General features: G+C 39.4%; 3 protein-coding genes across 3 annotated transcripts; 2 read left to right on the plus strand and 1 right to left on the minus strand.

Annotated features, from left to right (window-relative positions):
* Nucleotides 1-4,400: 4,400 nt before the first annotated feature.
* LOC121943519 (rab GTPase-activating protein 1-like) lies at nt 4,401-12,568 on the plus strand. The gene is made up of 4 exons (XM_042487048.1): nt 4,401-4,521; nt 9,107-9,200; nt 11,483-11,633; nt 12,539-12,568. Exons 1-4 carry the CDS (start codon nt 4,413-4,415, stop codon nt 12,566-12,568), a joined length of 384 nt encoding a protein of 127 aa, XP_042342982.1. The 5' UTR covers nt 4,401-4,412.
* A 14,848-nt stretch (nt 12,569-27,416) lies between these two features.
* LOC121945697 (G-protein coupled receptor 52-like) lies at nt 27,417-28,678 on the plus strand. The gene has a single exon (XM_042489996.1). The coding sequence runs from the start codon at nt 27,417-27,419 to the stop codon at nt 28,533-28,535; it is 1,119 nt and encodes a 372-aa protein (XP_042345930.1). The 3' UTR covers nt 28,536-28,678.
* Nucleotides 28,679-70,714: 42,036 nt separating this feature from the next.
* LOC121945707 (G-protein coupled receptor 52-like) lies at nt 70,715-71,976 on the minus strand. The gene has a single exon (XM_042490005.1). It carries the CDS (start codon nt 71,974-71,976, stop codon nt 70,858-70,860), a length of 1,119 nt encoding a protein of 372 aa, XP_042345939.1. The 3' UTR covers nt 70,715-70,857.
* Between the last annotated feature and the right edge of the window lie 113 nt (nt 71,977-72,089).

The following is a 72,089-nucleotide window of genomic DNA, read 5'->3' on the forward strand; positions in this document are numbered from 1 at the left end:
AAATAATCAGTTTTCTGTCATAGAGGATTGGAGAAACCAGAAAATGTTCAAATTTAAGAAGCTAGAATTAGAGTTTTTTTTTTCTCTTTTTCTTAAAAAGTGTTCTGATTGATTGAACTGATTAATACATTTCCAAATGAGCTGGCTGTTTATTTAATAGTTGACTAATAATAGATTAAATATTGCAGCCTACTAAAGGCAAATAATAGAACAGCTAGAAGAATCTCATGATTTCATTACTTTACTGTTATGTAGCTTTTTGACCAGGAAAGGCAATACTTTGAATATTACAATGTCCAAAACCACAATAATATCTAGTCTTATATCACAATATTGATACAATATTGATATGTTGCCCAGCCCTAATGCCAACCCTGCTATCACATTTATCGTGTGATCTGATGTCTGGCAGCAAAATAAAAGTCATCACAATCCCCTGATGTGATGGGCTTAGTTGATAGCAACAAATTAAGTGGATCCTTCTTGTATCTTACAGTTGATGTGTGATGTTAAACATCACACACCCTGAAATGTTTGCCCCTTCTGAGTTTTTACACTACTTGCCTGATTAAAAAGTGCTGAGAGAGAGTGAAGAAGGCCCATTCATTCATTTACCTCCCACCGACACAAGGACACCCAGCCTGAGCAATTGCTGCAGGTGCTTAAAAAATACAGTTAAGCTGTAAGCTTCCTCTTCCCTCTTAAAAAGCAGATCTCCTTTAGTAGGCCGTGGGGAGTTGGCAAAGCAGTGGACTGTGAGGAAGCTTTGGATTGTAGGGAGCTAATAAGAGGCTCTGTCTCATTATTGGCATGTGGGTAATTAACAGTGGCGGTCTGACTCGTCTGCCTGATTGCCTCTCTAGTTATCTCCTCAGTAAATGGAAGTGGTGCTGTGGTTAAGAGCTAATTAAAAGATAATATTGTGTGGAGGTTTTTGTGGAAGATGGTAATCAGAGGTGATACACGCACGCATAAAATATGTACGTAGTCCTATTGTCTTATTTTGCCAAAAGCAGTCATTAGCCAGGTGAAGTACCAGGGAGTCATTATGTGTGCCCACTTCTCAGAATGTTTTCTGTGTGTGCTTCACTGGAAAATGTATTCAGTGTCTCCTTTACTGGGAAACAAACCTACCAGGGCTGTAGGGTAGATCATGTGTGTAAAGCCCAAGTTGATTTCAAGATTGAGCTCTGTCAAGTCTGAACCAGATTTAGACACTGTTGGGGCGAAATCAAGACAAGGACTGAAGAAAATGTTGTGTACAAGAAACAATAAAGGTTTTGACTTTCCTAAAGATCATCAGATACTTAGATATATCTGCAGGAGCTGAAATTGGCAGTTCTTTACATACATGTTTGTGCAAATCCTTTTTTTCTGGTGCTCAAAAATAAAATTAGAAAATCAATAAAATATAAAAAATATTCAAGAAGAGCAACTAGCAGCTTGTGCCAGCATTCAGAGGTTGATGGAACTAACTGCAGAGAGTGAAATCAGTGGTATCCGAGAGCTCATATTTGAAATAACAATAATTGAAAATTGCTTTGTAAAAGAAATTGCTAAGTCTTACATCAACTGTTGTCCTGTTTTGTAAAGACAAATGGCATTTATCTTACAGAATAACATTTAGCAGTGAGAGAGATACTCTTTCTTTATGCATCAACAAACCTTACTTTTTTCTCCTTCTTTTTTTATTAGAAATCCACAATAGTTAGTGTTGTGTTTGTACAGGGGGCCTTCTTTGGCCATGATTTTATCAGTGCCGTTAATAATTTATCCCATAGGGTTAACAATTTACCATAAGCTATAGAAAAGTCAACATGTTACCTAAGCCTTCTCAGATTTCCTCTAAAAATAGGCAAGGCTTGATATTCTTTCCCAATTTGTGCTCTCATCACTGACTTGAGTTAGTCATTAGACGCCACGCAAGTAGGCAGATCAATGCAGTTCATTGATCCATTCTACCAGGTGGAGGAGAAAGAGGCAACAACAGTAATTGAATAGGCCAGAAATAAACATCAGTAGTTTATGACACCCAAGGTTAAGTCTGCTGGCGTCTTTGCTCTCGTTTGCATTTCTTCAGTCTAGTGTTTGTGGATTTGGGGAGTAAAACTTGTATTAAACAATGTAACGTGCTAGACTTCAAAACAAACTTGTTGTAGTGATCATTGATATAGTTCAGCAATTTTCAGTTTCATATGTATTAACTAACACTTTAACAACAGTACCTGCCTAGCAGAAACAGAGTTATAATCCTACTGTAGATCTCTCTACCTGTCAATTGTAAGTCAAGTCTGTATTCACTAGGGTCCTATTTAAACCATACATAGCACATGGTGTAAAGCGCATGGTGCAAGTGCATTTAGGGCATGTCTAACTCGACTTTTGCTAGTTAATGAGCACATTCAGGGTGCTAAGTACAGTGCAAGGGGCTCAGTGGTTGTATTTAATCCCTTAATTAATCATATTTGCTTTTGGTCGTGACATGAAATCAACCAATCAGGGCTTCATCTTCTATTCTCTTCAAAAGCCAGGTGCATCAGCATCTGGCGCACTGCTGTTTACATGGATAATTCAGCATACTGAAGAAGCAAGTGGTTTTCTGCTGAAAGTAATAAAGTACTTACACTACTTACACGATGTGGGTGCAGGCCGCGAAGATGACAACTCCCTTGGTCTGAAACAAGCAATGACAGTTGCACTGCGCTGTGCGCTACTCCATGCTGGGTTTAAGATCTGGCCCCGAAGGCAGTGATACACAACTTAGTCTGGCACCTACTGATACTCACTTTAGCCCCCCGACCATTTCTAAATTCACTATAAAAATAAAGTGATTCACGCTGGGAATTGTTTTTGTACTTTTATACGGTACCAGGGTGCATAAAAGAGCATCACAATATAGCTTCTTTATTTAAAAAAAAGGGCCAGCGGAGGATCCCCAGCACCCCCGACAGAGGCCCTAGCTAATCTCCTAATGTCCAAAAATCCCCGAAATGTCCTAAAATCCCAGAACTGTCCAAAACTTGTCCTAGAAATGTCCTCAAATTGTGGAAACATGTATGGGGCTACTGTGTCTGCCCTTGGCCTCCTGTCATTTCACAAAAGTTGCCCCCAAGCAAAACAGTTGAGGAACCTTGCCCTTGGGTTTTATCCCTACCAGCTCCTGAGTGAAAATTGATATTCATTGTTTATTGCATTCATTTGAGGGTATAATTCCAAAATAACATTGCAGATATAATAGAGCATGCATTTCATTACTGTAAAGGAGCCAGGATAAGAAAAATCTTAAGTCAAAGAATCATAAACAAAAATGGCGAATGTCTTTCAGCAACCTTTCGCCACAAAAAAATGAGCTCATAGTGAAAACACACCCGCTTTCAATCAATGATGGTTGTCTGAATCATTTTATATCAAATTGATAAGTGAATTCTGTACAGTTTTTCTTTTCTTTTTTGACATTTTCTTGCCTGTCGTCATTTTGCACTGGGCAGGTGGTGCACGGTCAGCTTGTGGGAGCTTGTTAGCTGCCGGTGTCTGTCTGTGGTTTTATGTGGCTCTCTTTGTTCACCCCTGTGACTTCTACTAGGTTGGCTTAATTGAGGGGCTGGCCTGCAGACTCCTGGCATCCCATCACAGTTGAAGCACAGCGGGCTCTCTGCTGCTGATGGTAGTGCTACAGCCGCTAGTTCCTCACACACGGCTCTTATCCTTTTATTGATGTCACCTGATGGGACAGTGAGCTCTGGACTGTCCACCTGCTGGATTGATTCCGAAAGCTGGTCCATGTTAGGTCTAAGACTGGTCATACTGATAACCTTGTCGAGATTAACCCTCACTGTCAATCTCATACTCACCCAACAATACCTGCAGGTATTCTCCCTGAGAAATGAGAATGGATCGTATGCTGGTTGGAGGAACTCTGTGCTCATCCATGACTCTGGTGCTTCTTTGGCTGCCATGATAGAGTGGATGTCCTTAACTCTGCAAATGAACACTTAAACACCGGATGATCCTCCTCCTCATAGCTTTCCTGTGTTTGAAGGGATCAGTCATCTGTATATGTAAAAGTGTTTAAAGCTCATCATTGAGCATCAATTGAGCCTCTTGAGCCCCTGTAGCATGTGATTGTCTCCTGGAGCTGATGTACTGTAGCTGTTTGAGTCCATTTGTCTTTGAATTACTGCTCACATGTTGTATCTAATGAAAGAGAATGATTTTGCATTAAAAAGCATCTCTGGGTTAACTCATAATGTCTTACATGATATATATCTAAGTTTGCATCATTGACGTATTATTCTTTCAGATTAATGACCAAACCATTTTAGATTTATAAATTATTTCAACTTTTGGATAATATAATAATATAATGTCTAAATGTAAGTGTTTGTGTGTGTGTGCAGCAGGCACCAGAGAGGATGGGTCAGAGCGATGCTGTGTATGAGGTGGTGAGTCTTCAGAGGGAGGCGGAGAGAAGCAATGAAGGACGACTGGCCTCGCCCACTGAGGAAGAGGAGGCTGATGAAGGTATGCATGTTTCTCATCTCTCTCTCTCTCACACTCTCTCTTTTCCTCTTTCTCTCTCTCTCTCTCTCTTTCGCTCTCTCTCTCTCTCTCTCTCTCTCTCCTCAGTTGCTTGTTTTCTACCCCTTTTACTTTTAGTTGAGTTAATCAAATACAATATATACTAAGTCACATCACATAATCACCAATGATGCAAATTCTTCAAATCTTTCAAAAGCCAATTCGGCTTCTCTGTCTCTGTACATCGTTGATAAGATGCCAGAATTCCTCAGCAGAATGCCTTTCCCCAAATATACACTCACATATCACACACGCATGCGTGCTTGCATAATTTGTCTTCCAAATCTGGCGTGATTGAAAAATGTGACCTTACATTGTGTAGTGCTGCACCCCTGTATCTCTCACTGCCTGTAATATCAGAGAGAAACGAGATGCTTCTAGGAACATTCACAGGCACAAAAAAGAAAATAATTGCTTTACCACAAATAGCTTGTCAGAGGGAGCATTTACTTTACATTCCACATATCCAGCAGTTTTTTTTTGCGGAGTGGCATGAACCCCTCATCTAAATGAGATCATGCGTCCAGATATTCAGTCTGAAATCGAGGCTACCAACACACACCTACTCTGTTTTGTTTTTTTTTGGTAGCAATGAATTGTCAAAAGCGCAAATGTGCTGTTCATTGGCTGACATGAATCAACAGTGAAGTTTCATTTTGTTTAGGCACATAAACATCAGGGGCAGGGATGTATGTACGTTTGTGTTTGAACATGTGTTTATGTTGGTCATGTGTAAGTGAGTATGGCAAGGCATGTGATAAAAGTAATGTGTATAGATCATGGGTAAGGACATTGAGTGTGGGCGCATATGTGTGAAAAGAAAGGCACATTTTCTGTGTGTTTTACAACTGATTCTGTGGGTGTGTGTATTACATGGGACAGCTATTTGTGTGATAATGCATGGCTGTGTGTACTCCTGTGCATCAAGTGTGAGCGGTTTTGTGTGAAGCCTGGCTCAGTCCTGTTAGGACTTGTTGGCTCATAGCACTACAACACTGCAGCGTCAAACTACAATTTAACATCCCCTTCACAACCTTTTTGGGTGAAAAGATCAGCCTTTGTCAGTCGAGCGGACCAATGAACATCCTAGCCAGTCAGATTTGAAATGTGACAACAATATTACAGAAAAATACGAAAAAAAACCCCAAACAGACACTGAATTTAATATGACCATGACCAGTTGAGGTAAGAAACCAGAGCAGAGTGGATATTTTCCTGTCAATAATGGAAGCCACAGAGCACCTTTGGCCCCATGTGCAGAGGTTGTATCCGTGCCGCAGCAGCCAGGGATTCGATTCTGGCCTTGGCCCTTTGCTAGATGGCATCCCCTCGCTCTCCTCCCTTTCACGCCTAAACTATCCAATAAAATAAAAAGCCCCAAAAATAATTTTGTAAAAAAAATAATAATGGCAGCCACGTCAGAGGGATAAAGGCCAAATGGCATTAACATTAAAATCACCAACACTGGCTGTTAGACTCCAGTAGCTAACAAACATGACCCAGTTTCAGTCCACTAATATAAACAGGGCTGGCATTTCCACCTGACCACTGGCTCAGTTGTGCAGGTGTCGCAGATTACACCTGGCCGCAGTTCAGGCTGCATGCTTTATGATGTTGTTTTGGATAAAGGTGTACACTTTTATGTTAATTTTGTGTGTGTATTTACATGCATACTTACATGCATCCCTGTGTCACCTCATAAGAGACCTGGATACAGCGTTGGAGATCGGACTTGTTCTTTCCTATGACAGCTGCTCAGTTGCGCATGAGGCCAAAAATGCTCAACTACCCCTTATAAAACTACCCAGATGATTGGTGCTGCCTCAGCATCAATGAGCCCATACAGCAGGCACACTAGAGACTTACAATTCCAGTTTAGTGCCTCAATAACTTGAATTGGGATTAAAATGATTTGATCTTCATATAGACTTAGCTAATGTAATTAGACCAAATGGATTTAGATGATAGTGAAAAGAGTCATTTTGCGGGGATTGTAGCACCCAAAAAAAGTATCCACTGACTTACAGATGTCAATGTCACAATGTGCTCCTAAGGAAAAAGTATTTTTGAGCCCAATGGCATCACATGATGGACTCAGGAGTTGTAATTTCATTGTTTGTCCATTAAGAAAACTGGCTTCAAACCCCAGCTCACTTCCTGGGGGCCTTGGTTTTTCCTCCAAATTTCACAGTGTGTGGATTATTGTTTCGTAGCAGCTAAATTAATTTAATGTAGATTATCATATAAACTAAAATATTTAAAAGGCAGTATCCTTTATTTTAAATAAATGTTTATACAAAGAAAAAGCTCTATACTACGCAGGTTATTGAATCACACCTACCTTGGAAACATGACATTTTAAACAGGTAACAAAAGCCTAAAAATTGTTCCAATACTAAGGTCAAAGCACAGTCCATTTGGACGTGAATGAACAAAACATAGACTTTAAAGGCACCCCTTATTCAAAATGAATTCAAAACTTTTTGTAAAAATGTCATCTTAAATTGTGATACTGCAACATGGGAACATCTAACATTGGAAGATACTCTTCACCCTAATGTGTTGCTACTCTGTCTTCTCTGCCACTGTCAACAGTCCTCTACTTTTTTCATCTTGAAGCACTAAAATGTGTTAACAGAGTGGGAGGCAAAAATTGTCACCCAAAGTCACGAGTCAGCCACCAAGGCTGGAGCTGACGGCTTTCAACTGGCACTGAAGGAGCTATTCAGAGAGCTTTTTCTATAACGCCCCTTTCCTCCCCAGAGCTGAAAATTGGAGGCGCTCAGGGCCGTGGAGCTGGGGGTCAGCCTCATTGTGTACAGAAATGAATACACTCCCAGTGTAGATACCACCGCTGTGACACACACACATACACACACACATTCAATTCATGTGGATGTTTTTTTTCTTCTTCTTGAAAGCTGTAATGTGAAAAATAGGCCTGAAGCTGACATATTTTTTTTTCTGTTTTCCTTTCCATTCACTCCAAGGCTTTGTGGTTGTTACATATTGTGTTTTTGTTACCCTTTTTTGTATACATGTAGGGGCACAATTCGTGTGTGCACTCTATGTTCTGGTTTCATATACACTCACACCGACTGTGATCAAACACATGCACATATACTGTACATGCAGCCACTCTTTGTGATTTATGACTGGAATCGTCTTATATCTGCATAATGCAACACAATAAGACAAGAAGAGCTTGACTGATTCAGTACACTGCTGTCACATAAGAAGTGATGTTTGAAAAATAATTGCCAGACTCAGTAAAGGACATTAAATTTACAATTAAATGCTATAACTTAAAGAACACTGAAATAAGGTACTGTGAAATATGAGATGTTGAACATCTTCATGCCGCAAGCAGGGAACTTCTGCTCACTTTAGTGTAGACAAAACCAATCTACTAGTGGCTTTAACATCAGAGAGATCCAGTTTGAAAGTAATCCTATAGTAAATGCACAGCCCCTCTCCAGATTAAAAGGCAACAGTAATGGCCCTCATCCTCACCGTTTCTTTCATCACCTGGTAAGTTGGCAATGGCTTTGGACTCACGCTTCCTCGCCACGTGGCCTCAACCAATCTGAGGACAGAGGCAGCAGCTTTGTGCTGGGGGCCAAACCATTTGAAAGGGCTCATCAAGCATTTATAAAGACCTGAAAAGCTCCTGCTGAGGCTGTAAGGATGTATAGAAACAGCAGTGCATTGAGCATAGTGGCTGCATGTTCCAGAAGAAAATGTCTTCACTCATTATTTAATGCCAAAGTCTTAGTAAAGGCTTCAGGGAGACTAAATGATGTCTTCAAAGACTTTTGAGGGCTGTTGCTGCTCAGTTTTGTTCAGTGAAACTTATTATAATGCTCTGAGTAGTTCACGCCACCATTGTGTTTTTTTTTCATATGTATTTCACTTTTATTTTCATTCTCATTGTGTACTATGTGCTGGATGTAACATGTAAAGCTCTGTGTGGACCGTGTGTGTGCTTCTTCCAGTGGGTGGTTTCTGTGTAGTGATCAGTTCATCTCTCCAGCAGCAGAGTGGGACAGACAGTCAATTAGTGCCTCTGCATCTAAACACAAGTGGTTCACTGTGCTGATTGCCTCTTGTCTGCCTCACGAACCACCAGACAGAAGAACAGCAATAATGGAAAGTGTAGGCACTGTACAGGCACTTTTCCTCCATTTGACTGAGTGGCATCAATATTAACAGATTTTAGAGTGTGCTGTGCAGATTATGGCTCTCTGACATACATACATAAAAAAAGACATTGAGATGTATATATCTTATTCCAACAGACTGATGGCCCTCGTATAGCTGCCAATCTAATCTTAAAGATCTGCATAAGCCCTGTTTGACCAACTGCTTAGACACAAAGACAACTATTTGCTCTTTGACAAAGTTAAAGGCCTCCTCAACAAGGTGGTGGTCTGAACACTGTATGCTGATGTTCACAAGGGTTGCAGATATCAAGGATGATCTGTTTATGCTAAATATCTGTTAATGTCTGTGTTTGTGTTTGCCATAGATAGCGACAGTGAAATCTCCAGTGGAACAGGAGACGTTTCCAAAGACTGTCCTGAGAAAATCCTGGAGTCCTGGGGAGGAATCCTCACCAGATGGTAAGCCTTCAAAAGAGAAAGAAAGACTTAGAAATTTGGAAATTGATTATGATTAAAATTTAGATTAAATTAAATGTTCTCTCTATCCAGCAATACAGGATAGAGTGAAAAATAGAGTTATGGATTTGTATGTAGTTGGACAATATAAAAATAATGGGATAGAAAGAGAAGCTGCCTATTTAAAATAGGGAGTTTAGAGGTGAATAGTGAAGAAATGGAGGCGGGTGGATATAGATGTGGAGAATGTGGTAATGTACTGAGTCAATTTTCCCCTTGAATAAAATTCTATTGTTCAAAAGCCACATTTTAGATTTACTTTTTTAATTTCAGTGGAGATTTAAATGTTTTCAGCTTTACCGAAAATACTTAATACTCATAAAAATCAAGCATTAGGAACATTCAATACATATCTGAACAAGCAAATACCATACCATGTTTATCTAAATTTAGAGAAACGTGGTCAATTTTAAGGTGAAAAACAGTGACTTTTAAGAGTAACTTAATCCCTAAACCACTTTTTTTCCAGCTGGAAACGAATGCATATGGGTATTTCTTGGTGTATGGGATGGATTCAAGTTGAAATCTTGACCTTTTAGTGCGAAATATTTGATTTCTGCATATCGTATGATAAATCTGTTTGGCGACTGCCCTCTACTGGTTGAAACCAAAGCTGTTACAAGTAAATTTTGCTATTGGCTCTTCTGGTGGCAGGTTATATATATGGTGGCCACAGATACCTCTTCTCAAGGGCAAGAAATTCTAGCCATAGGTCCAATAAACCATGGTATTGTGGGGAAACAAAGACACTGACGTAAAATAATGTTCCTAGCTAGCTAACTTAGTTTTTTTTGAGTCAGTGTCAGTTTGCATCATATTTTGTTTTACAGGAAGAAAACATGATTATATTATGATATGACAATACAAATGAATAATTTTTCTGTATTTTTTGGTAAATATTGTTAAATAGGTGCAAGTTAAGGCTGGGGATATGAACTACAAGGGTTAATCTGGACTTTAAGAGGCACTATACTCAAACAGTGCCCAAGAAGATCTGTGATTTATGCAAGTAACTTGTGAATAAATCACTGCAGCAGTAACTTAGAACTGGATAGAGCATAAGAAACTGAGTGTAAATGTAAAATGGAGGATGAACTAGTGTCAATATACCATGGGGGTTATAAATGCAATTACACCAAACATGGATTTTAGCTCTTTGTCTTGTGCAAAAATACTGTGACACGAGACACAGATGCTGAAAGGTGAATTGGGCCCACCGTGCCACATACACACTGATTTACAGTTCAGAGCCGGGGTCCTTTGACTGTTTTACCATCTCTCTTAGTATGGAAAATCGTTCCCTTCAGATACAGCCATTAATTTAACCTACTATAACACATACTGTCATTTTTCTAACACTGTGCTTTTACAACAACCAGCGTTGTTACATGCAGCTTTAGGTGGGGCATGATTAACTGAATGAGAGATGAAAGATGTTTCTGGCTTTTTGTATCATTTCACAGCCTGTTTTCCTGCTGTTGCATCAGCACAATGAAGTGAAGTAGTTTATTGGGGGAATTGCTTTTATATGGCTTCAATAAATGCATTATGATGAGATTTCAAGCATCATTAAAAAGAGCTGAGGCAGTGTGTTTTCAAAAACGCAAGACATTTTCTCATGTGGGAGAACTCTCATAGCACGGCAGCACTGCAGTTAATATTCTAATTCACTACAGTATTATAGTTGGTACTGTAGTTAGTATAGTAGTTACATTATTACTGCACTCAATAATATGACATTTAATAGAGTAGGTAGTACTGTGCTCAATACTGAAGTTAATACTGTAATTTCATTGTGTTTGAACGAGGCAGTGAATCTAGAGTTGCTTGAAGTAGAACCATAGCAGCAGTCTGGTTGTACTGGGCAGCTCCCGTTGTAAATGTGTGTACCAGTATAAATAGGTAACTGGGTGTTCAATCAGCCCAATTAGCTCGACCAGAATAGTAAGGAAAAAATATAAAAGAATTTTGGTAATTATACTATAATTAATGACAACTTTGTTATTAAGAAAAAGTAGTATTCATGTTTAGTGCAGCATGAATACCTCAGTGTGACAGGTGTGTCACTCTGCACTTGATTGACTCAGTTTGTCTTTATGCTGTCACTGCTCATAAAAACAATGATCAAATCTGTCCAGCTGCACTTTTCATTAATATTTAAAGTGGCTGAATTGGATTAAGTGATATAATAAAGTAATGGATTACCCCTACATGTTGTGCATCAGGCATGGGAACCTGTCCACTCGTCCGAAGGGTTTGCCCTCGTTGGTGCGCAGTGGCATTCCTGAGCCACTCAGAGCTGAAGTCTGGCAGCTGCTGGCTGGTTGCCACGACAACCACGACCTGCTTGAGCATTACCGCATCCTCATCACTAAGGTAAACCCTGGCACACACACTTACACAGACCACTGAGGGACACCTTTGTACCAACTTCCCATTTCACTTTTTTTGTGGAGGTTTCTGAGGTTGTATATAGCATGTTCAGGTGTTTTCCAAACATTTTCTTTTAATCATGTCCTGGTACTTAGGGCTGGCATGCCAACAGGCTTTTTTTGGTTTCCATCGGATTTTATGTGTCACTGGCTAAAAAGAGAAGGACTTCTAACTAAAGTCAAAAGGTATTTTACTCATATGTGTGTACAGTTGTGTATTCTCCTGCTCTGTAATTATGACTCCGGGTAAACTTAAGATTTGGGAATCAGTGTTCTCACAGGTTCTTGGTTGTGCTATCATCATTTATTTTCACTTTTTTTACCAAAGGTAGATATTATTTTTTACCATACAAACTGATGAAAGTATTTTATATTTCCCTTGTGTGTGGATGTTTCGTATATGATACAGGAGTTGACTCTCCACTGGTTCTGACAGGTATAGTGCAGTTTTGGGTTGTGTTTTGATGGAAACCAGATGAGTGGTGTGATGAATCTTTATGATATCATGTCACTATGATGGGAATGAAGTTTTTTTTCTCATTGTGTGTACTGTTGTATGTCTGTGAATACTCACATCATCGATAGCATTGCTCCTCCTCTGATCTGTGCGTCTTTTAATTAGCTGTGACATTTAAATTCATGTGACACTGTCATAAGCCTATAACAGCTCCTAATGGCCCTTTAGCCTCCTACAGAGCTTCAGAAATTCAAGGTAAATTTTTTGACCTTCAGTATTTAATTTCTGGGTGTTCTTCATGCTAACTTCACATATACCTTGCTTGGTGAGGTGAGTTTGACTGTGTGGTTTTTTAATCTTAAGGTGTAGTGGTTACCCCTGTTGCCTTACAGCAAGAGAGTCCCTGCGACACCCAAGAGTAACCCAAGTGGTTATGGCTAATGAATGAAAAGTCTGAGGTGGTGAAAATGCTGTTGTACATGTGCATGTCATACTCTGGTGTACCAGCATGGCCTGAAAATTGGACTTGGATTGACTGCTGACTATCTTCACTTTAACACCACCAGTTTGTTTCATATGATCAGAACTAGGGGATCAAATAGATTTAGTGTTGCCTCTTAGTTCTGGTTCACTTAATTTGTACTCTGATCAAATTAAGAGCTGCAAGCTTCAAGTCATATTAGCTGTCAGGACACTCATTGATGGGACAGTTTTGAACTGTCAATCTGCATGATCACTACTGCTTGAATTTACAATTTCTTTCATTTTTGTTCTTCTTCAGAAAGACTTATAACTTGTGCAGGGCTAGAGCAGAACAGTACACATCACATCTAAAAATGTGTAGCACAAACACCAACATTGTCCTTGCCAATAAATTATTGGTAACCAATAGTAACGAGGTCATAGTTAAAAGTTACAGGTTAGAGGTCAGAGTTTCAATAGCCAGAGAGCAGAGATGGAAAGAAGTTTTCCATTGACATAAATATTGACGTGGAAAAGCGTAGCAAGCTATTAAACAGTTCTGGACTTTTATTGTTACACATTTTCAAATGAATTAGTTATGACAATGTTACATGTAAGGTTTTTTGTTTGTGATAAAGATAACAATCCATCTTTGTGTAATCCAATAAACATCTATCACTTTGCTTGATATTTTAATGATTTCATAAATATATTATTGCCGCGTTAGTGTTTTGTTAACTCTGTTAATCTTTATAGATCTTAAATTTTTGTCAGTTTTCCACAGGTGTCAATCATAGTAAAGCTAAACTATCCAAATGTGATGGAGTAGTTGTGCACACCAGGTGTGTGACCCATCTTTGGATTTTAGCAAGATTTGTAAACCAGTAGGTAGAGTGACAAAACCCCAGTGGACCTGGCAGCAGCAGCAGGAGGTGACAGACAAAGCAGACAGAGACCCTTGCTTTTATGGATAATGCAATAGTCTTTTCTCTTTGCCGCACAGGATCGGTTGAAACTACCTGCCTCGATCAATAAGCAGAGAGAGAGAGAGAGAGAGAGAGAGAGAGAGAGAGAGAGAGAGAGAGAGAGAAAGATTGATGGAAAGAAGAAAAATGGAGAGAAGGAGGAATGTGGACCCATAAATATGAGGTTGTAGTCACTGAGGGAGAATTTGAGAAAAGGAATGTGTGTAAATGTCAAAAGAGCTGGCAGATTTCTCTCCTTCCTGAGTCACATGTTTTTTAGTTGTCTTTCATCAACTGTTTAAATTTCTCCCTTTGTCTTTCTCAATCTCTGTTTCCGTCACCGTCTTTATCTGTTAAATAATTAGCACAGTTGTTCTTTTGCTCTTTATGTACCATTTCTCTACCTTGCTCGCTCTGTCCTTCTCTCTCTCTCTCTTTCTCTCCTTATGTAAGACCAGGCTTCTGTAGTTCAGGGCTCATTTATTCTCATTCCACTGGGTGGGCCATGCCCACATCCTCTGTCTTGCTAGAGTAGTGATGGTATTGATAGGCGGGTGGCCGAGCTATTAATAGCTGCACCAAATGAATGGAACTGAGGAAAGATGGAGGAGGGAGGGAAAGAGGGAAGAGAGGCAAATGACAGCAGCGGCACGGGGGATGTGGAGCTTATTAATGTCTGTTGTCTGGGCTCAGTGACGATATTAATGCTGATTGAATTTAAAGTAATTGGACTGTCGTCCTTATGGAAAGGATATCTGTATCGTAAATCAGCACTTTTTGGGTGTTATGTTTGTGACCCACAGCCGATGGGTGTTAAACCACGTGCAGTTTCTAGTCCTAAGCCTACATCACTAGAACACACTTCATTTTTTATTCTCATTCTTTTGTTCCTTTTTCTTTTCTTATAATCATTATACTTGGTGATTGAACTGATTTTGTGATTTTGAAGTTTTGTATTTATAGAAAGAAAACACAATATACAATTTTATTATATTAGTGCAATGCCCACTTAAAAGGTGCCTGTTCCGAATGGGCTGATTGCTTGGCCTCAGGTATTGCTGCTTGCAGCTTTCTCGAGAACCGCTCAACCAAAAAACTTCCCACTCAACACTGTGCTTCCTTGGGGCCTGTGCAATACAAACGGCATGACATAGTTGCATCCCCTATAAGAGAGTATACGCACCTTTGCTAACCCCTAGCTGTTTGGGACCAGGCTATTCCCAAAGTTTCATCGCTGATATTCAAAATTCATCCGTTCATCTGTTGTTGAATGCACTGTAGCATGTGATGGATAGTGAGTTGCACCCAGCATTACGTTCGACAGTGTAACAGTTAGAATAATGATCATAATTCTACATTTTATTTATAAAGTGCTTCTAAAAGGAACTCAAAGATGCTGTACAGAAGTAAAGTAAGTTGATAGGAGTCTCCTCTCAGTACACTACACATTGAACGCACTACTGATAAATATGTCTCGTAGATCTTAAGAGTGTGCATTCAACAGTGCACTTCCTTGGCTCCTCAACAATACACCCACTCAGTGTGAAGTCTGTCGAATGAACGGTTGTTAAGAAAATTGAAGGACAGACAGACAGACAAAGACTCCATCCATTTTATTAATTCTTTTTTTATCGACAGACTAGTAATTTAAGTTGTTTTTTTATCTTTTCAGTCCATTCATTTTAGTTAAATAGTGTATTGTCTCTCTTATTAAAATGAGCTGTAGCACACAGGTTTTATACCCTAAAAGGTGGTTAAAGTCAAGATCAGCATATTTGTGTTTTTTGGTTTTCATTATTGCATGAAACGAGCAACCTGTTTTTATAGCTCCTTCTGCCTTATTGTAAAGGTCTTAAATATATATTTTTTTTACATTTTCAGTACACTCCCTTTATGAATGTGATTAAGATCACATTTTATTTACTGTCACCTCGCATGACATGATTGTGAAGTTCAACAAACTGGGAGGACAGACAGCAGAATGTGATCTGGTCGTTTGTAAATTATAGTGTGCACAAAATATGTATCATGTCAGTGTGTGCCTACAAGTTTTCATTTAGACTTGCAGACCTACACATACATCTATCAGTGAAAATAATGTTTAGGTCTTGAAATGCACTGTTTTTAATTTGGGCATATAGCTGCTCTATTTGCATAGACTGCTATAATCACCTGCAACTTTTACCAGTTTAAAGCCCATATCATTGTTTACTGTTTAGACTCAGACTAGATGAGATGGATAGCTGTTGTTTTTTTTTTGTGGGGGTGGGGGTGTTATGGTGATAGCTGAAGGTGAGGTACTACCTATTCATGCTGCATGCAAGATGATGAAGAGTTGAAAGAAAGAAGGATTTTCAAAGAAGGATTTTCTGAAGTACTGTAGTTTATTTAATTGCTTATCTGTTGAGACTGAGAAAATTAAAACTTATCATAAATCATGTTGCGAGCCTCCACAGTGTTCTCAACCCTTCTGAGGAGTCCATTCTGGAGGTGAGAACCACTGGGTTAGACTAACTCACTTGTCATTTAGCAGCATGTGGCCCGTGGCCGGCTAGCTTGATATCATAGACTGCAAGTGTCATGTTCAGTGTTGTACTGCTCTCATCTACAGTCATCACACACAAAGTCACAAATGCACACTTCGTCACACACTCCATAGCCTGAGGGCATCGGAGACATTCACAAATAACTCATTTCTCAGCTGGCATAGCACTGTGTTTGGGGTCGGGGTTGGGGGTTGCTAGTTACATTTGAGCAACCTTTTCGTCTCCCTAGAGCTGAACAAGGTGTGCCGCCTCGCTTGAACCCACAGCTTAAAAAAGCTCGGCCAGCTATTTCCAGGACCGCCTTTCCAAAGACCAATCTCACTCACAGCACAGCCAGTGTGTTAAGAGGTCGGCATCTCTCAACAGGTTCAACGGCTGTCACCAGTAGCCTGGAACAGCAGTTTCACCACAGCAGGCTGTAAGGAGACTACACTGTATGAAACTGAAGGTCTTCCAAGGTGATTGCTTTGCAAAGGGCATTGATTTTTTCCCTTTAACTTTTCTGTTCAGTGCTTTTGTACAGTCTCCCACCCTTTTCTCCCTGGCTAAACACATTTGCTCCAGTGAGCTAGTTAAGTGATTTTGTACTTACAATTAGCACTGGCTTTTGTAACTGATTCTAATTCTTTAACAGCACCAAATTGAATCACTATACTTTAGACTGATGCACACAGAATGTTTCTGGCCATTTATAAGGAGATTCAATAGATCAAATTGTATCAATTCAGGAATAGATAAATGGAACTGAACAGATGTTCATTCATGTTGTTATTGTTTATGGTTTAGGTGCAATTACCCTAAACCCTGCCCTTTTTCTCATTGGTTACTTGGACACTCACTAAAAATAAGAACACATTATGACCCTGGTATAATTAGTTATCATAAAGAAAAGCTATTTTGAACTACAGAAATAAGTGCATAGTAAAAGTATAAAAACTAATTTCAGCCATACTTATTTTATGTATCCATCATTTTCTATTTCTTTTCTGAACTTTTCTGAAATCCCCACCCATGACTTGAACCTTCTTAGTTTAATTCTTTACAAAGCATGTAATGAAATCAAAGAGCAAGTCAGTCCAGCACTGAGAGGTGCTTTACATTTTGATGTTGAATCATATTGAGGCCAGATGCCAGCTTAGTGATGACATTTAACGTTGTTGTACAATCAAAGCTAGCATCAGCCATGCAGCCAGGCTGGAATAATAGTACACCCACGCTTGATAACCCACATACAGATTCATGGAGTACAATGTACATAAGATAGGCTGCCATGGTAACTGCGAGGGTCTATGGACTTCTATCTGCTAGAAGTTGTCACCATAACACTTCTGTCTCCTTTCATCTTTGTCTCTTAACTTCTGCTTAAGTTCATTAAGTGCTTCATATTTGGATAATTGTAAACTGGGTAGGTGAATACACACTTCCAAATTTCACCTTGTACTTTTTTAGGCCTCTGGCAACCACATTATGTGTACACATGCAAGTCATAGTTTGAATTTCAAACAAAACTTGAAGAGGTAATTGGGGTTGAGTATGAGAGCACAAAGCATGTTGTTACTCACAGGGTTTCATGTTAAAATTGAATGGATATTTATATATTCTTATATTCGTTATGGATTAGAGTTACTGAAAATCACATCGTCTAGATTGACCACAGCATACAAAACCCATTTTTCTTAATTCAATGACAGGAGAGTAGAAACATCGCTTTTCAAATAAATTTCTGGTATTACTTTTTTTTCTTTTGGATGATGCACTGTAGAAGCACATGTGATGCATGCATTGAAATCAGTGTCAGAATCTAGTTTTATTGCCAAATACATTTACATATACAAGGAATGTGACTTGGTGTTTACCTATCTATTGAAGGACAAAACTCCAACTTTGGTGTTGTTGATGTTTGCACCTCTGCCAGATCTCACTGACCCCAAAAAGACATTGGTGTAAGTCCAAAAACATGCAGTGTGATCAATCAAAGCAGAATACTAAATTGTTTTTCTTGGGTCTTTAGACATTCACATTTGAGAGATAGAAGGTTTTTACCCCTAGCTAAAAAAAAGTCAAAATACTCGGGCTGACTAGAGTGCTTTGAAGCTTTGATCCTTGCCATGGTAGTTGATGTCCAAATCAGTATTTTAATATTAAATTTTTCTATGCCATTGCCCCGAAAATCCCAAATAGTCCATATATGTAGAAATAGTAATCCAACATGATACATTATGCAGCAACAATTTTCATTATTATTTAATCTCAGATGAAGGCATTTGAACTTAGTAATTACCTGATTTTGTTACTCTGACAGTTTGACTACAATGACAGGCTTGCAGGCTGCACACATGCATTTATTTGTGACTATCCACCATGATCAACTCACACGCACAAGAACAAGTAGTTTGCTCACCCTCCCACCCGTTGCCAGCGATTCTAACTATGTGGGAAACACTGAGATACCCAAGTAAGATGTTGAAAAAGTTAAGGGTTTTTAATAGTTAAATATTGCATAAAGACGACCCCAAATAGTCAAAAGCGAGATATGCTTTAGGAAAAAAACAGTAAATCACAAATCTACAATGACTTTGGTAAAGCACCTGAAAACTGTAACTAACAGCTTAGCCATCTTGTAAAGTATTCTTTTTTAAGGCCTTTATGCCAGCAAAGTGGCTATTTATCATGTTATTTTATGTGCATTAACTGAAAAGTCCCGTCTTGAATTCCCTCTCCCTCGCGAAGCTTTGATTCTCCAGAACTGCAGAATTTTATACAGCCCTACAGTATAGATGCCTGCACAAACACACATCATGCACATACATTAACATAATTCCTCTCTTTGTTGTATTCTCTGTCACTAGTTTGAAGTCTGCCATCATTAAAGGATGAAAAAAAAAATCCCCTTGAGGGTTTAAAGTCTTGTCACAGCCTTTCACACAAAAACACGCACACACATACTGCCCATAGCCCATCCTGCTTCATAGTATCTGTAGGGACCAGCTGCACTGCATGGCCACAACACAGCCAGGCAACACCACTTCCATTCTTCCGGCCTCACAATATAGGTCTATTCACAGCACCCCTCCCATCCCAGCTCTGTGTCTGTCTCCATAATGCAGCCTTCGAGCTCCCATTCACATATCCACAGCAGGACCCCGGTAGGCACCACAAAAGGACACACTTCCTGTCTTCCACAGCTTTAGGAAAAGCTATATCAGGAAAAGAAAAACAAAAATCATATCTGTCATTTGTCATGTCTAGTAATTTATGAATTTGGAGTATTTAGGGCACATACATATGCATGGAAGATTTTCATTAATGAAACATTTCTTGCATAGATGGAAATGAAGAAGCAATACCACAGGTTTGATATCATTGTATAGGTAACAGTATGTTTTGTAGCTGTAAATGGGCTGCCATACAGTAGTGAGTAAATCTGCTACGTGTGTGTAAGCATAGCCTCCTAGCCATACTGACACTGATATGACAGCTCGGATTAAAGGAGATCCAGCCTGCAGCGTCTTCTCTGGTCAAAACACTTCTGCGTCTCAGCCCTCATATCAACTGCAGCCTCACAGCCAGAGGAGATCTCTGCTTGTCCCTCTTCCCCACTGCAGAGTTGCACTAACTCTTTAATTCAATAAATGTACAAGAATCTTCATGAACACCATCACTAACATTTTCAGATAGATGTGGAGTACATTTTAAATAGGATCTCTTCAGGAGAAGTACAAAAATTAAATTATGTGATTTATTTGCAGTTTAAGCAAGAAAAAGCTTAAAGAAGACATTTCCCATAATCAGTAATAGGGTAATACACAACACTAAACTGACAGTAGTGACACATACATGATTAAGAACAACAGGCCACTAACAGACTAAACTTTCGACATTTCTCTGAGGAAAGTATTGCGTGGTATTAGTCTTACAAATGAAATTGCAAAATGTCGGCCATGACCTATATTTTATACAATGGCATAATTCAACAAATACCCATTTATTATTCTTTGATTTTTTTTTCAAAGTCACTGAGACTTGTTGTTTACATTCAGCCTTTACAGATGACTAATAGATGCATGTTATGTCCTGACCTACATACTGCAAGGACAATAGGTGCTACAGAATAATGAATTTAAGTATCTCAACCTGAGCGTTTGGACAGGTCCCCACCGCCATGTGTTGCGAGGTTTCGTGAAGATGATAGATGGTGATTTCAGTAGGCAGGCTGTCTGACGTTGACCTTTTGCTCCTCTTTACCATTTTAACTGCGGCAATCCCAGTGTACGAAGTATACATGGTGACATTATGCTGGAGGTGAACATGGTATATAGATATTTTCTTCAGTTAAGGGTATCCAACATAAATTGTTGTGAAATGTGATAAAAATAGCTTAACTTTGTTGTGTACATGCTGTGAGCAGTCTCCTGTCTTTACATTTGACATTTTCCTCTTCCCACTGTGTCTGCTTCATACATCTTCCCTTGTTATATTACCCAAAATAGAATCGGCCCTCACAGCCATTACTCTCTAAAACAATAACCATAACTAGCTGCCTTATGTGACTAACTTTACTGTGGCTGATTCTAAGGGAGATGTTGGCTAAATTTGAACTTCAAAATTCACTGATGGCATTTCAGTTTTCTGTTTTTATGCTTTTCTGTAAAACTGTATACAGCAGGATACCAAAGAGCCAAGAGAGGCAGCAAGTCTAACAAAGAAAGTCTGGCTTTTACTGCATTGTGTGTTTTAATTGTCACAATATCTACATTTTCGGGATTTCAGTTTTGGCTGTGTCAGTCTATGAAAACTCTATTTCCAATGCAGTTTTTATGATGAGCAAGTAACCTTCCTGCAGTAAAGGCAATGACTACTAATGTCAGTGGTTGAGATTCTTCCTCTTTCTCAACCTGGGAACTGAATCCACACAAAGCTTGGCCCACTGTTGATAAATATAAATACCAGCTTCTGCCTGCTAAGCTGGTTTAGTGTTGGTCCGTTGATGGTGCTTGCTCAATGTTTGTATCCAGGCAGTGAACCAGCTCTAATCTGCCCCAATAACCACCTATCCCTCCATATCCCAACCCCCAGACTCTTGGACAAGAGAGTGATCACAGTTACAGAAGCCATTACATTTAAATTTTATGCTTCAGGCAAATTGAATGACCTGAAATTCATTGACAGCCAACCTTACAAACAACAATTGGTAGCTAAAAGAAGCTGAAGCACATACATTCATATAAAGAACAATGAATTAGTAATGCCTTCAAAATACTGCCACACAGTATAATGGAGTTTAGCTGCAGAGCGAGGGTGCTTCAGAACTTAGTAATGATAAATTGTAGTTGGAGCAAGCCATTCCTGTACCCTAATTTTTTTCTTTGCAATAGAAATATAAAAGAGCCACAGAGACTGCAGTAGAAATGACCAATTACCAAATGTATGGCAACAAGGACCAAATGCTTTACTATCGTCGTTATTCAATATCAACCGTGAATGCCATGACTTTGTCTAATAAATCATAATCCATTAGGCTTGAGCCGAGTAAACAGTACTTGTGTCTGTATCTTCAGTACACGTTGTGTCAGGCTTACCTTCACTGACCATAAGTATCGATAGGCGGTGCCTTGCAAAAACACTATTTGACTTATGTGAAAAAAACACAAAAAGAGGAAATGGAAAGTGCTGCAGGTCTGCATGACCCTACCAAGATTTTTAAAAAAATTGTCTTCTCGCGTCTTGTCATTTTAGTCTGATCACACCAAGGCAAAGTGTTGAGCTCACAAGCTCCTTCCACCAACACCAGCTGGGACAATTTAGTTTAGAGAGACACAATTTGGTGTTTTACAGACACAGCCTTACAATCACTGAACCCTTTCAGCTTTCTTTGTATTTATTACTAAACAAGAACACCGACAATGAGAAATCAACACAATTTGGCTAACAAACAAGAATAATAAATAACTAACAATAGAAGAATACGATATGTGCAAATTTGCTAATTTACCCATGTTGCTCTTGGGAAGAGCTGCCACTATTGATGATGTCATTGGACCAGGGCTTACAGTACTGATGGCCCCTTGATCAAAATTCCAGGCTGGCTACTGTAAGCATTTATATGGTCATCAGGGTCTGTAATTTCCTTCAAACAGCTGAGATCTCTGAGAAACATTTTTTCATTCTGCTCAGCATGTAAACGTATAGCAAAATGACAATAAAGCTGAATAGAATAGAATCGAATCTGAAAGCGTATTTGTACAGACAGGCTTTGCATTAACCTTTGAGTGTGAAGTTTGTCATTTGTTTAGTTTTAATGATTTATTTTATTGATCAAGCATTTCTAATGCTTGATCAATAAAGGTGCTGCACATATAAACTTTTCTCATTCACTTTAACACTCACCTTGTCTTTGTATAATGTCCTTGAACAAAATGGTGAACCCCCTACCTCCTTACTTTCCATACTGTAAGCTGCTGAGGATAAGCGTATCAGCTTAACACCTGTAATGTAGTTGTAAACTCCCTGCTTTTGCCAACACATTGCTGTTGAGACTGGAATCAGCAGGAGCCCAGGGGTGGAGGAGAGTGGGATGCTGGGAAGCAGTGAAAGGTGAATCAGCCTCCACCTTTGTTTCCAAGTGGCCCCGCTGGCTTTGTTTTGGAGCAGAATGAATTATTAACAGTGGCCTTCTGGTCGTGTTTTTTTTATCCGAGTCCACCTCCAAAGGTAAACTGTGCTGAGAGATCTCCATTGATTGGCTCCTTCCATAGTGACAGCACAACTACCTGTCTACCGAAACTTTTGTTTTTTTAGTCCTCACTTTGTCTCTCGTTATTTTTAGTTTCCTTTCCTTCTTACCCGTCCTTTTTTTCCATCCCACTGTTTCTCTTGAATGACCAAATTAAGCAACACAGGTGCTTAAATATCTGGTCTCCATGGCAATAAAAGAGCTGTCCTTCTGCATGACAGACTTTTTTATACTCCAGTTCACAATGACATTGTAAAGGGATGTTCCACTTCCAAGTTGAATAATTGAATAATAAGAGTTTGACCTCATAAACATTAATTATCAGACAATAAACCACACCTGTAAAAACTGACTGAAAAGTCCTGTCATCATACATGTTTTATGTTGTCCATGTTGTACGGTTTCACTACGTCACAACTTTTGGCTCAAAGTACAATATGGTGATACAGCCTGCATGTGTTGCATTTTTTAGCAATGTGTAGTAGAGTTTTAACCAGGTGTCTCAACAGTGATTTAATTAGATTTTTCAGATTGGTAAACCATAAACTGAGCTAGGAATGCCTTGCCAATATAGTAAAATTTATTTTATTTGCATGCGCAGTAAAGTGAGGCAATACTTATTCTTCTGCAAACTAATACAGTCAGCAAAATTATAATTGAAACACTATATTCAAAAACTGTTATTTATTATTTTTTAATGTTATTATTAGTATTTCAGAAAATCTAATAATAGCAATGTTTAATGTTGTTATTTAATGTTGATGATATTGTTGATAAACTTGAAAAACAATAAACAAAAAGAAAAAACATAAAATAGTATGAGTAATTTGGTTTTTATCTAAAGCAGTACACATAAAGAATAACTAGCATTTTTTTATTTGCAAAATGAACATATCATTCCTTTTAATTCCTTGTAATGGCCATTCAACAAGTTAACCCCTTTATCAAATATTAATGTTGTCAAAAGTTAGAGTATCCCTTATTTTAAGCATTAATACAATTAAAAATATGTATAAATAGCTAGGTAGGATACCTGAACTGCAAACAGGTATTAAAGATTTTTTGTTGAAATAATGAAATCTTTACACTAGATGCTCTTTTAAATTTAATTCCAGTGGCTGCTGCTTCATATTCAACAAGTCTGTTTAAGCCATTTTCATTAGGTTAAATGTTCGGTCATAAACAGGTGTGTTAAAGAATTGGATTGGCTGCGTGCCATCTTTTTCTGCATAATATTCTTATCACATTCATCTTCCTCGAGGACACACAGTCATGCTGAGGTTCAGCCAATTTCTGTCTGTGAAAGTCTCTTCCTTTGGAAGGCATGTAATTTCTCTTGTCGTTGTTTAGATAACATATTTTATTTTCCTTTGAGGGTTTGATACATGACTTTCTGTGTGGATTTGAAAAAACACTTTTCTAAAATGTGGTTTTGTCATATTAGATGTGCAGGTATATAGCATCATGTTTTTCTTTCCTTATTTGTGGTACATAAGCATACTTTGTAGGTTGACAGGATGTCTAGATTTTTTCCATTAAGGATGTAATTCTTGTCAAGCAAAGCACTCTGCTCTTCCTGGAAGAGGCCAGGTGCAGTGTTTTCCAAAATAGCCATATCCCATCTAACCTGCAGCCAGCCACTCCTCATCATCGCTAACTGGCTTTAATTGTAAAAAACAAACAAACAAAACGACAAAGTTGGCAAAGTTGATCTGAATTTTCTTCTTAAAAGATTCTCCTCCCTGGCCTTGATGCTTGACAGTTTCTTTCCATCCGCCCTTCTGCTCAGCGAATTTGCTGTCACTTGATCCTCTTTATCATCTGCTGGCCAGAGGATGCTCCCAACTGGCCGAAATGCTGGGCAACTGTAACTAAGGAGCAGGCATAACTGTGCTAAGCTGTCAGTTGAATAAAGAATAAATAAAGTATTCAGAAGAACCTAGAGCTTTTGCTAGATAGGGAGAAAAATCATTTTACAAGGATTACTTGTCCAAGGTGTTGCATGTGATGGAGGTTGAGTGTCATCCTCTATTCATTAACATTATCTACTTATGTATTAAAGACAGTGAGGCTGAAACTGAGTCTGATGACCACTGACACTAACATTTTCATTCCTTCTACTCCCCTAAAAAAGAGACAGTATATCGTGTGACTCATTAGGTCATAACATGTATATTTAGCTTTTTTTTTTGGCGTGGATATTTTATCTCATCTTGTATTTTCACTATTGTTGGTTTTTATTATATATGAATTAGGTAGACTTGAGGGTTTTGTTTTTTACTCGGGCGAGGTAGATGTATGGAGAGGAGATTTAGGGGAAGGAGAAGGACTGAAATAGGGAATGAAAGAAAGAGGGGGTCGCGGGGACTTTGGTTAATAGAAAACAGACTGTGAAAGATAAGTAATATGTAAATAGGAAATGTATCCCAATTCACCTCTGGGTGCAAGCCAGTGTGAGAGACAGAATAATGTGGCAGGGAGCCTCAGGTGCAGCTGGGATGGGAGGAGGCGGGGCAACGCACGAGAGGCTGAGGGAGAGAGCGAGAAAGAGGGAGGGTTCATGTGTGTCTGTTTGAGTTTGTGTGTCTGTGTGTGTGTGTGTGTGTGTGTGTGTGTGTGGAAAGAGAGAGAGGCTGAGTGTGCAAGCTAGAGAGATTGTGTGGAGAGGGAGGGAGGGAAGTGTAAGCCAGTCACAGCATCTCTCCTTCTCACTGCACCAGGGCTGAGGGACTCTTCGTCCCCTCGCTTCCCTCGCTGCAGATTTAACTCATTTCCATCAGCGCAGTCATCCTTTTTTTTTCTTGCCTTTTACTTGCTGCTTGTGACAGATGCATTGCATTCATCCCTTTCTGTGTACCAGGATTTAAGGATTTTTACATTGAAAGCGTGGGTTGTCCTGTTTAACGGAATTAAAAGGGGGACGTTTGCAAAGGACAGTGCTTGAAACTGGGACTCCGACTGGGACTTGGTCTTTTCTTTATGCTGCTAGAGTGGATTCCCTTTTGTTGTGCTGCCAGTGTTTTGTTCCAGGCGACAGACACACTGAGAAAGGAGTTGTAGGACCCTCATACCACTACAACTCAACAGAGCGCATACTTTAAAAGACTAAAGCAAGTTAGAAAACCTATGGTTGTATGAAGCACTTGAGGAAAAGGTGCACAGCCTCCCCCTGCCAGAGTGTCACAACAAAAACGCAAGTTAACATGTTTATGGGATAAATAGGCGGATCGCTGATTGATCCCCACACCCCCCTCCATCTCTGCAAGTGTCTGCTACAGGATTGCTGAGGAGTCGAAGTGAGAGGAGCGCTGAGCTATTCAGCTGGCCTCTCATTGCTCCAGGAGAGTCCTTCTACCTGCCTGCATGGCAGTCTTACATTCAGCTCTTTTATCAGCTGCGGGACTTTTACATTTGTTTGTATTTCTCGACTTGCAGTCCAGAAAGCTGAGAGGCAAGTCTGCACATTTGGATTTAAACTTTAAATCACTTTAAAAGCAGAACTCATCCAGACATTTCGAACCGCTTGGTTTTTTACCTCATTCTGCCGAAGGGATGCCTTGTAAACACATTTTTCCCCCCAGCACTGTGTGTGCTGAGAGAGCTGTGACATTATCTCCTGCGGAGATCCCCATGTTGTTCTAGCCTGTGTCTGTGTTTTGATTCAGACAATAGCTGGGCATGCATGGGCTCCAGACACTGACCAGAGGACCACCAAAATAAGGGAAGCCCGCTGTAACATTGTAAACACGCCAGCGCCATGGCACAGTGAAACTTTGGATTGAATAGAGGAGTTGATTCGCAGAGATGGATATAATTTTCTTTTCCAGAGAGACTCCTAAGAACTCTTTCCCCCTTAGAAATGGTTGCCTCACATTTATTTTTTTTTATAGGTAACCACTCAGTAAATTTCATCTGATCTCCAGGAGTGAAATAAGAGCCCTACCGTGCTTACTCATCTGATCTCCTGTGAGGATCCGTCAAGAGCAGAGAGCATTGTGCTTTCCGTCATGCTTTAACCTCTTCGTATGGTGTCCTCTCGCGCATCTTCTGTGCTCTCTGCCCTTGTGCGGACAGCTTATGCCTTCAGCCTCCCCGTGGCAACCCTCATTAGGATCAGGAGATGAGGCCACAGACTGGCAGGCAAAGCAGCAGGGAAATTCGCCTTTGGGATAGATGCCTGCCACAGCTCTAATGTTACCCTGCTTTACTGAAGGAATACATTTTTTCCCCCTCTACTCCTGACTGTTACCCACCCACTACTTTCACTAACCATGAGTGATTGGAAAAGGAGAGCTAAACGGGTTGTCCTACCCTCCCAGAGGCTGTATTGATTTTCCTCTAGTCAGTGTTCATTTGATTGAGACCCAGCTATGTGAGAGTAAGGTGAAAGAGAGAGAGAGTGTGTTAGAGAGAGTATTGAGCTCCGTTAACTGAGGAAGGCTGCAGACACCTGGTGTAGAGCAGGTGGGGGGGGCAGGGGGGGCAGGCAGTTCTCCAGTTTCAGACCAGCTGCCTTATGGGTGACACACCACAAACCTGACCCACCTGGATAGCACCCAGAACAATGAACCAGTCTGAACTGACAACGGACCCGGTGCTTGCTGCCAACAGCAGTCATGCAGACTTCTTTCCTGGCAGGGCCACCAATCACTCTTGTCCTTTGGGCTGGGGGCTGAATGAAGGCCTGGAGGCTTGCGTCCTGGAGACTGCTGTCATTGTACTTCTGACAGTGCTCATTATTACAGGGAACCTGACGGTGATCTTTGTGTTTCACTGTGCCCCTTTGCTACACCACTACACCACCAGCTACTTCATCCAGACCATGGCCTATGCTGACCTGCTGGTGGGTCTCAGCTGCCTGGTGCCCACCCTGTCTTTGCTCCACTACCCAGCAGGTGTCCAGGAGCCCATCACATGTCAGGTCTTCAGCTACGTCATCTCGGTTCTGAAGAGTGTTTCGATGGCCTGTTTGGCTTGTATCAGTGTGGACCGCTACCTGGCCATAACTAAACCACTGTCTTACAACCAGCTGGTGACGCCATGCCGGCTGCGAGGCTGCATCACCCTCATCTGGGTGTACTCCAGCCTGGTTTTCTTGCCCTCCTTCTTTGGGTGGGGTAAGCCAGGCTATCATGGGGACATTTTTGAGTGGTGCGCTCACTCCTGGCCCACCTCCGCACTGTTTACAGGCTTCGTGGTGTGTTTGCTCTATGCGCCTGCTGCACTTGTGGTTTGTTTCACCTATTACCATATTTTTCGCATTTGCCAGCAGCACAACAGAGAGATCAGTGAACGGCGGGCACGTTTCCCCAGTCAGGAGATGGAAGCTGGCGAGGGGGGTAGTAGTGGGCATCATGGAGGGCATGGACCGGATCGGCGTTATGCGATGGTGTTGTTCCGCATCACCAGTGTTTTCTATATGCTCTGGCTACCCTACATAATCTATTTCCTGCTAGAGAGCTCCCATGTGCTGGACAGCCCTGCCCTCTCCTTCATCACCACCTGGCTGGCCATTAGCAACAGCTTTTGCAACTGTGTTATCTACAGCCTGTCTAATAGTGTGTTCCGCTTGGGCATGCGTAGGCTCTCACAGACGATTTGCTCCTTCAGCCACTGCGCGGCCGATGACAGGGACTTTGGGGAGCCTAAACCGAGGAAAAGAGCAAACTCATGCTCCATCTGAAAGGATGAGGATACTGCTGGAATCTACGAATGGGGAACATGAATCTTAACGAGTTGAGCAGCTAGTTAACTTTCAGTAACCAAACAGAAAACAATTTTTCTGTTTTATCAGCCTGTCAGCTGACACCAGTGACATTGCTGTGGTCACAATAAACTATGGTTACAAGCTCTTAATGGAGATGGGTGCAGTGTCTGAACAGCGAGATTTAATGAGATGGGCACTCTGTGATGGCTTTTATTCTGTGGTATGTGAATTAGCTGTGGATCATATAGAAGGTAGTCTCCCTGTGGCTTTCTCAGCTTTTACATCTTACTGTGTGTCACTGTATCAGCCTGGTCAGACATAGTGGGATAACCGTAACCCCAAAAGATTCACAAACATCTTCTCAGACTTGAAATGTGACCACACTTTTTCATGCCTGTTAAATTTTGTTAGTGGTTGTGGATTGGATCGATCTTTGTGCTCTATATGACAGTCATTAGCAGAGACAAGGTAACTTGCACTTACTTGTGCTCATAAACCTGTTTAAATGGTTTTTTGACTTTTTAACTGTATAAACACACACAGCGACAATGATGACAGCCATTATGCTGCCGATAAATCACATATTGCGTACGGCCTTGACTGTTTTCTAGAGGAAAGGACGCAGTCCATTTTTGCTAAAGTATTTTTGGTTGAGTCAGTAAACATGATGTGCACAGGTGAACAGGAGAGAGATGCAGAAAAATCATGGTATTGTGGTGCATTTTTTCTATAATTAGAGTAATTGGCCAATAGTGATCTGACAGCTGGTTGAAATTTGTTTTTTCAGACCTTCTGCAAAACATGCTGCATGATGAAACATTGCACAGCAATCTTAAACCATGAAACGCCATTATAGCACTGTTATTCCTACATCATGGCATTAGACCAAGGACTGTTAAAAATGTCTAAACTTAGAAAAAAATTAAAAAATCAAGTGAAAATCCCCCATATTAAGAATTAATAAAATTTTCACTTGACTCAGCATGGTTAGTAATTTAGAGATTCAAATTGTCTACTAGTGCTTACTGCTGTAGTGTGACCTGTATTAGATTTTCCACAGATAACATGCTGCTTTTACTGTTTACTGATTTCAATAATACCTAATTATGGTTGGCCACCATTCGATTGGTTCCCCCCTTCTAAAAAAAAACACCTTATTTCCAGAATTCAGATAAAGGATGTATCAGTTTGACACTAAGACCTTTGTATTGATGGCAGTGAACTGATGCTTGGGCCAGATAACTACCCAGCAGAGTTTATTTTTTCTCTGGCTCCTCCCTTACGCTTATGAAATAGCCCATCAGCGCCAGCACTCTCACCACTGATGTGGCATTCCTGATATGGCTGTATTATGAGTATTCTGCTAACAGTTTGATGCATGAGTGCTCATGACAGCCATTTCTAACCAGCAAATAAATATTACATCCCCTCTGTATATGTAGGACCATGTGGATAGTGATCAAACAGGAGAATTGGCAAAATAAAACGGCATTATCGTAATATGAATTTAAGATTTTTATTTATAATGAAAATGGTTGAGGATTAGAAACTCTCTGGGATGTTATTATTCATAGATGTTGGATGTTGCTTTAACCCCACTCACAAACTTCCCTGAGTCTCTTAAAGGTAAAAAAGCTTATAGGCAATGTAGACTGAAATATTTAGGCAGGTTTTGGGTACTTTGCATCAGTGCCAGTTATCCTTGTTAAAGATGATATTGGATTTTTTTTTTCCCAGCAGCGATGGACAGGGGTTCAGGTTGATGTGATCTGATCTGTCTGGAGGTCGCTGTGAGGTCAAAACTTAACTGATCTGAAATTACATGCTTAGTTGTGATAAAGGTGGAAGGCTATAAGTAGCTTATCTTGTGGTGGTTTGTTAAACTATTGGCCAGAATTCTCATTACTTGTAATTTGCTCCACTGTCTTTCAGCTATACCTATCTCGATGCTGATTAAAAAGTTACTGCCTGCAAACTACAGGCCCTAATGTGTCAACATACTTCTAAATGCTTTTGTGAATGACCACTGTATTTAGTGTGCACTTCTCACAGGGTCAAACCTAACTGGGAATCACACTTTAAATTTGGACCAGTTGAATTTTTCTTGTCTTTTTTCATGATGTCTGTGCCCAAGAAAGAGATGACTGGGCAGACTTTAGGTGTTGAAACTGAGTCTCTATTGCATTGTTTTCTAATAAAAAAAAAATAGAATTAGTTCTTCTACTGTGCCCATTCCAGCTTGGTAAATTCTAAAGACTGTTCCCCTATTTGGGGCTTTTTGCTATACAAAGTGCAGACGATGTGTGTTGTTAAAGTAACCTACAGTACAAGACTGCCTTTGGTTATGATTCTCATCCTTTGCTACAGCACAGAAGGATAGTCAATCACTTCAGTTTACCTTGTACATTCCCTTCATGATCACTGGATCAGTGTCAAAGCATAATTCTTTTTGAATACAGCCAGGTACTATAGCCATTAACTAATTTTCCCTCTTTGCTTATGTAGAAGTGTCATCTGTAGTTTAGGCCTTGCTTATACTGTATGTCCCTGCTAAAAACCAAGTGGCACAGCAGTCCCAGCCCCTTGATATTGTAACTGCATTCAATGCTACTTCAAAGTAGCCTGTGTAAGTCATTCCTCTTTTTAAAGCTGCATTAAGTGACTTTTGAAAGCTAGAGGCAGAGAGACCCTGAGCCTTAAAGCTTGATTTATGTTATATGCTTCTTTACATCCTACAAAAACAGAGCTACATGATCATTCCCATTCTGATGAATGTAAGTACAATAGTGTTTTTAAGCTGAGGTTTGGAAAACCAACATCACCAACAAAAAAAAATGTCTCTTTTGGTTTATCTAAATACTTTCTTTATCGGCCCTTTGTTTACTTTGGTTCTCTGCAGTTTTGCATGAGGCCTGTAGTCTACAGTCAACTTAAAATACTAGTGTGCTGGGAGTGGCTGCCCATGGTCTGTACTGTATGTGCTGGCATTGTTTTGGTTGTGTTGGTTCAGACAACTACAAATCTGTGAGTGTAAAGTTGCAGTATGGGATGTCGATTCTTAGCGGGATCATCAGCATCAATAACCCTTTAACATTGCCAGGAGTTGTTTGATTCAGTGTAATTATAAACTATATTGCTTTATGCAGCTTTAATGCATTACAGATTGTTCTGTATATGTGCCTAAAGATGTATTTTGTAGGAAAAGTGAAAAAAAGAGGTTGAGAAGTAATTTCAGTTACATGGACATGCTGCACTTTTTAAAAAACATTTTCCAGCTCATGAGCATATCTTGTGACCGTGTGCACATTTTAAGGTACATTGTTGTTGGATTTAGTTTTCCATGACTTTTAGCTTAAAGAGGTTTCCACTTGAACCAAGAACGGGTCAAGTCATTCATGTATCACAGTCGATCTGCCTTCTGCCTTCAAGTGGGTACATGTTATACTATCTGATGTCTTCATCAGATCTGTAAGATAAGAGCAGACAGCAGATTTGTCTCGTGAAATCCCTTCTGTAGCCGTATGACCTGGCATATATGAGGAATAGCAGTAGGGAACCACAGCTTAGCCGTGTCAAATACTAGACTTATTATGATATTTTCTTATTTTGATAGCTTGTGTTTTTGGTGCTCCGTTGAAGCACAGTGCAGTGAAGAAATAGTAGAAGAAATGTATAGGGTCTGAATTAGTGCTGTATTATCTTCACAATGTGGTGACAAACAACACAATAACATATAAAACAGGAGAACGCAAAGTTCTCTATTAGCCTAAAATAAAATAGCTCAGTTGTTACCACTTAATGTAAAATTTGGAATTTTCAATTGTATTTGATCAGAAGTTGCACAAATATTCATTCCTTTGGTGGGCTTTTTTTTGTAGCGGGTTATGTGAAATGCGTGTCTTGGCTCAATTTTTCAAAAATCCAAGAGCCATTGAATGAGTATTTAAAAAATATATATATTTATATGTGTCTGTATTACACTGACCAAACTGAAGTGGTAGAAAATCAAAACTGTTATCTTGTTCTGACAAGTCATCTTACTTTCAAGTGCATTGATCCGGGCTTTTGATATGTATTTATTTATTAAGTTATGTTCAAACCTTTACACAATATACTGTATATGAGTATACTGTATGTAAAGTGTGTGTATCTGTTTTTAATCTGCTGTATAGCCAAAAAAAAAAAAAAAATCAAACTCTGACAAAGGTATGGCGCACCCATTTGTGTTCAATCAACTAGGCTGCTGATGTTTTGAATAGGAGGCAGAGTGTGTTGAATTACATAGTATCTATTTTTTTATTTTGAGATTTTGTCAAAGACTATGGTTTTGTTGTTGCTGCCAACCCAATAAAGGTGAAAATAGTAGACATTCACATCTGTGTTGTGAAATGTTTCAGTCGGAACAACCATCAGTAAGCCAGCTTTTATTCAGTCACAATCAGCTGCACTCTCCAGAGTCACCCACATATTTCTACTTTTCACCTACTTAACCTACATCACTTTACATACATTACTCCACTTAAGGGGTAATCATGAGAATGGGGATGTGGGCTAGAGACTGAGTAGCTACCAGGTTGTATCCCCACTCTTGATGGTATCAGTGGGATTAGCTTACGCTTGCCTCAGCAAACATTGTTGGGGTGCGCTTGAGCAGGACAGTTGGATATTGAGCACCAGTTACTTTTTAATTGCACTGAATGAGTAATAATCACAGAAGGAAGACAGGCATGTGTTTGTGCATTAAAAATTTAAATGTAGTTCTAATGAGCAGATCAAATTTTTAAGCCATGTGGCTTCACCGTGGAAAAAGAGAATCTGGGACAAAAATCACCAATTTCTCAGCCATTTTATTAGAGATGAGCCCAAACAGGGGGACTCTACTGTCATTTTCCCATTGATGACATATCTGTCTGAAGCTCCAGCTCTGTTGTGAGCAAAGCAAAGATTTATTTAATTTTCAACTGAGCCACAGATGGCTGATCAGGTGGCATTTGGTTGGTAACAACTCTGTAGCAGGCTAGCCTTTCCTTTAGTGCCACTGGGAGTTAATGCACACCATCATGTCCTCTCTCTGTGTGAACAGTATCCTCATTATAGAGTCTGATCCCTTGTTCTTGGTCTTAAATTGGCCTTTGAAATTCATACACTCAACCTTTTCGACTGCAGACAAGCTTTGAAACAGTCATAACTCCACTGTGTTCACTGAGTAGCTTAGTGAGACGAGTGAGAGGAGATGGATGGGGATATCAGAATAAGACTGAACGTATAAACAGCAGATTATGGAAAGAAACTAGGTAGAGAGAGAGAAGAGATTGAGAGACAGATGAAGTGGTTTAAGGTATACTATTTGTTACTGTTTTTAAACACCGTAACCCTAACTCCATGATTCACTTGCTTTTGGTGTTTTGCCTCACTATATTTGCGTTTTTCAGTACCGTTTCTCTTGGATACCTGCTGCTTACAGTCTGGCATTTGGTTGCCACCTTTTTGTAAAGCTATGACCTCACCCGAGCGCTGTTGGGAGACACACCTACAAAAGTCCCAAACACAGAAAATTAGAAGATAATATGAAAATCCAGGCAGAAGTCAAATTCTTTGAGAAAAATGAATGCTGCACACTTCTAGTGGATTATAAATGATGATTAAGATGATTTTTTATTTTTTTAGTCTATTACGGTTGGGGGGGCATCATGGTATTAGGATATAACAGAGTGTTTAGAAATCCCAATGGTGTGATTTTAAATACCATCAAATATACGGACCCTCATCTTTCTACTAACTTCATACTGGAGAGGCTGTATTGAGGATGTTTTGCTTGCAGTGCTCATCACGTGCGCTGGAAGTTTCGCCCAGGACACACTGCATGTGTGAGCAGTGTGTCCACATTGGCAGAGTTTGTTGCTGCAGTGCTGCAGCAAAGCTGTCTTATTTAATAACTGCTGTATCACCACAATTAAAGCATAAAAAAAGAAAGGTGGAGCGCAACAGATATATTTCCTTGTGTCTGTGACTGATAAAAACATTAAAACTGTAGTAATAGGTGGTATAGAGTCGATATAAATATCAAATGACCATTTTCAATGTCTATTTTTGCTGTAAACCACACGTATCATGCAGAAATAATTGGCGAGACTCCACTGCTCTAGATGTGTTGCGCCTGAGCAGCACTACTCACGCCATCAGTGTGGCTGCTCTAGCCTGGGAACACAGGCACCGAAATAAAAAACAATCAGAAACATGAAGGTGTACGGCGCTTGTTCTCTGATTGATAAGGAAATTGGGTGTAATAATATTACCTTTTTTTGCCATCATGAAGTGTATTGTTTACTGAGTAGACTGAAAATGGCAAGACAAGACAGTCTGCAGAGTGTAGCACACTTGCTGGTCGATGGTGCAGGGGGTGGTGCATGTATACCGTGAAATTCCATGAAGGTATGAAAAAATAGATACTGCAAGAGCCTAGAGTCTATGCATTGCATTATATATATATATTTCAGTAGACTGCCTGAATTTTAGAAGACAAAGGTGATGGAAAAAAGGAGATACATTAGGGAGGAAGGTACGTGGAAGTTAGGGGAAAATATAGGTGGAAAGAAGAGGAGGGTTGGAGAAGGAATAGCAGGAAGGAGCAAGAGAGAAAGGTTAATTTTGACAATGAAGTTGGAAAAAGCTTACTACAAGTTATTGTTTGGTGTAGTTTTGTTTTTATACACAAATTATATTTTCCAGTACAAAAACACAAACAATTTCTCCACTTCTATGAGACAGTCCTTCAGAGTTTTTCTCACAGTTCTTTGTAGTTCTGTCTTACATCACTGTAAAGCTTGTGAGGAAAGTATATCAGCACAAAAGACTGTTCACTATTTGTACCAAGCTGAATAAGCAAAGTGCCATGAAAAATGCTCATTGCATTAAAAAATGTTCTATGACACAAAGCATAATAACAATCTTAATATGCAGTATTCAGTCCTCGTGTGTAGATAAAGCATGCTATAATTTCATACCAACAACCATGTTTAAGAGCAGGCAGTTTTTGGCAGATTTACCAGGTCTTTTTGTGTTTGAAATCTAGTTTTGGAATGAAAAACTGTATTTGTTCCTCCTCCCAGAAAGTACTTCATCCGCACTAACTATTGAGCCAAACCAAGAGCTGCTTCACGGTCCAAGCTTGTTCAATATTCATGGCCGACTCTATATCAGGAATTCCCTTTTATTTCCACAAATGGCAGCACTCGCCTTGCTTCCTCTTTCCCTTTCCATCCTGCCACTTTCCTCCTCCTCTTTCCGTCCTGATTGAGAAAGGACCACCTGACTGTCTTTTGAGGTGGGGAAGTCATAATTGGAGGGGAAGCCACTTCCTGCCCCTGTGTGCTAATGGCGGAGGCTTGTGGCGCCCACCAAAAGCCTTTGATGGCATAAGGAGGACACACTCATGCATCCACACATCAACACACCCTCATACATCTTGCATGGCCTCAGCCAGTCTTTGAAAACGACGGCTGTGTATGTGGCCCAATAACTGACAGGTGTTAATCTTAGCATAGTGGATTGTGTGCTCTTACAATACATAGTATGTAGTGTTAAACATGTATGTATTCACTGACAAGTGGGTCTGTGAGTTTGCACTTGTAGACACAGCGGTGCTTTGAATCAAATGTTTGCTTCACTGGCAGTTCCTCAAATATTTGTTAATACATTTTACTCAAAAAAACGCCTCATGGTGGTGCTAATAGATAGAAACCAGTGGTCTATAAAAAGCTTCAGGGAAATCTCTGTAATAGTTGTTGTTGAGATTTTTTGGTCTGGATCAAAGAGGTGGACTGGCCACAGGCTGTATTAATAATAGACGTAGCTACAGTGACATCACCTGTTGGTTTGTGGACTGCTGTTTTAAAGCCTCATGTTTAGCTTTTCAGCCATCTCCTATTGTTTTTTTTGGAACCAGAAGTGACCATATTTCAACAAGAGACTTGAGCTTTGAAGAAGCAAGGGGTAGATCTGACGGAAAAGTCAAGGATAGACAGCTCGTCATTCAAGTGGTCCCGCCCTTAAATACATAACTTTGGGCCTTAATAAAAGGCAGACGGGTGAATTATAAAAATAAACACCCCCTGTACAATTGTCGTGAATGTTGAAAATAAGCTATAGAGACCAAAACCGTTTTTTGTACCAGGCTGTAATTATTTTTATTTCTACTGTAAAGTTGGGCATTTTAACTTGGGGGGGTCTTTGAGGAATTAGTCTGTTTTGGAGCCAGCCTCAATTGGCCATTCGATGAATTACAGTTTTTGGCACTTCTGCATTGGCTTAATTTTTCAGCCTTGGAGGCTGGCGCTTGGGACCCACCAACAGAGTCAATCACTGCCATCCATCAAGCCTCCATCATGGCTAAAACGTGAGCATACTTGCTCTTTTTCAGTAACAGGACATGCTCAAACATTCACTTTATAGCTACAATCTCCTACTTCCTATGTTGGTTTATTGTCGTAGTTATTGTGGAAAGAAAAGTTCTTACTTTCATTTTTTTTTGGGGGGGTTTCTGGTTAAAGGCTGGTGGTGCTACTTGGGAATTTCTTCGTCAGAATCTGGACTGTCCAACTGCTCAGTGTTTAATGCCATCTTTACTGTAGTTAATGTGCCAAAAGTTATCAGTTTAATAAACCAAATACAAAAATCCCACTACAGTTCAAACAAAACTTTCATACAGTGCTTTGTGAAAAAGTGTCTCAAATGTTTAATTTGAAAAAGTTTCCAAAGTCTGTCTTGATGTCAGTTTCATTAATCATTGCTTACCTGGAAACATAACAGTCCTAATTATGCCGTGTCACAAAATTCACTTATTTGCAGTCAGCAACAGATTGTTGCAGTCAACATCTGTGGAGAATCAAACTAAAAAGTGCCTAACTTTCAGTCATTATCACTTTTTGTAAGCCAAATATGGCTACTGTGTAATGTTAGTTGGGTGTACAGCATAGTAAATGTAGTCACTGATCATGGTAGCACAGAAAGTACCTGCAGTTTAATGACAATACTGTGAGAGACTCAGCAGAGCTTACAGTAGGGACTTGACATTTTAACCACATTGTACCTTTTATTTTCTAAGTGTTTCAATCTCTCTAAACGCCATTTTTGCTAAGAGGTTACATTGTCCCCCAAGTGACAAAAGGAGGTTGCTGCAGGTTCAATCCCCGTGGTGAACCTGTACTCAGGGCAATAATCGGAACACTTACCTGCCCATTCATTTGAGGGATCCCTCGATAGGAACATTGAAAATGTCAAAAACGTGGAATCACAGGAAGTCTTCATCAGTTGCTTTTCAGCACTTTCATTTCACCTTTGGACCTAATAATTGCTATAGGTAGACTTTCTATACATCTGCAGGCACTTGACTGAGAGCTTTCTTCTCCATCTTATCTAAGTGTTTTGACTCTCCCGAATGTGCTCATTGGTCCCTCCTGGTTTTGAGTCAAATTTAACATTCCATTCTCAGTTGGAAAAGTCTGATTCTGCAAGTTTCTGCTCATTGTCTTTTTAGTCTCTGTTGCTTAATGTCTCTCTCGTTTTGTCTAAAGTAATGCTGACTCTGCAACTAAAAAAACACTGTGAATTCCCACCTCGTCCTTAAGCGCCATAGCATCTCCATGGTTAGCGGCAACTATAAAAATCAATTTAGGTGAGGGCTGTTATTTGGCCTGTGATGGGACCACATTGGCTATGTTGCTGATCTGGCAGGTGATGCTGTTTTCTGCCAGGTCAGGAGGAATTTTTTATCGTGTTAACATGGGTTATTTTAAGCCAATAAAGAACATGTGTTGTGTTTGCCACTATGCCTTCAAGGAAAACAGTTTTTAGGCTGATAGTAAACACAGAAAATAGTTCTCCATAATGGCCATTAGGCTAACTGCATTCTAAAATTGCTTTTATGTAGCGTCACAAATTAATAGGAAATAGTGAGGTTGAAATATATATGTCAGAATTTGTAGATTAGAGCTTTTTATTCCCATTGTCTGTGAGTTTCAGACTTTAGAAATCGATGCATTTTTGCGCAAGGAGGATGGTTTTAGGATGTATATCTGAACAAGAAATGTGGCTGTGGGAGTAAAGTTATTTTTTTAAACTCAATTATAATCTGTAAAAATCATCTGATCTTAAAGACTCTTAAGTATTATACATTTAATAGGTATAAATGCAGAAATCAAATACAAAATTAAAGTCTTATTAAACCTGATTGACAAACTGCCAGCAGTGATCTACAGCACCACCTCTCTCCCCCACTTTTCTAATCTCCCCATATCTAATGGACAGAAGCACTGAATATTTTAACACTGTTAAATGTACAGGAATTAGGTCATAATGACCACCATTTTAGTTCATATCATTTCAGTTCAAATTATGATATACTTTAAAAGATGCATTAAAAAAAGCTTAAATTACCACAACTAATTTTAGTACAACCTTTATCCACTAGTCAACATGTGAGGGAGAAACTGTTGAGTGAAAAATCTGTCTGTTACAGATAAAAAAATGTACAATATGGGGTCTTATCACGCACATTATCGCCTAGTGTTTATAAAAATTGATGGTGCCAAAATTTAGGCTTTTATGTGTGAAGAAGCTTTCCTAAATTTCTGGTCTTTTTCAGTCTGTCTCAGACTGTGATGTATCCTCCTCTTTTCTCTTCTATGGTCAACATTGTCAGAATGCTGAGCCCGCCACAGCTGGCACTTTAACCTGCAGACATTCTTTCTCCTGTTTGAAAAAAGATTTTATTGTGACAGAATGGAGCTCATTATAGTATTGGCTTTGGAACCGCTTTAATTCACTTTCCTTACCACTGTACTTAAGGAACATCTAAAGATTATTTTTTATTTCTTTTATTTCGTCCTTTCAAATTTGATTGCATAATTCGCACCAATATTCTTGCTCCGGCTATTCATACATAGAGGACAAAGACAAGCACCTTGACGGACACTGGAGGACAAACCTGTTTTTTACTGTTAACGTCCCTGCAGACCTCAGGTACTGAAGCTCTGCCAGCAGATGTACAGCCAGCTTCTCTAATTCTCTCTCAGGGCATTTTAGCTGAATTAAATACCATAAGACAGTCAAATTACCCCCTTGGCATCTTAGCATATTTCCTCCTTCCTTCCACCTCCCCTCTTTTGCTCTTCCTTTCCCTCTCTCTATCCTGAGGCAGTGTTTCCCATAGTAGCACACCAGGCCTGTCTGTGTTAGGCAGTTATTTAGTAGTGATGGTCCAACAGCTCGCCTCAGGCCAGAGCTGATATGGTTCTTCCTCTGTGGCATTTAGCCTTGCTGCTGTTGCCAAGGCAGGAGGAGGGGGGTGTCTGAATGCTAACAAACAAACAAACAACAAATAGAAAAATAAAAACTAGCTGTGTTTGCTGTGTGACAAGTGTCTCATTTGAGTATCTCTGAGTCTGTTAGTCAGTCAGTCAGTCAGTGGCTAAATTCAGCAGTCAGTCAGTAAATAAAGTTGGATCAGTAAATCAGCCTGGATCACATGCTGGGAAACAGAGAAGAGAGAAATCTACATACGTAATTACTGAAACCAATTCAAATCTAAATAATGCATTCGGGCCTCATCTAGTAATGGTATTTCCCCTAGCAGTCTGTACAATAATTGTTTATCAGGGAATCATCAATACTCGTCACATTGGCAGCTTTGTTCACCGCAACAACAAAGACAAAATAATAAATGTATAAAAAGTCTTGTTATATTCTGAGAGGAATTAGCATAGCCAAACAGTAGTCTTAACTAAACAAGATTCCCTGCTATTTATTTTACTTTCTTGTGCATGTGAGAAATGTGTAGTAATCAGGTTAATCAGGTAATAATTAAGATTTAAGGCTGCAGTTCAGGCTTCCAGGGCCAATATTTCTGTGTAAAGCACACCTTTAAATTGGCAACAACAGCTGCAAAGGTTAAAGGGGACCTATTTTGTCATATATACACAGTTATGATGTTTTGTGGTCATATTAAATGTGGGCAGACTTTCAATTTTTAATGTAAACGTATGTAAAAGTAATCCCTTGAGCAAAAATCTCATCTCATCAATCATTGTGAACAGTTTTCAACATTTTTTCCTACTTTGGCTACAACTGATATCCGATTATATCTTAAAAGTTATTCTTCTTCAGGCACACCACTACAAGTGTCTACATTACATAGCCTACACTGCTATGTGCAGCTAAATGTTAACATCTAAGAAACTTGTAAACTTGGTTGCTAGTATTGTTAATTTTTCTCAGATTTTGGATTGTATGCTTGCTGGATTATGTGATGTATATATACGTGGACCAAACAGAGCACACTGTGTTTTTTGGGGGGGGGGTTGTCTTAAGGAGACAGATGCCAAATCAGAGCATTTCAGAGGGTGAATACAGGCGTTCTCGCACAGACAATAGACAGTATGAGGAAGTGTTTTTTTGAACATTTATGAAGCCCAGGTACCCACCTGTAAGGCTACTTGAAGTGAATTTTAGCATCACATTGGTTATAGGTCTCAATGAATTTGAAATAAATAGTTTTAGATCATTTTCATACAGGCAGTCCTTTCTACACAGTGTATATGTTGAATACAAATTACAGGTTTAATCTTGTGTTGCATACTAAAAAAAAATTAAATGCAGTCCTAATTGATGCTTAATTTCTGCTTGGCTGTACTCTCCCTGTCAATTTGTGCATGTAATAGTTGATGAGAATGTAGCATGCCATGTAGCATCACATTCCTGGTCACAGTGGAGTGTTTCCATTGTCTCTCTGGTTCTTCCCAACTGAACACCAGGACTTAAGAGGCACTGTGTCGCTATGGAAACCCCGTGTTGAGTCTGAAGAAGCAACAAGGTTTCAGAGAGTTCATCTGAAGTTTCTAAATAGGCCGCAATTAAAATGGATGTTAACATTGGCTCCAAATAGCAACCTCATCATTAATCATTCATGTGCGCTTTTATTTTGAAGATGCAGGGGAAGGAAAATGCAGGCAGGAAAGGAAGTCTGAAGTGTCTGCATCTCTGTACGGTACAGGCTGTTTCTTTCACACAAGTGAACACGCAAGTGTATTGTATGACACAAAGATCCACTCACATATATGACAGTTCACATAGCTTTATACAAGGGATGTCCCGATCTGATCTCAAACATGGGATTGGGGGCCAATCACAACATTTTTTTGACTGATTGGAATCAGGAATATTTGGCTTATAGAACATCCGATCCTTTGTTTTATGTCAGATGTCACACAGGTGTTTAACTTTAATGCAGAGCAAAGCTGACCACAGCCTACTTCACCTCTGTTCCACTCAGCTGTCTGTCTCACCTCACTGCTGAAGTGAAGAGCAGCGGCTGAGCCCGCCTGCCACAAAACACCATAAACAAACATGCAGTATGAGACTGTTTATTTTTGTTATTTACCAAAGTTATGAGCGCTCATTTCATTTCATCTCAGTCAAAGATTGGAATTTTGATTGCTCCGAGGAAACCAAGAAAAATGGCTTATTTGTTAATGAATCGTAATTTGCCAAAATATTTACAGATGACAGAAATAAACACCTAACAGAATACAAATCATTCAGATTACTGACAGACAGGCTGCAGCGCAGCAACAAATACTGGATTCTTTTAGGGACATATTCTCTTGGGACAATGAGAACCCAGAAAGATTAAAGGGAGGGTTTGTCATTTTATACTTTATTTTGTAAAATAAATAAATAAGTAATATTAAAAGGCAAATAAATAAATAAGAATGAAAGGCATGGAAGCAGGTATTTTTAAAAGTAACGTTAAGGGAGCCTTCTCAAAGTGTGCACTATGCAGCTGCATTATCTAGGAAAACAAAACTATCAGATCAGGACTCGGTCTCAGCAGATATTCAATAGTAAATGACTCGGATTGGATCGGGGGCAAAAAAAACGAGATCGGGACATCCTTACTTTATATACCTCTATACAAAAGTTGTGGACAGAGTGCTGAGTGTCTGACCCTCCACTACCTCCACCTCCATCATCCCTTGGGCTCTTCTGTCCCCACATTACAGAGACTCAACTCATATCCCCCAGTAAAAAACACAACACACAGAAAATGTCAGATATCTGGGGGGATGCACTTTATCCACTGACCTCACTACATGGTGCTCTGTGTGTGTGCGTGCGTGCGTGTGTGCGTGTGTGTGTGTCTGTGTCTGTGTGTAAGAGAGAGAGAGAGAGAGAGAAAGAGAGAAGCGCATCTTATTCTGTTCCAGCCCCAAATTGTTCCCTATCAAATGCAGACTGGAGCAGTACAGCATGTTTTGCACATTACTTTTTGTTCGTTTTCTGCATTATCATAAAAAATTATTATCATAAAAAATCATAGAGTGCTGCACTTTGGCTGCAACCTAATGTAGCCAGACTAATGTATATCCTTGGAATACAGTCTGAGACACTACATTACTTTACCAGTGAAGTCATTCACTGAGTTTACCATGCATGTTTTATTTACATGCATGTTTATGATGCCTTTTGCCTTTGTTTTATTACTACAAGATGTCCTACTTACATTATACAGTATATTGTATAGTAATTAGGGCTGTCACCATTAACACCTTGTATGTAATGCCATCAATCAAGGTCCGTACATAACGCTTATATTTTTATTTAATTCTGTTAATTGCCGGTCGACATTTCTGTCTTTAAGAAGTTGAGTTTTAAATATACATACTGGTATCTTATTAAACTAGACCTTATGAATCCAGCAATACCAATCACGTCATGCTAGCTTCTCAGGAAGGGGGGTAAAAGCAAAGTTAGGTTAAATTTTGGCGATGGAACGGCATGGCTATTTCACAGAGGTCCCTTGACCTCTCACCTCAAGACATCTGAATGAAAATTGACTCTGTGGGCACCCACGAGTCTCCCCTTTACAGATATGCCCACTTTATGCTAACATTTGATTCCCAATCAAGACAGTCTGGAAGAGATTTGCTTTACTTTGTCAATATAAACTTCAAAACTGTTTTTTTAACGTAGAATAATAGAATTATAAACATTATATTATTAAAGAATGTGATCAATCCCGAATTTAAAAAAATATCATCTGACAGTCCTAATAATTATTTACATCATTTACATATATTCCCCTGGTTACCTTGTGGGACACTCTAGGTTTCCTATTTGCTTTTCAACATGTCTGCTATCAGGGACATGGTTTTCTATAAATGGGGTTAGCCAAGAACATTTCAGCCACACACTTACATGCACCTCTGTACCCAAATAGATTTCAATAGACGTTATCTTTTGAAATTCATTTTTGCTCTGGACTGTTTGTGCAATGAAATCACACACTCTATATGGCAACAGTTATGACGTGATTGCTTTATATCCTAACCTCTGCAAGCACATCAAACCTTATTTGCACATACTGTAGGTGAAAATGTAGTCAACAAACCAGTGTAAGCTACTGGCATGTTAATGTTTTCATGTGTTAATCTTTGATGTTATGGTATTTACATTCATTTATCTGATAGCAAGATATTGGTTGGGCTTTTTAATTCATCAACCCCCATTAAAAGTCCCTTATTTATTCTACGGCACTGGCTGTAGATTCTCAGTTCTGCACCCACTGCTGAATTCAACTAAGAAGACAGCTTTTCAATTTGTTTTCCAACATGAAAAAGAGGGTTTCTCTGAGCTCTGAACGTTTAGTGCTGCAACTAATGACTTATCATCATGTTCCCTTTTTTTATTCATTGATATATTTGTCTGTCTATTAAATGCCAGAAAAAATGCTCGTCACAATGTTCCAAAATCCACACCTATGTCTTCACATTACTTTTTGTCAGACCAACTTTCTAAAATCAAAAGATTCAATTTCCTATCAGATAAAACAGAGAAAAGCAGCAAATCCTCATAATTTACAATCAGGTACCAGACGTGAAAAATAACAATACACACATAAACACATCTTTTTGGCACATTGAGGACTTTTGCCAAGACAAGTTTGTTGAGTAAAGAACGGACCCTTCGAGGCAATTAGTGTCCAGTGTAGAGTTTTTTGTTGTTTTTTTTAGCAGTTTTCCTCAACTTGCCAACTAATGACATCCTGCCTTTTATCAAGAAGCTTTAGATAGCAATTGTTTGGCATATCTCTTTCAACAATTATTTTAAGCAGTTGTCAGTAATGTGGCTAATTTTTCTCCGGCGATCGACTTATAACTTTAGCGCTGCTTCATCAAAAAAATAAAAGAAAGTTAAAAAAAAAATGTTAAGCAAAACAACTTATCCCAAAAAGCTCTGTTCCCCTTCAGCCTTTTGGTGTGTCAATTGTTTTCTCCAATCTGTGCGCTTGTCACCAATTTCATTGCAAGCAAAATGAGAAATTTAGCGTTTATGCTTACTCTCTTAATACTGCATCTGCACTCTCAACTCTGCTTATTGAGATGCAGAACCAGCCGGACCATTAAAATGCCACGGCAGCGATACAGAGACAGATGAATTTGCAATCTGCCAAGCGGGCCAGCTGTTGCCCCCCCACACACACCCTCAACCCTCCAGGGAAGCCTCTAGAAACTTCCTCGCCAGCAACCAAGGACAAAGGCCTCAGGGGGAGCTGGTTTTTAATTACTGGGCTGCAGTCCTCTGAATATCACACCAATAGATTATCTCACTGTGTCCAAGTGAAATGAAGAGAAATGAGGAGTGTTTGTGGCACCCAGGTGTGTCAGCAGAGAGGGGCGGTGTCATTTTCACATCCAGCTGTCTGAATGTGTTATGACTGAAGGCTAGACTTTGAAGTCATAATACAGTCTGTGCTTTTTGTGCCTGACATGCTTCGAATTAGCACCTTTCTTTGGAATCTGAAGCACAACGTGACCAAGGCATTTTTTGTATATTATGTTGATGTACAATACCTTCAGTACTCTGTCATTTTTTGAGTTTTTAACCCTTTAAAACCTGAGCAAATTAGCTTGACTTCTTTCAAAAACAACAGAGGAAGGCAACAAGAAATGAAAACAGACATGACTCAAAAAATTAGCAAAAAAAAACAGTAAAAAGAAAATTCCACTAAAACAAGTGAGGAAAAGGAAAAGAAAATACAAAACCAAACAAACAAGGAAAGGACCTGGAAATAGTGCTCAAAATATATAATAATTCTTTAATGTAATTTTAAATCTGTAATTTTTTCTTTTTTCCCCAAGACATTTTCCCTAGCTTTAAAAAAAAATATATATGTATATATATATAATTTGTAAAAAATAATAATAATTTTCTAAATGTGCTCATTTCCTGCAATTGGAACATTTCTTACCAAGTTTCTTGTTGCCTTTTTACCCATGTTTTTGAAAGAAATCAAATCAATTTGCTCTTTGTTCAAAGGTTCAAATACTTGAAAGGCATTTGAAAGGAACACAAGAAAAGTGATTTCTTACAGGTTTCAAATGGTTAAAGAAGACTCACAGGCAGATTTACTGATTAGCTGATAGCACTGTGAATCACACATCACTTTCAACCGCTGTCTGCCCTGTCTCAATGTCTGATTTACAAAAGATATTGCGCAAATTATATAGCAGCGTAAACACAGCCATAAAGATTTGCAGCTAAGTGCAATTTGCCTTTTTTGTGTCATAATGATCACAGTGATCCATGTAATAAATCATAAGTGTCACCTTTACAATAAGAACACAGAAGTCAAATGATGGTAAAGAGAATAGGAAAGTGAATTGTTTAGAGTGTGAGCCTCAGGTCCTGACCGATGAGGTGCAGAGGCATTCGTTAAAACTTAAGGCAAGGAATTCAAACATGAGAGAGAAAAAGTATTTGGAATTGAATATTCCAGTCGGTCAGTGCTGTTGGTGTTTTGAAATGCACACCTTCGGACTATTAAAGAAGATGGCAGGATGAACACCAACTTTCTGAAGTTCTGACGCTGATAAATTCATTGCAACTGTATTGCTAGTAGCCCTGATATTTGTGAGTTAGACTTTTTTTTGTGTGAGGTTCATTGCATAGAAAAGGAAGTTTTGCACCAAATGATCAATATTACTGAAATACATGCAAATACCACAGGAACATAGTATTTGCTTGGCAGCGCAGTAGAGGGTGAATTTCACCTTTTGTAGCTGCTTTAAGAATCACACTCAAAGCTGCACAATACTTTTGAGAATTCGCCCATCAGTGTTTTATTCCCAAGAAAGGTTGTTGTTCCTCAAGCCTTAGCACAACAAACTCGTTTATCGTCTGAATTCATGTTGGAACTTTAGAGTGTAAGCAAATGTTTTCTAATAGCTGTCAGACAAAAGAGAGGACACACTAAAGCACACTATTTTTGAGATTTTCTTGGCGGCTAATTGACCAATTGAGTTGATCCTCCAACAAATAAGATATACTGTAGTTTAAATACCTCATTCGGCCCTGGGGTTTTTACTCGAATCATCATTATTTTAGGAGGCCACGAGGTGCCTCAGTTGAAATTAATGACAGACCTTTGAAATGCCTGGCATTTTATTTACCTCTACAACGGAAGGTTTGCTGAGCACCTATTTTTCCTCTAACAGCACCCATCTTTAACCCCACACTCCCACTGATCAACAAAAGAAAACCTCATAGACTAACCAGTTTTTACTGCACCTATGCATCTATGCAGTACAACATCATGCTTAAATGCCTTGCTCAGAGGCTTGCTGGTCCATCGAGTGTCTTCTTGCAGTGGGACAGTGATGTGTCCAGGCTTTTTTCACTGGGGTGGCCCAAGTGGGGCACTGACTTATGCAAGGACGGCATGAAGTACGAGCACTGCTGCAGACACATGTGTCAGCATATCTTTAATTTGCCATTTTTGTCTCCACTACCCATACCTACTTTAACTGCTAATATTACAGTGTCTTTATAGTTTAGTTTAAAAGATTAAGAGACCTACCAATCACGACACAACAAAGTGACATCAGACAAATGTAAAATAAAGCTTCCAAAAAATGTTCTTTCAAAAGTAATTAGTACAGTAGCAAGTATAAAATGCCAACAAAATTAAAGTGCCTCCCAGGTTTAAGAGTGAATTGCACCTTTAAATAAAATACAGTTTATAGTTCTTCAGGCAGATCACACATCATAATGGGGTGGCACCTGGGGTGACCAATCAGATGTCAGGGGTGGCCCGTGCCACCCTGAGCCACTCCCTTGAGATGCCCCTGGCTTCTTGCTTTTACTCTTTTATGGCAATCAACAGATACAGTAAATGTGACTGACTCAAAGGTGCAAGATAGTTACATAGCATGATGTAAACAGGTTTTCAAGGTCAGATCACTTCATTTTAAAGTTGTCACAGTTTTTTACTCGCATTTATAATATTTTTATCAAGCTCTCAACCATCTGTTTGCATGTGTGGTGTGCATATATAATCATATAGGACTTGTTTCCTGTACATTTCAAATGAGCAGACATTTAGCATTTTGCGTTTAGGAAACATGAAACATTCAATAACTGGGTAGGATAAAATAATTACTGTTGTGATTGAAAGGTGATTGCAACTACAGTATTTGCGTGCACTTTCCAGTGCCATAAAAACCTCTCTTACAGCATCTTTTTTTTTAATACACCACACATTTTTCATCCTGCTTTCCTTCTATCTTTCCTGTTTTGGGGGGATTTTCGTGGGGTTTTTTTGTGATCCAAAGGCAGCCTGTTTTCACTTTCAGTTTTTGGCCTTCCACTGAAGGAGCTGCCATCCATCCAAAAGATGAAGAGGCTAGCTAATATTCTGGCTGTCAGTCACTCAGCTATCGCTCTCCTCCTGCTCTCCCCATGTGTAACCCTGCCTCCTCTGTCTGCCTTTTTGAGTCATTTCTCCTTCCCTTTATATTTAAACTTTACATTGCATAGATTCTCTACCATGCACCACAATCTGTTGTCCATTTCAATGTGTTTGATGTCAAAATGGTTGCTGCTTTACTCTGAAGTAGACATTTTTTTCCAGCCAGTTTGTAGACTCTGAGTTTATGTGCACTCTTGCCTGGTGGAGCTCCAGGGTGCAGCTCTGCGACAGACGTGCACTTTAACATGCCATCCTGCTGGTTTATCACAGTCTCTGTTGTCTAGTATGGCCCATAATGCACCACTCCTCACTCATTCTGAAGCCAGGCTCAGATGGCGCAGCACTTGTTTTTTGTTTTCTCGTTCCCATAATAAAGAATGGTGTCGAAGCGCATTGAATTTATGCAATTGATCCTCCACTCTGCCAGAATGAGAAGGGGTGGAGTAGCCTTCTGACTGAGAATAGGATCAATAATCAGGTTTGACACTAGATGAGTAACACAAACAGTAATGTAATGATTTCTCTTATCAGCTTCAGGAGTGTGCTTTACTGTAAAACCTGATGTGAGACCTGCCTCAGGGAGCTGTTAACCTTCCTAAGAGAATTTAATTGCTCTTTGTTTTAGTGACATGATGCTGATTGCTGTTTGAAGATTTTTTTTCATACACTGACAATAATATGATTAAGGAAAGAAAGACTGAATAATTGAATTTTAATGAAATGAAAATCTAAAAATATAAATGTTTGCACAAAACATTGTTTGTCAGTAGCTGCAGTCCAAAAACCTGTCTAGGTTTAACACTGTTGTGACCCTCTCATCCTTCCTCCTTTAGCTCTCACACTTTGAGCACCATCAGAGTGCTGCAGCCTCCCATTGTTGGATGTAGTGGTATTTGTTTGTGGTTGTCCAGGTGTACTCAACTAAAGCTAGCAGTAATACTCAACTTATGGTCAGCAGGTCAAATCTGGCCACCGATAGTGTCCTGGGTGGGGTACTTTTTGCATACGTGAGGTGCCAGAGTGCATAAAACAGCATCAAAATGGAACTTTTTATATCAGTAATTCAGAGAAATGTCTAGAAATCCCAGAAAGTTCCTTAAATCCTAGAAACATGTATGGGGCTATGACTGGCCCCTGGCCTTCAGTTGTTTTGAAAAAGTTGCCCCCAAGTAAAGCTAGTTTAGTATTCTTCAAATACAGTATTAATTTTTACACAGTCAACAGTATAACACAGTAAACATTTTAGGTGGGGAATAGGCAGTGCAGTAACACAATTTTGGTTTGTATTTGATCAGCACTGCTTAGTTTTACCATTTAAATTAATACCATATATATATATGGTATTAATTTAAATGGTAAAACTAAGCAGTGCTGATCAAATACAAACCAAAATTGTGTTACTGCACTGCCTATTCCCCACCTAAAATGTTTACTGTGTTATACTGTTGACTGTGTAAAAATTAATACTGTATTTGAAGAATACTAAACTAGCTTTACTTGGGGGCAACTTTTTCAAAACAACTGAAGGCCAGGGGCCAGTCATAGCCCCATACATGTTTCTAGGATTTAAGGAACTTTCTGGGATTTCTAGACATTTCTCTGAATTACTGATATAAAAAGTTCCATTTTGATGCTGTTTTATGCACTCTGGCACCTCACGTATGCAAAAAGTACCCCACCCAGGACACTATCGGTGGCCAGATTTGACCTGCTGACCATAAGTTGAGTATTACTGCTAGCTTTAGTTGAGTACACCTGGACAACCACAAACAAATACCACTACATCCAACAATGGGAGGCTGCAGCACTCTGATGGTGCTCAAAGTGTGAGAGCTAAAGGAGGAAGGATGAGAGGGTCACAACAGTGTTAAACCTAGACAGGTTTTTGGACTGCAGCTACTGACAAACAATGTTTTGTGCAAACATTTATATTTTTAGATTTTCATTTCATTAAAATTCAATTATTCAGTCTTTCTTTCCTTAATCATATTATTGTCAGTGTATGAAAAAAAATCTTCAAACAGCAATCAGCATCATGTCACTAAAACAAAGAGCAATTAAATTCTCTTAGGAAGGTTAACAGCTCCCTGAGGCAGGTCTCACATCAGGTTTTACAGTAAAGCACACTCCTGAAGCTGATAAGAGAAATCATTACATTACTGTTTGTGTTACTCATCTAGTGTCAAACCTGATTATTGATCCTATTCTCAGTCAGAAGGCTACTCCACCCCTTCTCATTCTGGCAGAGTGGAGGATCAATTGCATAAATTCAATGCGCTTCGACACCATTCTTTATTATGGGAACGAGAAAACAAAAAACAAGTGCTGCGCCATCTGAGCCTGGCTTCAGAATGAGTGAGGAGTGGTGCATTATGGGCCATACTAGACAACAGAGACTGTGATAAACCAGCAGGATGGCATGTTAAAGTGCACGTCTGTCGCAGAGCTGCACCCTGGAGCTCCACCAGGCAAGAGTGCACATAAACTCAGAGTCTACAAACTGGCTGGAAAAAAATGTCTACTTCAGAGTAAAGCAGCAACCATTTTGACATCAAACACATTGAAATGGACAACAGATTGTGGTGCATGGTAGAGAATCTATGCAATGTAAAGTTTAAATATAAAGGGAAGGAGAAATGACTCAAAAAGGCAGACAGAGGAGGCAGGGTTACACATGGGGAGAGCAGGAGGAGAGCGATAGCTGAGTGACTGACAGCCAGAATATTAGCTAGCCTCTTCATCTTTTGGATGGATGGCAGCTCCTTCAGTGGAAGGCCAAAAACTGAAAGTGAAAACAGGCTGCCTTTGGATCACAAAAAAACCCCACGAAAATCCCCCCAAAACAGGAAAGATAGAAGGAAAGCAGGATGAAAAATGTGTGGTGTATTAAAAAAAAAGATGCTGTAAGAGAGGTTTTTATGGCACTGGAAAGTGCACGCAAATACTGTAGTTGCAATCACCTTTCAATCACAACAGTAATTATTTTATCCTACCCAGTTATTGAATGTTTCATGTTTCCTAAACGCAAAATGCTAAATGTCTGCTCATTTGAAATGTACAGGAAACAAGTCCTATATGATTATATATGCACACCACACATGCAAACAGATGGTTGAGAGCTTGATAAAAATATTATAAATGCGAGTAAAAAACTGTGACAACTTTAAAATGAAGTGATCTGACCTTGAAAACCTGTTTACATCATGCTATGTAACTATCTTGCACCTTTGAGTCAGTCACATTTACTGTATCTGTTGATTGCCATAAAAGAGTAAAAGCAAGAAGCCAGGGGCATCTCAAGGGAGTGGCTCAGGGTGGCACGGGCCACCCCTGACATCTGATTGGTCACCCCAGGTGCCACCCCATTATGATGTGTGATCTGCCTGAAGAACTATAAACTGTATTTTATTTAAAGGTGCAATTCACTCTTAAACCTGGGAGGCACTTTAATTTTGTTGGCATTTTATACTTGCTACTGTACTAATTACTTTTGAAAGAACATTTTTTGGAAGCTTTATTTTACATTTGTCTGATGTCACTTTGTTGTGTCGTGATTGGTAGGTCTCTTAATCTTTTAAACTAAACTATAAAGACACTGTAATATTAGCAGTTAAAGTAGGTATGGGTAGTGGAGACAAAAATGGCAAATTAAAGATATGCTGACACATGTGTCTGCAGCAGTGCTCGTACTTCATGCCGTCCTTGCATAAGTCAGTGCCCCACTTGGGCCACCCCAGTGAAAAAAGCCTGGACACATCACTGTCCCACTGCAAGAAGACACTCGATGGACCAGCAAGCCTCTGAGCAAGGCATTTAAGCATGATGTTGTACTGCATAGATGCATAGGTGCAGTAAAAACTGGTTAGTCTATGAGGTTTTCTTTTGTTGATCAGTGGGAGTGTGGGGTTAAAGATGGGTGCTGTTAGAGGAAAAATAGGTGCTCAGCAAACCTTCCGTTGTAGAGGTAAATAAAATGCCAGGCATTTCAAAGGTCTGTCATTAATTTCAACTGAGGCACCTCGTGGCCTCCTAAAATAATGATGATTCGAGTAAAAACCCCAGGGCCGAATGAGGTATTTAAACTACAGTATATCTTATTTGTTGGAGGATCAACTCAATTGGTCAATTAGCCGCCAAGAAAATCTCAAAAATAGTGTGCTTTAGTGTGTCCTCTCTTTTGTCTGACAGCTATTAGAAAACATTTGCTTACACTCTAAAGTTCCAACATGAATTCAGACGATAAACGAGTTTGTTGTGCTAAGGCTTGAGGAACAACAACCTTTCTTGGGAATAAAACACTGATGGGCGAATTCTCAAAAGTATTGTGCAGCTTTGAGTGTGATTCTTAAAGCAGCTACAAAAGGTGAAATTCACCCTCTACTGCGCTGCCAAGCAAATACTATGTTCCTGTGGTATTTGCATGTATTTTAGTAATATTGATCATTTGGTGCAAAACTCCCTTTTCTATGCAATGAACCTCACACAAAAAAAAGTCTAACTCACAAATATCAGGGCTACTAGCAATACAGTTGCAATGAATTTATCAGCGTCAGAACTTCAGAAAGTTGGTGTTCATCCTGCCATCTTCTTTAATAGTCCGAAGGTGTGCATTTCAAAACACCAACAGCACTGACCGACTGGAATATTCAATTCCAAATACTTTTTCTCTCTCATGTTTGAATTCCTTGCCTTAAGTTTTAACGAATGCCTCTGCACCTCATCGGTCAGGACCTGAGGCTCACACTCTAAACAATTCACTTTCCTATTCTCTTTACCATCATTTGACTTCTGTGTTCTTATTGTAAAGGTGACACTTATGATTTATTACATGGATCACTGTGATCATTATGACACAAAAAAGGCAAATTGCACTTAGCTGCAAATCTTTATGGCTGTGTTTACGCTGCTATATAATTTGCGCAATATCTTTTGTAAATCAGACATTGAGACAGGGCAGACAGCGGTTGAAAGTGATGTGTGATTCACAGTGCTATCAGCTAATCAGTAAATCTGCCTGTGAGTCTTCTTTAACCATTTGAAACCTGTAAGAAATCACTTTTCTTGTGTTCCTTTCAAATGCCTTTCAAGTATTTGAACCTTTGAACAAAGAGCAAATTGATTTGATTTCTTTCAAAAACATGGGTAAAAAGGCAACAAGAAACTTGGTAAGAAATGTTCCAATTGCAGGAAATGAGCACATTTAGAAAATTATTATTATTTTTTACAAATTATATATATATACATATATATTTTTTTTTAAAGCTAGGGAAAATGTCTTGGGGAAAAAAGAAAAAATTACAGATTTAAAATTACATTAAAGAATTATTATATATTTTGAGCACTATTTCCAGGTCCTTTCCTTGTTTGTTTGGTTTTGTATTTTCTTTTCCTTTTCCTCACTTGTTTTAGTGGAATTTTCTTTTTACTGTTTTTTTTTGCTAATTTTTTGAGTCATGTCTGTTTTCATTTCTTGTTGCCTTCCTCTGTTGTTTTTGAAAGAAGTCAAGCTAATTTGCTCAGGTTTTAAAGGGTTAAAAACTCAAAAAATGACAGAGTACTGAAGGTATTGTACATCAACATAATATACAAAAAATGCCTTGGTCACGTTGTGCTTCAGATTCCAAAGAAAGGTGCTAATTCGAAGCATGTCAGGCACAAAAAGCACAGACTGTATTATGACTTCAAAGTCTAGCCTTCAGTCATAACACATTCAGACAGCTGGATGTGAAAATGACACCGCCCCTCTCTGCTGACACACCTGGGTGCCACAAACACTCCTCATTTCTCTTCATTTCACTTGGACACAGTGAGATAATCTATTGGTGTGATATTCAGAGGACTGCAGCCCAGTAATTAAAAACCAGCTCCCCCTGAGGCCTTTGTCCTTGGTTGCTGGCGAGGAAGTTTCTAGAGGCTTCCCTGGAGGGTTGAGGGTGTGTGTGGGGGGGCAACAGCTGGCCCGCTTGGCAGATTGCAAATTCATCTGTCTCTGTATCGCTGCCGTGGCATTTTAATGGTCCGGCTGGTTCTGCATCTCAATAAGCAGAGTTGAGAGTGCAGATGCAGTATTAAGAGAGTAAGCATAAACGCTAAATTTCTCATTTTGCTTGCAATGAAATTGGTGACAAGCGCACAGATTGGAGAAAACAATTGACACACCAAAAGGCTGAAGGGGAACAGAGCTTTTTGGGATAAGTTGTTTTGCTTAACATTTTTTTTTTAACTTTCTTTTATTTTTTTGATGAAGCAGCGCTAAAGTTATAAGTCGATCGCCGGAGAAAAATTAGCCACATTACTGACAACTGCTTAAAATAATTGTTGAAAGAGATATGCCAAACAATTGCTATCTAAAGCTTCTTGATAAAAGGCAGGATGTCATTAGTTGGCAAGTTGAGGAAAACTGCTAAAAAAAACAACAAAAAACTCTACACTGGACACTAATTGCCTCGAAGGGTCCGTTCTTTACTCAACAAACTTGTCTTGGCAAAAGTCCTCAATGTGCCAAAAAGATGTGTTTATGTGTGTATTGTTATTTTTCACGTCTGGTACCTGATTGTAAATTATGAGGATTTGCTGCTTTTCTCTGTTTTATCTGATAGGAAATTGAATCTTTTGATTTTAGAAAGTTGGTCTGACAAAAAGTAATGTGAAGACATAGGTGTGGATTTTGGAACATTGTGACGAGCATTTTTTCTGGCATTTAATAGACAGACAAATATATCAATGAATAAAAAAAGGGAACATGATGATAAGTCATTAGTTGCAGCACTAAACGTTCAGAGCTCAGAGAAACCCTCTTTTTCATGTTGGAAAACAAATTGAAAAGCTGTCTTCTTAGTTGAATTCAGCAGTGGGTGCAGAACTGAGAATCTACAGCCAGTGCCGTAGAATAAATAAGGGACTTTTAATGGGGGTTGATGAATTAAAAAGCCCAACCAATATCTTGCTATCAGATAAATGAATGTAAATACCATAACATCAAAGATTAACACATGAAAACATTAACATGCCAGTAGCTTACACTGGTTTGTTGACTACATTTTCACCTACAGTATGTGCAAATAAGGTTTGATGTGCTTGCAGAGGTTAGGATATAAAGCAATCACGTCATAACTGTTGCCATATAGAGTGTGTGATTTCATTGCACAAACAGTCCAGAGCAAAAATGAATTTCAAAAGATAACGTCTATTGAAATCTATTTGGGTACAGAGGTGCATGTAAGTGTGTGGCTGAAATGTTCTTGGCTAACCCCATTTATAGAAAACCATGTCCCTGATAGCAGACATGTTGAAAAGCAAATAGGAAACCTAGAGTGTCCCACAAGGTAACCAGGGGAATATATGTAAATGATGTAAATAATTATTAGGACTGTCAGATGATATTTTTTTAAATTCGGGATTGATCACATTCTTTAATAATATAATGTTTATAATTCTATTATTCTACGTTAAAAAAACAGTTTTGAAGTTTATATTGACAAAGTAAAGCAAATCTCTTCCAGACTGTCTTGATTGGGAATCAAATGTTAGCATAAAGTGGGCATATCTGTAAAGGGGAGACTCGTGGGTGCCCACAGAGTCAATTTTCATTCAGATGTCTTGAGGTGAGAGGTCAAGGGACCTCTGTGAAATAGCCATGCCGTTCCATCGCCAAAATTTAACCTAACTTTGCTTTTACCCCCCTTCCTGAGAAGCTAGCATGACGTGATTGGTATTGCTGGATTCATAAGGTCTAGTTTAATAAGATACCAGTATGTATATTTAAAACTCAACTTCTTAAAGACAGAAATGTCGACCGGCAATTAACAGAATTAAATAAAAATATAAGCGTTATGTACGGACCTTGATTGATGGCATTACATACAAGGTGTTAATGGTGACAGCCCTAATTACTATACAATATACTGTATAATGTAAGTAGGACATCTTGTAGTAATAAAACAAAGGCAAAAGGCATCATAAACATGCATGTAAATAAAACATGCATGGTAAACTCAGTGAATGACTTCACTGGTAAAGTAATGTAGTGTCTCAGACTGTATTCCAAGGATATACATTAGTCTGGCTACATTAGGTTGCAGCCAAAGTGCAGCACTCTATGATTTTTTATGATAATAATTTTTTATGATAATGCAGAAAACGAACAAAAAGTAATGTGCAAAACATGCTGTACTGCTCCAGTCTGCATTTGATAGGGAACAATTTGGGGCTGGAACAGAATAAGATGCGCTTCTCTCTTTCTCTCTCTCTCTCTCTCTCTTACACACAGACACAGACACACACACACGCACACACGCACGCACGCACACACACAGAGCACCATGTAGTGAGGTCAGTGGATAAAGTGCATCCCCCCAGATATCTGACATTTTCTGTGTGTTGTGTTTTTTACTGGGGGATATGAGTTGAGTCTCTGTAATGTGGGGACAGAAGAGCCCAAGGGATGATGGAGGTGGAGGTAGTGGAGGGTCAGACACTCAGCACTCTGTCCACAACTTTTGTATAGAGGTATATAAAGTAAGGATGTCCCGATCTCGTTTTTTTTGCCCCCGATCCAATCCGAGTCATTTACTATTGAATATCTGCTGAGACCGAGTCCTGATCTGATAGTTTTGTTTTCCTAGATAATGCAGCTGCATAGTGCACACTTTGAGAAGGCTCCCTTAACGTTACTTTTAAAAATACCTGCTTCCATGCCTTTCATTCTTATTTATTTATTTGCCTTTTAATATTACTTATTTATTTATTTTACAAAATAAAGTATAAAATGACAAACCCTCCCTTTAATCTTTCTGGGTTCTCATTGTCCCAAGAGAATATGTCCCTAAAAGAATCCAGTATTTGTTGCTGCGCTGCAGCCTGTCTGTCAGTAATCTGAATGATTTGTATTCTGTTAGGTGTTTATTTCTGTCATCTGTAAATATTTTGGCAAATTACGATTCATTAACAAATAAGCCATTTTTCTTGGTTTCCTCGGAGCAATCAAAATTCCAATCTTTGACTGAGATGAAATGAAATGAGCGCTCATAACTTTGGTAAATAACAAAAATAAACAGTCTCATACTGCATGTTTGTTTATGGTGTTTTGTGGCAGGCGGGCTCAGCCGCTGCTCTTCACTTCAGCAGTGAGGTGAGACAGACAGCTGAGTGGAACAGAGGTGAAGTAGGCTGTGGTCAGCTTTGCTCTGCATTAAAGTTAAACACCTGTGTGACATCTGACATAAAACAAAGGATCGGATGTTCTATAAGCCAAATATTCCTGATTCCAATCAGTCAAAAAAATGTTGTGATTGGCCCCCAATCCCATGTTTGAGATCAGATCGGGACATCCCTTGTATAAAGCTATGTGAACTGTCATATATGTGAGTGGATCTTTGTGTCATACAATACACTTGCGTGTTCACTTGTGTGAAAGAAACAGCCTGTACCGTACAGAGATGCAGACACTTCAGACTTCCTTTCCTGCCTGCATTTTCCTTCCCCTGCATCTTCAAAATAAAAGCGCACATGAATGATTAATGATGAGGTTGCTATTTGGAGCCAATGTTAACATCCATTTTAATTGCGGCCTATTTAGAAACTTCAGATGAACTCTCTGAAACCTTGTTGCTTCTTCAGACTCAACACGGGGTTTCCATAGCGACACAGTGCCTCTTAAGTCCTGGTGTTCAGTTGGGAAGAACCAGAGAGACAATGGAAACACTCCACTGTGACCAGGAATGTGATGCTACATGGCATGCTACATTCTCATCAACTATTACATGCACAAATTGACAGGGAGAGTACAGCCAAGCAGAAATTAAGCATCAATTAGGACTGCATTTAATTTTTTTTTAGTATGCAACACAAGATTAAACCTGTAATTTGTATTCAACATATACACTGTGTAGAAAGGACTGCCTGTATGAAAATGATCTAAAACTATTTATTTCAAATTCATTGAGACCTATAACCAATGTGATGCTAAAATTCACTTCAAGTAGCCTTACAGGTGGGTACCTGGGCTTCATAAATGTTCAAAAAAACACTTCCTCATACTGTCTATTGTCTGTGCGAGAACGCCTGTATTCACCCTCTGAAATGCTCTGATTTGGCATCTGTCTCCTTAAGACAACCCCCCCCCCAAAAAACACAGTGTGCTCTGTTTGGTCCACGTATATATACATCACATAATCCAGCAAGCATACAATCCAAAATCTGAGAAAAATTAACAATACTAGCAACCAAGTTTACAAGTTTCTTAGATGTTAACATTTAGCTGCACATAGCAGTGTAGGCTATGTAATGTAGACACTTGTAGTGGTGTGCCTGAAGAAGAATAACTTTTAAGATATAATCGGATATCAGTTGTAGCCAAAGTAGGAAAAAATGTTGAAAACTGTTCACAATGATTGATGAGATGAGATTTTTGCTCAAGGGATTACTTTTACATACGTTTACATTAAAAATTGAAAGTCTGCCCACATTTAATATGACCACAAAACATCATAACTGTGTATATATGACAAAATAGGTCCCCTTTAACCTTTGCAGCTGTTGTTGCCAATTTAAAGGTGTGCTTTACACAGAAATATTGGCCCTGGAAGCCTGAACTGCAGCCTTAAATCTTAATTATTACCTGATTAACCTGATTACTACACATTTCTCACATGCACAAGAAAGTAAAATAAATAGCAGGGAATCTTGTTTAGTTAAGACTACTGTTTGGCTATGCTAATTCCTCTCAGAATATAACAAGACTTTTTATACATTTATTATTTTGTCTTTGTTGTTGCGGTGAACAAAGCTGCCAATGTGACGAGTATTGATGATTCCCTGATAAACAATTATTGTACAGACTGCTAGGGGAAATACCATTACTAGATGAGGCCCGAATGCATTATTTAGATTTGAATTGGTTTCAGTAATTACGTATGTAGATTTCTCTCTTCTCTGTTTCCCAGCATGTGATCCAGGCTGATTTACTGATCCAACTTTATTTACTGACTGACTGCTGAATTTAGCCACTGACTGACTGACTGACTAACAGACTCAGAGATACTCAAATGAGACACTTGTCACACAGCAAACACAGCTAGTTTTTATTTTTCTATTTGTTGTTTGTTTGTTTGTTAGCATTCAGACACCCCCCTCCTCCTGCCTTGGCAACAGCAGCAAGGCTAAATGCCACAGAGGAAGAACCATATCAGCTCTGGCCTGAGGCGAGCTGTTGGACCATCACTACTAAATAACTGCCTAACACAGACAGGCCTGGTGTGCTACTATGGGAAACACTGCCTCAGGATAGAGAGAGGGAAAGGAAGAGCAAAAGAGGGGAGGTGGAAGGAAGGAGGAAATATGCTAAGATGCCAAGGGGGTAATTTGACTGTCTTATGGTATTTAATTCAGCTAAAATGCCCTGAGAGAGAATTAGAGAAGCTGGCTGTACATCTGCTGGCAGAGCTTCAGTACCTGAGGTCTGCAGGGACGTTAACAGTAAAAAACAGGTTTGTCCTCCAGTGTCCGTCAAGGTGCTTGTCTTTGTCCTCTATGTATGAATAGCCGGAGCAAGAATATTGGTGCGAATTATGCAATCAAATTTGAAAGGACGAAATAAAAGAAATAAAAAATAATCTTTAGATGTTCCTTAAGTACAGTGGTAAGGAAAGTGAATTAAAGCGGTTCCAAAGCCAATACTATAATGAGCTCCATTCTGTCACAATAAAATCTTTTTTCAAACAGGAGAAAGAATGTCTGCAGGTTAAAGTGCCAGCTGTGGCGGGCTCAGCATTCTGACAATGTTGACCATAGAAGAGAAAAGAGGAGGATACATCACAGTCTGAGACAGACTGAAAAAGACCAGAAATTTAGGAAAGCTTCTTCACACATAAAAGCCTAAATTTTGGCACCATCAATTTTTATAAACACTAGGCGATAATGTGCGTGATAAGACCCCATATTGTACATTTTTTTATCTGTAACAGACAGATTTTTCACTCAACAGTTTCTCCCTCACATGTTGACTAGTGGATAAAGGTTGTACTAAAATTAGTTGTGGTAATTTAAGCTTTTTTTAATGCATCTTTTAAAGTATATCATAATTTGAACTGAAATGATATGAACTAAAATGGTGGTCATTATGACCTAATTCCTGTACATTTAACAGTGTTAAAATATTCAGTGCTTCTGTCCATTAGATATGGGGAGATTAGAAAAGTGGGGGAGAGAGGTGGTGCTGTAGATCACTGCTGGCAGTTTGTCAATCAGGTTTAATAAGACTTTAATTTTGTATTTGATTTCTGCATTTATACCTATTAAATGTATAATACTTAAGAGTCTTTAAGATCAGATGATTTTTACAGATTATAATTGAGTTTAAAAAAATAACTTTACTCCCACAGCCACATTTCTTGTTCAGATATACATCCTAAAACCATCCTCCTTGCGCAAAAATGCATCGATTTCTAAAGTCTGAAACTCACAGACAATGGGAATAAAAAGCTCTAATCTACAAATTCTGACATATATATTTCAACCTCACTATTTCCTATTAATTTGTGACGCTACATAAAAGCAATTTTAGAATGCAGTTAGCCTAATGGCCATTATGGAGAACTATTTTCTGTGTTTACTATCAGCCTAAAAACTGTTTTCCTTGAAGGCATAGTGGCAAACACAACACATGTTCTTTATTGGCTTAAAATAACCCATGTTAACACGATAAAAAATTCCTCCTGACCTGGCAGAAAACAGCATCACCTGCCAGATCAGCAACATAGCCAATGTGGTCCCATCACAGGCCAAATAACAGCCCTCACCTAAATTGATTTTTATAGTTGCCGCTAACCATGGAGATGCTATGGCGCTTAAGGACGAGGTGGGAATTCACAGTGTTTTTTTAGTTGCAGAGTCAGCATTACTTTAGACAAAACGAGAGAGACATTAAGCAACAGAGACTAAAAAGACAATGAGCAGAAACTTGCAGAATCAGACTTTTCCAACTGAGAATGGAATGTTAAATTTGACTCAAAACCAGGAGGGACCAATGAGCACATTCGGGAGAGTCAAAACACTTAGATAAGATGGAGAAGAAAGCTCTCAGTCAAGTGCCTGCAGATGTATAGAAAGTCTACCTATAGCAATTATTAGGTCCAAAGGTGAAATGAAAGTGCTGAAAAGCAACTGATGAAGACTTCCTGTGATTCCACGTTTTTGACATTTTCAATGTTCCTATCGAGGGATCCCTCAAATGAATGGGCAGGTAAGTGTTCCGATTATTGCCCTGAGTACAGGTTCACCACGGGGATTGAACCTGCAGCAACCTCCTTTTGTCACTTGGGGGACAATGTAACCTCTTAGCAAAAATGGCGTTTAGAGAGATTGAAACACTTAGAAAATAAAAGGTACAATGTGGTTAAAATGTCAAGTCCCTACTGTAAGCTCTGCTGAGTCTCTCACAGTATTGTCATTAAACTGCAGGTACTTTCTGTGCTACCATGATCAGTGACTACATTTACTATGCTGTACACCCAACTAACATTACACAGTAGCCATATTTGGCTTACAAAAAGTGATAATGACTGAAAGTTAGGCACTTTTTAGTTTGATTCTCCACAGATGTTGACTGCAACAATCTGTTGCTGACTGCAAATAAGTGAATTTTGTGACACGGCATAATTAGGACTGTTATGTTTCCAGGTAAGCAATGATTAATGAAACTGACATCAAGACAGACTTTGGAAACTTTTTCAAATTAAACATTTGAGACACTTTTTCACAAAGCACTGTATGAAAGTTTTGTTTGAACTGTAGTGGGATTTTTGTATTTGGTTTATTAAACTGATAACTTTTGGCACATTAACTACAGTAAAGATGGCATTAAACACTGAGCAGTTGGACAGTCCAGATTCTGACGAAGAAATTCCCAAGTAGCACCACCAGCCTTTAACCAGAAACCCCCCCAAAAAAAAATGAAAGTAAGAACTTTTCTTTCCACAATAACTACGACAATAAACCAACATAGGAAGTAGGAGATTGTAGCTATAAAGTGAATGTTTGAGCATGTCCTGTTACTGAAAAAGAGCAAGTATGCTCACGTTTTAGCCATGATGGAGGCTTGATGGATGGCAGTGATTGACTCTGTTGGTGGGTCCCAAGCGCCAGCCTCCAAGGCTGAAAAATTAAGCCAATGCAGAAGTGCCAAAAACTGTAATTCATCGAATGGCCAATTGAGGCTGGCTCCAAAACAGACTAATTCCTCAAAGACCCCCCCAAGTTAAAATGCCCAACTTTACAGTAGAAATAAAAATAATTACAGCCTGGTACAAAAAACGGTTTTGGTCTCTATAGCTTATTTTCAACATTCACGACAATTGTACAGGGGGTGTTTATTTTTATAATTCACCCGTCTGCCTTTTATTAAGGCCCAAAGTTATGTATTTAAGGGCGGGACCACTTGAATGACGAGCTGTCTATCCTTGACTTTTCCGTCAGATCTACCCCTTGCTTCTTCAAAGCTCAAGTCTCTTGTTGAAATATGGTCACTTCTGGTTCCAAAAAAAACAATAGGAGATGGCTGAAAAGCTAAACATGAGGCTTTAAAACAGCAGTCCACAAACCAACAGGTGATGTCACTGTAGCTACGTCTATTATTAATACAGCCTGTGGCCAGTCCACCTCTTTGATCCAGACCAAAAAATCTCAACAACAACTATTACAGAGATTTCCCTGAAGCTTTTTATAGACCACTGGTTTCTATCTATTAGCACCACCATGAGGCGTTTTTTTGAGTAAAATGTATTAACAAATATTTGAGGAACTGCCAGTGAAGCAAACATTTGATTCAAAGCACCGCTGTGTCTACAAGTGCAAACTCACAGACCCACTTGTCAGTGAATACATACATGTTTAACACTACATACTATGTATTGTAAGAGCACACAATCCACTATGCTAAGATTAACACCTGTCAGTTATTGGGCCACATACACAGCCGTCGTTTTCAAAGACTGGCTGAGGCCATGCAAGATGTATGAGGGTGTGTTGATGTGTGGATGCATGAGTGTGTCCTCCTTATGCCATCAAAGGCTTTTGGTGGGCGCCACAAGCCTCCGCCATTAGCACACAGGGGCAGGAAGTGGCTTCCCCTCCAATTATGACTTCCCCACCTCAAAAGACAGTCAGGTGGTCCTTTCTCAATCAGGACGGAAAGAGGAGGAGGAAAGTGGCAGGATGGAAAGGGAAAGAGGAAGCAAGGCGAGTGCTGCCATTTGTGGAAATAAAAGGGAATTCCTGATATAGAGTCGGCCATGAATATTGAACAAGCTTGGACCGTGAAGCAGCTCTTGGTTTGGCTCAATAGTTAGTGCGGATGAAGTACTTTCTGGGAGGAGGAACAAATACAGTTTTTCATTCCAAAACTAGATTTCAAACACAAAAAGACCTGGTAAATCTGCCAAAAACTGCCTGCTCTTAAACATGGTTGTTGGTATGAAATTATAGCATGCTTTATCTACACACGAGGACTGAATACTGCATATTAAGATTGTTATTATGCTTTGTGTCATAGAACATTTTTTAATGCAATGAGCATTTTTCATGGCACTTTGCTTATTCAGCTTGGTACAAATAGTGAACAGTCTTTTGTGCTGATATACTTTCCTCACAAGCTTTACAGTGATGTAAGACAGAACTACAAAGAACTGTGAGAAAAACTCTGAAGGACTGTCTCATAGAAGTGGAGAAATTGTTTGTGTTTTTGTACTGGAAAATATAATTTGTGTATAAAAACAAAACTACACCAAACAATAACTTGTAGTAAGCTTTTTCCAACTTCATTGTCAAAATTAACCTTTCTCTCTTGCTCCTTCCTGCTATTCCTTCTCCAACCCTCCTCTTCTTTCCACCTATATTTTCCCCTAACTTCCACGTACCTTCCTCCCTAATGTATCTCCTTTTTTCCATCACCTTTGTCTTCTAAAATTCAGGCAGTCTACTGAAATATATATATATAATGCAATGCATAGACTCTAGGCTCTTGCAGTATCTATTTTTTCATACCTTCATGGAATTTCACGGTATACATGCACCACCCCCTGCACCATCGACCAGCAAGTGTGCTACACTCTGCAGACTGTCTTGTCTTGCCATTTTCAGTCTACTCAGTAAACAATACACTTCATGATGGCAAAAAAAGGTAATATTATTACACCCAATTTCCTTATCAATCAGAGAACAAGCGCCGTACACCTTCATGTTTCTGATTGTTTTTTATTTCGGTGCCTGTGTTCCCAGGCTAGAGCAGCCACACTGATGGCGTGAGTAGTGCTGCTCAGGCGCAACACATCTAGAGCAGTGGAGTCTCGCCAATTATTTCTGCATGATACGTGTGGTTTACAGCAAAAATAGACATTGAAAATGGTCATTTGATATTTATATCGACTCTATACCACCTATTACTACAGTTTTAATGTTTTTATCAGTCACAGACACAAGGAAATATATCTGTTGCGCTCCACCTTTCTTTTTTTATGCTTTAATTGTGGTGATACAGCAGTTATTAAATAAGACAGCTTTGCTGCAGCACTGCAGCAACAAACTCTGCCAATGTGGACACACTGCTCACACATGCAGTGTGTCCTGGGCGAAACTTCCAGCGCACGTGATGAGCACTGCAAGCAAAACATCCTCAATACAGCCTCTCCAGTATGAAGTTAGTAGAAAGATGAGGGTCCGTATATTTGATGGTATTTAAAATCACACCATTGGGATTTCTAAACACTCTGTTATATCCTAATACCATGATGCCCCCCCAACCGTAATAGACTAAAAAAATAAAAAATCATCTTAATCATCATTTATAATCCACTAGAAGTGTGCAGCATTCATTTTTCTCAAAGAATTTGACTTCTGCCTGGATTTTCATATTATCTTCTAATTTTCTGTGTTTGGGACTTTTGTAGGTGTGTCTCCCAACAGCGCTCGGGTGAGGTCATAGCTTTACAAAAAGGTGGCAACCAAATGCCAGACTGTAAGCAGCAGGTATCCAAGAGAAACGGTACTGAAAAACGCAAATATAGTGAGGCAAAACACCAAAAGCAAGTGAATCATGGAGTTAGGGTTACGGTGTTTAAAAACAGTAACAAATAGTATACCTTAAACCACTTCATCTGTCTCTCAATCTCTTCTCTCTCTCTACCTAGTTTCTTTCCATAATCTGCTGTTTATACGTTCAGTCTTATTCTGATATCCCCATCCATCTCCTCTCACTCGTCTCACTAAGCTACTCAGTGAACACAGTGGAGTTATGACTGTTTCAAAGCTTGTCTGCAGTCGAAAAGGTTGAGTGTATGAATTTCAAAGGCCAATTTAAGACCAAGAACAAGGGATCAGACTCTATAATGAGGATACTGTTCACACAGAGAGAGGACATGATGGTGTGCATTAACTCCCAGTGGCACTAAAGGAAAGGCTAGCCTGCTACAGAGTTGTTACCAACCAAATGCCACCTGATCAGCCATCTGTGGCTCAGTTGAAAATTAAATAAATCTTTGCTTTGCTCACAACAGAGCTGGAGCTTCAGACAGATATGTCATCAATGGGAAAATGACAGTAGAGTCCCCCTGTTTGGGCTCATCTCTAATAAAATGGCTGAGAAATTGGTGATTTTTGTCCCAGATTCTCTTTTTCCACGGTGAAGCCACATGGCTTAAAAATTTGATCTGCTCATTAGAACTACATTTAAATTTTTAATGCACAAACACATGCCTGTCTTCCTTCTGTGATTATTACTCATTCAGTGCAATTAAAAAGTAACTGGTGCTCAATATCCAACTGTCCTGCTCAAGCGCACCCCAACAATGTTTGCTGAGGCAAGCGTAAGCTAATCCCACTGATACCATCAAGAGTGGGGATACAACCTGGTAGCTACTCAGTCTCTAGCCCACATCCCCATTCTCATGATTACCCCTTAAGTGGAGTAATGTATGTAAAGTGATGTAGGTTAAGTAGGTGAAAAGTAGAAATATGTGGGTGACTCTGGAGAGTGCAGCTGATTGTGACTGAATAAAAGCTGGCTTACTGATGGTTGTTCCGACTGAAACATTTCACAACACAGATGTGAATGTCTACTATTTTCACCTTTATTGGGTTGGCAGCAACAACAAAACCATAGTCTTTGACAAAATCTCAAAATAAAAAAATAGATACTATGTAATTCAACACACTCTGCCTCCTATTCAAAACATCAGCAGCCTAGTTGATTGAACACAAATGGGTGCGCCATACCTTTGTCAGAGTTTGATTTTTTTTTTTTTTTTGGCTATACAGCAGATTAAAAACAGATACACACACTTTACATACAGTATACTCATATACAGTATATTGTGTAAAGGTTTGAACATAACTTAATAAATAAATACATATCAAAAGCCCGGATCAATGCACTTGAAAGTAAGATGACTTGTCAGAACAAGATAACAGTTTTGATTTTCTACCACTTCAGTTTGGTCAGTGTAATACAGACACATATAAATATATATATTTTTTAAATACTCATTCAATGGCTCTTGGATTTTTGAAAAATTGAGCCAAGACACGCATTTCACATAACCCGCTACAAAAAAAAGCCCACCAAAGGAATGAATATTTGTGCAACTTCTGATCAAATACAATTGAAAATTCCAAATTTTACATTAAGTGGTAACAACTGAGCTATTTTATTTTAGGCTAATAGAGAACTTTGCGTTCTCCTGTTTTATATGTTATTGTGTTGTTTGTCACCACATTGTGAAGATAATACAGCACTAATTCAGACCCTATACATTTCTTCTACTATTTCTTCACTGCACTGTGCTTCAACGGAGCACCAAAAACACAAGCTATCAAAATAAGAAAATATCATAATAAGTCTAGTATTTGACACGGCTAAGCTGTGGTTCCCTACTGCTATTCCTCATATATGCCAGGTCATACGGCTACAGAAGGGATTTCACGAGACAAATCTGCTGTCTGCTCTTATCTTACAGATCTGATGAAGACATCAGATAGTATAACATGTACCCACTTGAAGGCAGAAGGCAGATCGACTGTGATACATGAATGACTTGACCCGTTCTTGGTTCAAGTGGAAACCTCTTTAAGCTAAAAGTCATGGAAAACTAAATCCAACAACAATGTACCTTAAAATGTGCACACGGTCACAAGATATGCTCATGAGCTGGAAAATGTTTTTTAAAAAGTGCAGCATGTCCATGTAACTGAAATTACTTCTCAACCTCTTTTTTTCACTTTTCCTACAAAATACATCTTTAGGCACATATACAGAACAATCTGTAATGCATTAAAGCTGCATAAAGCAATATAGTTTATAATTACACTGAATCAAACAACTCCTGGCAATGTTAAAGGGTTATTGATGCTGATGATCCCGCTAAGAATCGACATCCCATACTGCAACTTTACACTCACAGATTTGTAGTTGTCTGAACCAACACAACCAAAACAATGCCAGCACATACAGTACAGACCATGGGCAGCCACTCCCAGCACACTAGTATTTTAAGTTGACTGTAGACTACAGGCCTCATGCAAAACTGCAGAGAACCAAAGTAAACAAAGGGCCGATAAAGAAAGTATTTAGATAAACCAAAAGAGACATTTTTTTTTGTTGGTGATGTTGGTTTTCCAAACCTCAGCTTAAAAACACTATTGTACTTACATTCATCAGAATGGGAATGATCATGTAGCTCTGTTTTTGTAGGATGTAAAGAAGCATATAACATAAATCAAGCTTTAAGGCTCAGGGTCTCTCTGCCTCTAGCTTTCAAAAGTCACTTAATGCAGCTTTAAAAAGAGGAATGACTTACACAGGCTACTTTGAAGTAGCATTGAATGCAGTTACAATATCAAGGGGCTGGGACTGCTGTGCCACTTGGTTTTTAGCAGGGACATACAGTATAAGCAAGGCCTAAACTACAGATGACACTTCTACATAAGCAAAGAGGGAAAATTAGTTAATGGCTATAGTACCTGGCTGTATTCAAAAAGAATTATGCTTTGACACTGATCCAGTGATCATGAAGGGAATGTACAAGGTAAACTGAAGTGATTGACTATCCTTCTGTGCTGTAGCAAAGGATGAGAATCATAACCAAAGGCAGTCTTGTACTGTAGGTTACTTTAACAACACACATCGTCTGCACTTTGTATAGCAAAAAGCCCCAAATAGGGGAACAGTCTTTAGAATTTACCAAGCTGGAATGGGCACAGTAGAAGAACTAATTCTATTTTTTTTTTATTAGAAAACAATGCAATAGAGACTCAGTTTCAACACCTAAAGTCTGCCCAGTCATCTCTTTCTTGGGCACAGACATCATGAAAAAAGACAAGAAAAATTCAACTGGTCCAAATTTAAAGTGTGATTCCCAGTTAGGTTTGACCCTGTGAGAAGTGCACACTAAATACAGTGGTCATTCACAAAAGCATTTAGAAGTATGTTGACACATTAGGGCCTGTAGTTTGCAGGCAGTAACTTTTTAATCAGCATCGAGATAGGTATAGCTGAAAGACAGTGGAGCAAATTACAAGTAATGAGAATTCTGGCCAATAGTTTAACAAACCACCACAAGATAAGCTACTTATAGCCTTCCACCTTTATCACAACTAAGCATGTAATTTCAGATCAGTTAAGTTTTGACCTCACAGCGACCTCCAGACAGATCAGATCACATCAACCTGAACCCCTGTCCATCGCTGCTGGGAAAAAAAAAATCCAATATCATCTTTAACAAGGATAACTGGCACTGATGCAAAGTACCCAAAACCTGCCTAAATATTTCAGTCTACATTGCCTATAAGCTTTTTTACCTTTAAGAGACTCAGGGAAGTTTGTGAGTGGGGTTAAAGCAACATCCAACATCTATGAATAATAACATCCCAGAGAGTTTCTAATCCTCAACCATTTTCATTATAAATAAAAATCTTAAATTCATATTACGATAATGCCGTTTTATTTTGCCAATTCTCCTGTTTGATCACTATCCACATGGTCCTACATATACAGAGGGGATGTAATATTTATTTGCTGGTTAGAAATGGCTGTCATGAGCACTCATGCATCAAACTGTTAGCAGAATACTCATAATACAGCCATATCAGGAATGCCACATCAGTGGTGAGAGTGCTGGCGCTGATGGGCTATTTCATAAGCGTAAGGGAGGAGCCAGAGAAAAAATAAACTCTGCTGGGTAGTTATCTGGCCCAAGCATCAGTTCACTGCCATCAATACAAAGGTCTTAGTGTCAAACTGATACATCCTTTATCTGAATTCTGGAAATAAGGTGTTTTTTTTTAGAAGGGGGGAACCAATCGAATGGTGGCCAACCATAATTAGGTATTATTGAAATCAGTAAACAGTAAAAGCAGCATGTTATCTGTGGAAAATCTAATACAGGTCACACTACAGCAGTAAGCACTAGTAGACAATTTGAATCTCTAAATTACTAACCATGCTGAGTCAAGTGAAAATTTTATTAATTCTTAATATGGGGGATTTTCACTTGATTTTTTAATTTTTTTCTAAGTTTAGACATTTTTAACAGTCCTTGGTCTAATGCCATGATGTAGGAATAACAGTGCTATAATGGCGTTTCATGGTTTAAGATTGCTGTGCAATGTTTCATCATGCAGCATGTTTTGCAGAAGGTCTGAAAAAACAAATTTCAACCAGCTGTCAGATCACTATTGGCCAATTACTCTAATTATAGAAAAAATGCACCACAATACCATGATTTTTCTGCATCTCTCTCCTGTTCACCTGTGCACATCATGTTTACTGACTCAACCAAAAATACTTTAGCAAAAATGGACTGCGTCCTTTCCTCTAGAAAACAGTCAAGGCCGTACGCAATATGTGATTTATCGGCAGCATAATGGCTGTCATCATTGTCGCTGTGTGTGTTTATACAGTTAAAAAGTCAAAAAACCATTTAAACAGGTTTATGAGCACAAGTAAGTGCAAGTTACCTTGTCTCTGCTAATGACTGTCATATAGAGCACAAAGATCGATCCAATCCACAACCACTAACAAAATTTAACAGGCATGAAAAAGTGTGGTCACATTTCAAGTCTGAGAAGATGTTTGTGAATCTTTTGGGGTTACGGTTATCCCACTATGTCTGACCAGGCTGATACAGTGACACACAGTAAGATGTAAAAGCTGAGAAAGCCACAGGGAGACTACCTTCTATATGATCCACAGCTAATTCACATACCACAGAATAAAAGCCATCACAGAGTGCCCATCTCATTAAATCTCGCTGTTCAGACACTGCACCCATCTCCATTAAGAGCTTGTAACCATAGTTTATTGTGACCACAGCAATGTCACTGGTGTCAGCTGACAGGCTGATAAAACAGAAAAATTGTTTTCTGTTTGGTTACTGAAAGTTAACTAGCTGCTCAACTCGTTAAGATTCATGTTCCCCATTCGTAGATTCCAGCAGTATCCTCATCCTTTCAGATGGAGCATGAGTTTGCTCTTTTCCTCGGTTTAGGCTCCCCAAAGTCCCTGTCATCGGCCGCGCAGTGGCTGAAGGAGCAAATCGTCTGTGAGAGCCTACGCATGCCCAAGCGGAACACACTATTAGACAGGCTGTAGATAACACAGTTGCAAAAGCTGTTGCTAATGGCCAGCCAGGTGGTGATGAAGGAGAGGGCAGGGCTGTCCAGCACATGGGAGCTCTCTAGCAGGAAATAGATTATGTAGGGTAGCCAGAGCATATAGAAAACACTGGTGATGCGGAACAACACCATCGCATAACGCCGATCCGGTCCATGCCCTCCATGATGCCCACTACTACCCCCCTCGCCAGCTTCCATCTCCTGACTGGGGAAACGTGCCCGCCGTTCACTGATCTCTCTGTTGTGCTGCTGGCAAATGCGAAAAATATGGTAATAGGTGAAACAAACCACAAGTGCAGCAGGCGCATAGAGCAAACACACCACGAAGCCTGTAAACAGTGCGGAGGTGGGCCAGGAGTGAGCGCACCACTCAAAAATGTCCCCATGATAGCCTGGCTTACCCCACCCAAAGAAGGAGGGCAAGAAAACCAGGCTGGAGTACACCCAGATGAGGGTGATGCAGCCTCGCAGCCGGCATGGCGTCACCAGCTGGTTGTAAGACAGTGGTTTAGTTATGGCCAGGTAGCGGTCCACACTGATACAAGCCAAACAGGCCATCGAAACACTCTTCAGAACCGAGATGACGTAGCTGAAGACCTGACATGTGATGGGCTCCTGGACACCTGCTGGGTAGTGGAGCAAAGACAGGGTGGGCACCAGGCAGCTGAGACCCACCAGCAGGTCAGCATAGGCCATGGTCTGGATGAAGTAGCTGGTGGTGTAGTGGTGTAGCAAAGGGGCACAGTGAAACACAAAGATCACCGTCAGGTTCCCTGTAATAATGAGCACTGTCAGAAGTACAATGACAGCAGTCTCCAGGACGCAAGCCTCCAGGCCTTCATTCAGCCCCCAGCCCAAAGGACAAGAGTGATTGGTGGCCCTGCCAGGAAAGAAGTCTGCATGACTGCTGTTGGCAGCAAGCACCGGGTCCGTTGTCAGTTCAGACTGGTTCATTGTTCTGGGTGCTATCCAGGTGGGTCAGGTTTGTGGTGTGTCACCCATAAGGCAGCTGGTCTGAAACTGGAGAACTGCCTGCCCCCCCCGCCCCCCCCCCCCGCCCCACACCC

The sequence above is a fragment of the Plectropomus leopardus genome, chromosome 1 (assembly GCF_008729295.1).
Source record: "Plectropomus leopardus isolate mb chromosome 1, YSFRI_Pleo_2.0, whole genome shotgun sequence".
Lineage (NCBI taxonomy): Eukaryota > Metazoa > Chordata > Actinopteri > Perciformes > Serranidae > Plectropomus > Plectropomus leopardus.

Bases quoted from the DNA above. Each gene is read 5' to 3' on its own strand.
- LOC121945697 (XM_042489996.1), top strand. From the start codon at position 27,417: ATGAACCAGTCTGAACTGACAACGGACCCGGTGCTTGCTGCCAACAGC.
- LOC121943519 (XM_042487048.1), top strand. From the start codon at position 4,413: ATGGGTCAGAGCGATGCTGTGTATGAGGTGGTGAGTCTTCAGAGGGAG. The intron at 4,522-9,106 runs GTATGCATGTTT...TGTTTGCCATAG, and splicing joins GGAAGAGGAGGCTGATGAAG to ATAGCGACAGTGAAATCTCC. The intron at 9,201-11,482 runs GTAAGCCTTCAA...GTTGTGCATCAG, and splicing joins GGAGGAATCCTCACCAGATG to GCATGGGAACCTGTCCACTC.
- LOC121945707 (XM_042490005.1), bottom strand. From the start codon at position 71,976: ATGAACCAGTCTGAACTGACAACGGACCCGGTGCTTGCTGCCAACAGC.